General features: G+C 43.9%; 1 protein-coding gene across 1 annotated transcript; it reads right to left on the reverse strand.

Annotated features, from left to right (window-relative positions):
- Positions 1-4,336: 4,336 nt before the first annotated feature.
- ccm2l (CCM2 like scaffold protein) lies at positions 4,337-53,619 on the reverse strand. Its single transcript, XM_041204943.1, has 10 exons — positions 53,473-53,619; positions 41,862-42,035; positions 27,629-27,712; positions 25,909-26,092; positions 24,367-24,503; positions 24,135-24,270; positions 16,660-16,723; positions 16,401-16,548; positions 7,281-7,419; positions 4,337-5,167 (listed from the first exon to the last, which is right to left on the reverse strand). Exons 1-10 carry the CDS (start codon positions 53,500-53,502, stop codon positions 4,905-4,907), a joined length of 1,359 nt encoding a protein of 452 aa, XP_041060877.1. The 5' UTR covers positions 53,503-53,619; the 3' UTR covers positions 4,337-4,904.
- Positions 53,620-72,089: the final 18,470 nt, after the last annotated feature.

A 72,089-nucleotide genomic window follows, 5' to 3' on the forward strand; every position in this document is an offset into this window, starting at 1 on the left:
CCAGGTCACATCCCTCCTGTTCTTCCGACACATCAGCCTAGCTCACTCCTAGTGCCTACCTCAGTCCCAGCCCCCACACTTCTTTTGGCTTCACCTTTATCAAAGGTAAGAGATAGCAGCACATTAATGGAGGATAATATATCACTAATGGAACACATGTGCGAGGCACACCGAGACTTTGGGAAGCAAGCAGGAGAAGAGACAGACAAAAGGGTGAACTTCCAGAAATGTGAGCGAGGCAAAGAAGTCTGTCACCAACAAAGAGATAAAGATACCATGAAGAAAATGAACTATAAGAAAAGCACAGAAGAGAGATAGAGAGAGGTGGGGAGAAAAGTGAAATCCAAATACAAGGACAGAAAAGGAACAGAAAAAACTAGTGGAAATGCAGCAGACAACATTTACAGAAAATAAATAACTTATTTATGATTTTTGTTTTTCACCAGATATTTCACCTGTGTTCAGTGCCAAAGAATGCTCATGATTATATTGACAGCATTATTGCAAGATACCACAAAAAGAAATTCAAAACAATGGAAGACATATAATACATTCACCATTCATTTCATTAGATTAATTTTAACGCAAAAAGCGTAAAAATAACTTTAACCATATGGTGCACACAGTTTAAATAAGATATATTTATTATTCACATCTTGGATATTTTTCTCAACTTTTGAAGAAGATAAAAATCAAATTCCAACTTGTTTTACATAATGACATCTTATAATTTTGTGGACAATAGCAAAATACAAGTCTACCACTCTCTTCAGCTTGAAAATGATGGTGAACCAAGTTATTGTATGATTGCTTACCCAGTTGTGTGAAACTCTCCGCATTGGCCTAGATTTTTATCTTCGGAGGCTCGCAGCGGGAGTTGGGAAAATTCCCAGCTTGGCCTGCTCGTTGCGGGAGAAAGTGCCCGCAAAGGTGGGATATTCATTGCTGGGGTGGGGGGGTGGGGGGGCAGTGGGGGCACGGGTGCAGGCTGGAATCAGGCCAGCCGATTCGGGGAGAACTGTGGAAGCAGCCACAGGGGCTGCCAGGTGCTGAGGCCTGCCCCAGTGCTGTGGGACTACGTCCCAGTTAAAATAAAAACAACAAAGGCCCTTCATCCTTCACCCCACACACTCTCTTCACTATCCAAACACTCCCATGCCCCATCCATGCCACCCACCCATCCTATGACCCCTCATGCCCTCTATTCCAAGCTCTGTCCATTCACCCACCCCCCTACAGCCTCCATGTCCCCAATGCCAAACAATGGCACTTTTGTGTCCAATGACCCACTATAAACTTTCTAGAACAGATAAACCTAAAAGTCTATAGTGGTTGGTGTAAAAAAAATCTTTGAGAAAACGTAATTCATTAATAACTTTCTCCTATGTTGAAAAAAAGGGTTGGCACAACAAGCTATTAAAAGTCCCAATCATCCAGGCCCCATCGAAAACCACAAACCCTTGAAACCACAACTTGTGTTAAGATTGTTGTGACACTGACAGCAGCGACCAGAGAGCCTGAGCTGTCAATCAATGTTTTCTCTGAGGAGAAGCTGGGTTCTCAGTCAATCCTCATTTTTATTATTTTTAAAATTTATTTCCATTCATTGTTTTATCTCCATCTTTTAGCCCATTTCTATCCCCTCCTCCCACCCCACCCCCATGAGGGCCTTCTCTCATTTGCTCATCCTGCTTTCTGCTCTTAATGTCACCATTAACATGTCCTTTAGCCAGTATCGCCACCCTTTGACCTTTTGTTTATGACATCTTTAGCAATCTCTCCTTTGCCTCCACCTAACACTGGCCTTCTATTCAGCTTCACCTGTCCCACCTCCCTTAAACAGTATATATTTCACCACATTTCTCCTTCTTTTTAGTTAGGAAGAAGAGTCATATGAACTCAAAACGTTAACTCTGCCTTTCTCTCCACAGATGCTGTCAGACCTGTTGAGTTTTTCCAGCAATTTTTGTTTTTGTTTCAGATATCCAGCATCCGCAGTATTTTGCTTTTACCTCATTATCAATGCTTGGCTGAGAGCCCAGACATCTATTAGAATACTAGAGCTCCCCCTCATGCAGTTCATGACTCCTCTGATGGACCGTGAATCATGACTCTTTAAAAACCTGGCCTGACTCCATGAAAATTGTGGAGGAGCAGAACATGCCTATCTCTGCAATGGAACTGGCCAGGTTCAATATGCTGGATGCAGGCTTTTGACAGGAACCAGCCTGCATCTTTAAAGGCACTCCTGAGGTGGGATTGGGGTGGGTGCGGGGAAAGGGGTGGGGTTGGAAATGGGATTTGGTGTGGAAGTTGTGTGTAGGGTTGGGGTTGGAGGTGTGGTTGGGAGTGGGGTTGGGAGTGGGTGTGGGATTGGCGGGGTTTGGGGGTTGGTGTTTAGAGGTAGGATTGGTTTGGGATTTGAAGTGGGTTTGGGGGTCAGTTTAAAGATGGGTTTGGTGGTAGGGTTAGGGGTGGTGTTTTGAGGTGGGTTTGGGAGTGGGATTGGAGGTGGATTTGGGAGTGGGCTTGAAGTGGGATTTGGAGGTGGGGTTTAGAGGCAGGGTTGGGGATGGAATTGGAGAGGGGCTTGGGAGCAGACATTGGATTGGCTTCCCAGTGCTTTCCCACCTCTGGTGAGGCTAGATCAAAGCTGCAGTGGCAACATGCTTGACAGCAGTGGACAGAGAGCTGCAGAAATAATTGAAGTAATTAACGGTCATTTATTGAAGAGTCTGAAGTTTTACCAAGGGCACATATAGATTGGGATAGTGGTGGTGTAAAGGACAGTGAGGGGAAGAGTTCCTAGAGTGTGCTCAGGAAAATTTTCTGTAGCAGTAGATTTCCAGTCCAACAAGAAAGGAGGCACTGCCAGACCTGGTTCTTGGGAATGACTTGGGCCAAGCAGGTTGGGTGACAGTAGGAGAACATTTAGGACACAGTGATCACTGTATCATAAAGTTTAAGCTGGATATGAAAAAGGACAAAGAACAATCTAGAATAAGAATAATTAACTGGGGAAAGCCAACTTTCCCCAATGGGGTAAGAATTGATCTGAGCCAAATATATTGGAATCATAGGTTGTCTAAGAGAACAGTACCTGAACAATAGGCTACCTTCAAAGGAGAGATAGTTTAGGCACAATCAAGGTCTATTCCCACAAAGGGGAAAGGTAAGGCAAACAAATCCAGAGCACCCTGGATGACAAAAGGGATCGAGATTAAGATGAGGAAGAAAAAGAGTGCTTAAGGCTGATGTCAGGTGGATAATACAATGGAGAGCCAGGCTGAATATAGAAATTTCAGAGAGGAAGTGAAAGAGCAAATAAGAGAAGAAAGAGAGAGTATGAAGAGACTGGCAGCTAACATAAAACAGAACCCCAAAGTGTTCGATTGGCATATAAATATTAAAAAGGTGGTAAAAGGAGGAGTAGGTGATTAGGGACCTAAAAGGAACAAATCAAGCTTCCTTAGACAGCACCTTCCAAACCCACAGCCAGTACCATCTGGAAAGACAAGGGCAGCAGACACATGGGAACACCACCACCTGGAAGTTCCCCTCCAAGCCACTCACCATCCTGATTTGGAAATATATTGCTGTTCCTTCACTGTTGCTGGATCAAAATCCTGGAACTCCCTCCCTAACAGCGCTGTGGCTGTACCTACACCATGCTGACTGCAGCGGTTCAAGAAGGCAGCTGACCTCCACCTTCTCACAGGTAATTTGAGATGGGCAATAAATACTGGCCTAGCCAGCAACGCAAACATTCCATGAGTGAATAAATAATAAAAAAGGGGACTTTGAAGGCAGGCGGTCTAGCTGAGGTATTAAATGAATAGTTTGCATCTGTCTTTACCAAGGAACTTCCTATATTCAGCCTGGCTCTCCATTGTATTATCCAACTGACATCAGCCTTAAGCACTCTTTTTCTTCTTCATCTTAATCTCGATCCCTTTTGTCATCCAGGGTGCTCTGAATTTGTTTGCCTTACCTTTCCCCTTTGTGGGAATAGACCTTGATTGTGCCTAAACTATATCTCCTTTGAAGGTAGCCTATTGTTCAGGTAGGTCATGGTGAAAGAGGAGGTAATTCAGACACTTGTAGGATTTAAAATCAATAAGGAAGAAGTATTGGAATGGCTGCATGTACTTAAAGAGGCACCAGGAGCAGATAAGATGCATCCAAAAATACTGAGGGAAGTGAGACTGGAAATTCTGGAGGCACTGGCCATTATTTTACAGTCTGCTTTAGATTCAGGGGTGGTGCCAAAGGACTGGAGAATTACAAAGGTTACACCCTTGTTCAAAAAAATCAAGTAAAGATAAGCCCAGCAACGATAGGCCAGTGAGTTCAACTTCAGTGGTGGGAAATCTCTAGAAGCAATAACTTGAGACAAAATTAATAGTCACATGAACAAATTCAGCTTAATTAAGGAAAGTAAGCATGGATTTGTTAAAGGAAAATCATGTTTAACTAACTTGCTGGCGTTTTTTGAGGAGATAACAAAAAGGGTTGATATAGTGTAAAAGGACTTCCAAAAGCATTTGATACAGTGCCACACAATAGACTTGTGAACAAAGTTATAGCTCATGGAATAAGAGGGACAGTAGCAGCATAGATATAAAATTGGCTGAGTGACAGGAAACAGAAAGTAGAGGCTAATGTGTGTTTTTTGGACTAGAGGAATGTTTGTAGTGGAGTTCCGCAGGAATTGGTGTTGGGACCCTTCCTTTTCCTGATATATATATTAATGACCTAGACCTTGGTGTGCAGGGCACAATCTCAAAACTTGCAGATATGAAACTTGAAAACGTTGTGAACTGTGAGGAGGATGGCTTCGTTCTGCACTGTAGCAATTCTGTGATCAATTAGTTAAACAAAGTGATAGAACGTCATTACGTTGCTCACAGTAAATCATCTTCGGCATCACATCCTAAAGCTTCTATGTCATGTGTAATATTTGAAATCATTCTTTCAAAGGTATCTGATTCTGAAGGCACAGACCAGCTGTCATAACTTCTGACAGCAGATGCTGATGTATTACTCATGCTTCTCTTGATTCTTCCAAAACTGTCTGTCAATATCCCTCTTCCATCTTTAATTCCAATGGTTTCTAAGAAGCTCTCAAAATAGCTTGTGTCTTTATCAGGTATGAAGGCCCGCATTCCTAAGTTAAGAATGAGACATAAATTAATTAACTCAAAATTTTCCCTGAGGAAAGCTACAAATATTGAAACATTGGGCTGGATATAATGGAGGGAACAGGGATCTGGCCTGCTGGCTGGAGAGCTGGCAGGAGCCCCAAGTCCCCTCATTTAGAGAAGGCCTGCCACATTGAGTGCCGATGGGACATTTAACTGGATAGCAGTGGGCCTTCCCTGAAAACAAGGACCCAGGGGGTAGAAGCTCTGCCTGCCAAGTGCTGCCAGCCAATCAGAGGCTGGCAGCTGTATTGAACTGCAGAGCCACTGGAGAGGTGGTAGCCGATGCCGCTATGCCATCCATTCAAGGCCAAGGATTGTCGCTGGATCCCAGGCCATAGGTGAATGATGGTGGGAGGGGAGTCTCGGGGAGGAGGATACGCAGGCGGTGGCTTTCTGTGCACCCTCACCCTCTCCCTTCTCAAAGCTGGGTCCCTTGATCAGGCACTAAGTGCCTTTGAACAAGGGACAACCCCGCCCCCTCCCCCCAGCCCCTGGAAGTATGCAGACAACCCCGCACGGATTTGCTTGTTGTGCTCTCTGCATGGCAAGCCCCCTACAACTGCCACTGGTGGCAGAATAAGGCATTGGGCATTAATTCAGAAAGCAAACATTGGATTGGCCATCCATGGGCGTCATGCCATGGACCTAATTGACTCTAGTTCCAAAGGCCTGACTCTGTCCCATATGCTAATATAAAATACTTGTGCAAACTCCATTACCAATACAATAATCAATTTTGGTCAAATGTGAAGATCATAGACCACCAATAGCTTTTCAGGTTCAATTTAATGTAATAGATGCAGAAATCAAGAAGCTCATTACCTTCCTTCCCCCTCCAAACAGGGCCAGATTAAAAGCCAGAGTAAAGAGAAAATCTGAAGCAATATCATAATGATTTTTCTATCATGCTGGTTAGCCAATAGATTTTTGTGAAGTGATCACTGAGAAATTACTTCTTAAAATACATTAAACCAGTCAGAAGTGCATCATTTCAATTTAGAACACAGGAACAATCTTATAATCACAGCATGTATTCTATTCTCCTTTGTTCTTTATTATCACTAACAAAGTTACACAAATGCCTTAGCATAGAAACAAGAACTGGTATTTAGATCTGAAAGTTACTGAGGAGACGTTTTTCTAAGTGGATACTGGTAATGGTTGTCATTGGCAAGGTCAGCATTTGTTGCCCATCCCAATTTCCCTTGAACTGAATGGCTTGCTAGGCCATTTCAGAGGACAGTTAAGAGTCAACCACATTGGTGTGGGTTTGGAGTCACATGCAGGCCAGATCAGATAAGGATGGTAGCTTTCCTTCCCTACAGGACATCAGTGAACAAAATAGGTTTTTACAACAATCGGTGATAGCTTCATGGTCTGAGACTAGCTTTCAGTTCCAGATTTTATTAATTGAATAAAATTCCACCAGCTGCTGTGGTGGGATTTCAACCCATGGCCCAGAACATTAACCTGGGCCTCTGGATTACTAGTCCAGTGACATGACCACTATGCCACCATCTCCTTTAATGAGGAATTCCACCTACTGAGAATGCATATTTAAAAAGCATGAGCAATTAGTTACATGGTGCTAAATTGAACACAGTTAACGTTGTGCTATTCTAATTGCAAAACTGTGTTACTGTCCTGTTTGTGCTGATTAGTTCTTATCTTTGACTGTGTAGAAGTAATGCATTAAATTATTACATCAAAAGCGCTTTATCAAAAATGACATGGGTTTAACTGATGCTATGCTTTATTCCTACTGGAGACTGAAGTGTGGCTGGACTTTTTTAATTGAGTTGGTTTATGTAAGACGATGCAAGTGACAATTTTGATAACAGATACAAAATGCTAGATACAACCCCAAATTCTAATCACTTGTTCCTACGTGCCATTTTGCTAATTTATTCTGGCCAGAGCATCCTGTTTTACTGCTGAACCATCACCTTGTGTCCATCCTACATTTAAAATACATTTTAAAATGATTTATTCAGTCAGAAGAGGAATCTTTCACTAGTCTACTTCAGTCTAAGATTGAGTTCACCAGCTGTGACATCCACAAAGACAAGCTTTTACCTAAAAGAAGGAACTTCCGTTTTTCTCCATAAAGGTGAAGGAGTTCTGCACAGTAATCTTCAACTGAAGCGCCAGTTCGATACTCACGGAGCAGCAAAGCAAACTGCTGAATTTCTTGTGCTGACAACTTTGTTCTCAGCTATAAAAAGCCCAAAAGATAAGCACAATAATTTCAGTGAAAAGCTCTATGACTCATCACATGCGTTTTGATAGCTATATTTTACTGTTATCTGTGGCACATATGGCTGATATCATTTAAATTACCCTGAAAACATCATTAACAAGAAGTGAACATTTGACGGATGGAACCTAAAACCTTCCAACTTCTGCAGATGTTTGGGAAACTTTTAATAGGATAACATAGGTTTTACATAATAACATTCAGAAGGATTAATAAATCCCTACATCAATGATAATTCTGAAACAAGTGTGGGCCTTTTTAAAAAAAAATGATCCCCGGCATTTCAGATATACAACTCTTAACTTTGACTGCCTACATTCTTTGTTCAGGTCAGATATATCGACCAATAAGAAGAACATCCTGTACTGTGAAAGATACAGTCACAGATAGAAAAATTTCAACATGTTTATCTGCTCAAAGAAGAAAGGAAGCACAGAGAAGAGCAAATGAAAGACATTGAGTGTTCTTTTATATATAGGGAAAAGCTATTAATATTGCCTCCGTTGATGAACTAAACTCTGCCAAACTGTTGGGTGTGGAACAATTGTCCATGGCTGAACTCAACAAGGTTTATCCAAATGTTGATTGGGATCTCTGTCCATGTGCTGAAAACAAGACATTTTAAAAAATATTCCTATTCCCCTCTGCCCAGTTATAAGCTTTGTTGATCCTAAACATCCGCCCTCCACCTCCCACCCTCCCCCACCACCCATCCCCTGCTGAAGTTTGCTGTCTGGTACATATTATATATTTTTTTAATTGAAGTTCCCCATACATCAACATTGTAACCAAAAAGGAGTTTTCTTCACTTGTGGATTCTGTCGATTGTGTTTTTGGGGTCAATTATACTGAGAAGGCAGAGTTTCCAACTTCTCTACATGATGTAGGCATTCTCTTGCATTATAGATCCAGTGAAAACCAAAGAAATTTCACCTGGACCTAATCCAAAGCTCACTTAAGTGAAAGATATACCGCTGTCTTGTGCAATGTTATCCCTGTGAAATGTTGCCCTGTAATTCTGTACAGCATTTCATGGTCTCCAGACTGTATTGACATTCTTTTTGGCAGATAAAGTATTATTTTTATAAACCACTACATTAGAATGATTTTGTCATACTCTGCTGACAGTGGTATAAATTTACTTCATAGCTCGCTCAGGGTAAGTAGTACATCAGTTACAGAAGAGGCCTTTGAGGTTTCAAAAGCTCATCTGTGCAATAAAATGTCTGTTTAACAAATGGTATTACATTTGTGCTCTGTTTCATTTACAACACAAGAGCAATGGTGGTATATATCCCTGGTTATAAAGAACTGGCTTGCTTCACAATCCCTTCCTACCACAGGATCTTTATACAAGGGCAGATTTTAAATATAATACTCAGATCATGGATGTATGATTTAAACAAGAGGAGCAAACTCCAGTAGTGGGAAGGCAGAGCAGAGATTGGACTAAATTTTAGGTTTGAGAAGGTGGAGAATAAGGACAGCAAATCTCAATAATAGCAAGTAGTCTGTAGAGCAAATCAGAAGTGGACAAGGGACTGTAAGATAAGCATTTATTATAATATAAAGGTAATGAATTCTCTTCCCTCCTAAAGGTATTGACTCCTTCTGGACATACAGTTCCACAGGCACCAGACATCCTCCATTACCTCAATCACTGGCCATTATCAATATGTGACCCTAGATAATGAGTACTGACAGGCTATTCAAATGCATAAGGCATCAGAGCCATGACCAATTCTGTCCTTACCTTGTGTCATTTCTAACTGAGGTCAGAAATTGTCATGTTGTTATACTGATATAAACACCAATTGTTCGTAAGGGATTGTGTAAACAAGCTGTGGGTTCATTTAATAGAATAGGCCCACAAGAACATTTATACATAGGTAGAAAGCTTGAAGACACCAGCAGCAGAGCATGTGCACGTGTGTGTGTTCTGCTCTAAAGCAAAAGTGAAACTAAGACAGGACTGCACGATACACTTCCCTTCTCATATCATGCTGCTATCCCTTAAAGGTATATTACAACAGTTTTCCCCTCCTGACTCAGGGATGCCCAAGTCCCGTTGTAGGGCCCAACTGGTTCATATTGGTGTTTTCACTCCACATGAGTTGTAGCCCTAAATCCCATGTGCCACAGTGTTCCTATATCCTTTTACCTTCAATCAATTAATTATCTAAATTATTCTTGAAAGTTGACACTATTAATGCTTCAATCACTAACATTGGTAGTGGAATCCAGAGTCTCGCCTCCCTCTGTATAACATGGTTTCTCCTGCTCTCTGTATTAAATTTGTAATGGCCAATCTTATATCTATGTTCCCTCATAGGCCTTGTTTTCCCAAGTTGCTGGCTGCCTCAGAGCAAATTAATTTTGCAGTGGGTGCCTCAAATAAGCATTAGGTCCTTTATTAGTGCATGGGCACTTCACCTTAATATTTTGGCCTTTACCAATATGGCGGGCAACAATCTTTTGGCTTGTAATGAACATATGCTTCCTACCTACTGTACCCTAAGATTAGGAGGCCATTTAGTACTTGAAAAACAGATAATAGCCTGATTTCAGGGCCACAAGGTTAGTAATAATATATACAAGTCGGACAAAAATCTTTTGCTGTGCTGGAATACAAATATGTCACCACAATTAATTAGTTAAGTATATAACTGAATTTTGTATGGGCTAAATTTTTCGCTCTGGAGACTAAGTGCTGTGGTGTGCGGGATTAGTGGCAAGTTTCCCGCTGAATGGCAGGGTGGGTTCTCACGCTCAATCTTCTGCTTGAAACTTCATTAATTGTGCATAAGCAAGCTGCTTGCTGAATCACATGGCAGGCTAGGCACTGACTCATCCACCACTGTCACCTCATTGGGTCGAAGTCCCTGGCGCCATATTTAAACACCATCGGAACGCAAAATTTACTCTCTGTTGCCCAGCTGTGTGCCCAGCAATTGAAGTTCCTGAGATGGCTCCAAGGAACAATAAGAGTGCCACACTTCCCTGGAGGCTTGAATTAGAGGTGTTGGCCAGCACCTGGAGGTTCTTTTTCCCAGGCTTGGGAGGCAGTCGTGAAGGAGGTCAGCTCCGTGGGCAACAGCCAGAGAAATGCCATCCAGTACAGGAAGAGGATGAGTGATCTCATTTGCAACGCCAGGATAAGTCAATATTCAGCTCACCCCAAGCTCACACTCTCAAAACGGCATCATGGACTCAAAGCATCCCAGAGCTCGGGGATCTCACACAATATTAGTGGGGAAATATCAGCATTTAAAGCCTATTTAACATCATCTCATCTATCATCCTGCAAAAGCAACATCTTCAGCCCTTACTGGGGAGGGCTCAGCACATGCAGGAGGCATGCATGCTCCCCAACCTCTTCTCCAACCCTTCTTACGTCATCCCATCCATTTGTCTTCATGCAGGCCAAGCTTGCCCACAACAAGAGGGAGAGACCCCAGACTGGAGGAGGGACGGTCGACACACTGGAGTTCTCCAGATTAGCGGAGGATGCCATCGAGTTGGCAGGGGAGGATAGAGATTGCTCCTATGGTGATGATGAGATCGGCCTCTCCCAGCAAGCCAGTATGCATGAACCCTCCATGAGTTGTTCACATCCTGGCACTCTCAGTGAGTGACATGCAATGTTGTATTCAGCCTGTTAATGAACTAAATCTATCTTCTCTCCCTTACAGGCAGCAGCAAATCCAGACACACCAGCATGGGCAACATAAGCTCCAGCGCCCAGGCCACTTCAGAGGAGGACGCTGAGGAGCCATCTGAAGAAGATCTGTCACTGCATTCATCTGCACCCTCCAACAGCACAGAGACACACCCCCAGTGGGTCATAGTTCTAGATTAGGCTAGCAGCTAGTTTCTGGAGACCTCACTGATACGTCTCCACATCAGTTGGAGGCACTGACAGCCCAGGTCTCTTCTTGGAGGACTGCTGGGAGAACAGGCACCCACTGAGTAAGAGTCAGATGATGAGCCACTGGAAGCGGCCATTGCAGACATGCTGAAGATGCAAAGACAAGCGGTGGTACATCAGGCAGAGTTGTGACAGGCAGTGAACAGACTGGAACAAAAAATGGAGGAGTCCGTTTACGTTCTGTCTCATGTCATGGCTTTGACATATGAGCGCCTTGAGGCCTCCACGGGAAGGGAGGCGACCGCCTTAGAGACCTACGTCCAGCAGATTCTGCTGGATTTGCACTTGGGCCTTCACTTTATCGCTATAGGTATTGGTGGGGTACATCAGTGGCTAGGCGAGGGTTGGTGTGAGACACCTTGACCTCCCTCCAAAAGCCCTTTCTCCTCATGGAATCAGAGGCCCTCAGGCACTCACAGGGAGGAGGGCTAGCAGTTGGACAGCCATCCACTGAGGTGACTCTGTGAGTGTCCAGCCAATCCCAATCCCCTCTGCCTCTGACCCTATGACCTCCAGCTGCACAGGCTGAGGAGGGTGCACCTACCTCACAGCAGGAAACCCAAAGCAGGCTGGGCCCTGCAGGCCTCAGCCTCCAGAGGATGCCCGCCAAAGTCATCAAAGACAACAAGGTGTAGCAGTCAGCAGGCTGCCTCCACTCCACTGCAGATGTCAGGGATGCAATAAGACATAGCGGTAGTGTTAAAAACATTAAGAAACCTTGATATCAATTTTGAATCAAGGGTATTTACTCATGCACCTTTGTAAATACATTTGCTGTTCATGACAATGGTCTCGTCATTTGAATGCATTGTGTTCATTTGAATGCACCTATGTGGCTGCTTATAGCGAGGGTGACCCAAGCTTCCATCCATGATCACCCCGCTTTGTGAGGTGATTCCTGTGATGTCCAGCTGACTCATTTAAGTTACTCATAAGTTAATGACCCCTTGTGTAATGCCTGGGAGATGTGTCAACCTCTTTATTGAAAGTAACTGCAAATTGTGTTAGGAAGTGATATTCACTAAAAGACACCATGGAGTTATGTGTGCTCAGTTGTATTGGAGAGTTACTACTCATCATCAAATGGCTGCCTTCAATGTTTGTGCCAAAGCAGCCATGATGGTCTCTCCAGAAATGTGTGAATCTCTGCAGCCGCAAGAAGTGTCTCATTCTGGAGGCCTCAGCTGCATCAAGTCCATTTGACACAGACTTTGAGCTGGCATGCTGGCTTTCACTTCCCAGAGTGGCTACAAACAGCTTTGGCTGCTGACCTTTTTCAAAGATTAGAGCCTGGTGAAACATGAGGGTTGGATGTCCAAGGCCCAATGCTGATCTGGCTCTCGATGTTAGTGGTTGTAAAGGCCTTTCAGGTCACCGGCATGCCACTAAGGGGCAGGGGAAATCCACTAGGGTGCCCTTGCCTGCATTTTATCCCTCCTGGAACCTCGTGGCTATGAACGTGTCACAGGCACATCTTCCACTCTTGCAGCTTTGATTACAACGTCACGTGGAAGCTCTCCATCATCACCCTCTTCACGTTGCTGTCCTTCCAGGTCTTCAACGTTTGATGGGCTCTCCCTCCTCCATGTCTCTTTCTGGCAAGTGATCTCCCCTTTGAAGTGCCAGGTTGTGCAGGGCGCAACAGACCATGACTATGCGGGGCACCCTCTCTGGAGAGTTCTGCAGAGTCCTAGCTGAGCGGTCCAATCATCGGAAGCACATCCTCAGGATGCCAACAATCTGCTCTTTGATGGATCTTGTTGAGCTATGTACCATGTTGTATCTTTCCTCTGAGGCACTTTGAGGATGATGCCAGGCAGCCCTCATCACCAAGCAGCCAGCCCTGTAAGCACTGCAGCCCTTTGAAATCATGGGAGTGCTACAGGATGTCAGAGTCATGGGAATGCCCAGGCTATCTGGCACAAATGTTGCACGCCAGTTAAACGTTTTCTGTTGATGAACATCAGGGGCTGCTGCATGGAGCTCTCAAAGCCACATGTGTGTAATCGATCGCCACAGAGATTGCCACAAAATCCAGGAATCTAGCAGCCTGGCTAACTTCATCCAGTGTGAACTGTACATGATGATGAGCCTTACTGTAAAGGGCATCCGTCATCTCCCTGATACATTTATGTGTTAAGGACTGTGAGATGCCATATAGGTCCCCTATGGATCCTGGAACGACCCACTGGCAAAACAATTAAAAGTGGCGATGACCTTCAGGAGCCCTGGCAGAGAATGTTCTCCCAGCCCTTTGACCTGTTAGCCATGCCAAATAGGGGAAGCACCTTAGAGGCTTTCACTGATCATTTTGCAGATATCCAGCAGCTGTGCTCCCTTCATGGTTGGCTGAATCTTCCATTCTCACATTCCTCCCTGTTAATGCTCAAATTGATCAACTTCATTGTGAACCCAATGACTCCTGCAGTCTCACGTTAAAGTGCTCCAAATATCAATGGCTTCAATTGCACCTTCTCAATAAACTGTTCTTGAGTCCTATCAGCTCAGACCCCAGTTCCATGCTGTTACTCTAAGCAGTGTGAGAGTGACCCTGTTGGGGCTCCCGGGTCCAGCCATGAGCTCTTCCCTGCCTCAGCCAACTCCCTTGCAGATTCTTTTTCAGTTTTGACCTTAAACTGCATCATAACTTTGGGTTCACATGATGTGGTGCTGCATTTTTATTTTGAGGCCAGCTTCAACACTCCCCCTGTCACAGTTCAGGTCCCCCCGATCTTCCTGGAACCTCACGATGTGGGGGTCAAACTCCATCCGGTGATTCTCCAGCCTCCCCCAGTAACCCAGAATCCCATTGTTGTTGTGGTGGACATTCCAGCCCTCCTCCAGAACCCATCACTGTTGACGTCCCCATGCCCCATGTGGATCTCATCCCTCCCCATCTTGAGGCTGTGTACATGGTCACATACAGAGGTGATCCCCCCCCAACCTGCCCAAGAGAGTTTCGAGTACCTGTCCATTACATTCCCACCTTTTCCAGTCTGCAGATGCCTCTCTAGACCATGGCCATCCTATCTGTAGCCCAGGACCAAGCCAGGCACCCTCATCACCACTGGCTGTGAGACTATGAACACTCCTTGCACAGCAAGCTGTGCCTGATCCTCATTGAGCATGCACCTCCCTGGAGCAAGAACACAATGTGAGTGTGATGCTTAGCTCGGTAGAATGGCCCACAGAATCTCAGGACTGCCTTTAATTTCTCACCCTGACCTCTTGGAATCAGTCCGGGGTTATGACTGTATTTCACTCAGCTCTCTGGCTGCTCAGCGAATGACCACAAGACTATTCCTCTTCACCACCACCTCCACCCCCGCCAGCATCCCCCCACTCCATGAGTCTCTGTGCAACCCATCGTGCCACACTAGCCCAATATCCCCTCCACCCGCCAGACCCTAGAGTCTGTGTGCATCGCGTCACCTTCATGCAAATAAAATCCCATCAACCACCCCCCCTTCCCCCTCCTTGTCTGCATTCTACTGTTTCATGTCAGGCTTCAGCTTCCCCAGCCCCAATCTTCCCTCTGCCTGCCATTGCACCCTCCCCCTCCAACCCTCCCAAACTGCCTTCACCATTATGTCTCTGTCATCTCCACTGCCCCCCTGCTCCCCCGCTTCCCCCCACCCCGCTCGCCATGCTGGATTCTGTTTTAGAGTGCAGCCCTGCCTGAGGCTCACAGCACGCAATGCTTTCCTGCCAGAGTAAAGCAGCAACAACGGTGAGCAGCCCAGCTCAACAACCGAGGCAACCACGGTGAGTAGCCCCACCGTACTCAACCACCAGTGTGGGCTAACACTGCCATTGCTGTTGTACCTGGGCTTTGAATGTTGCACTCATCTGGAAGTCACAAGTGAAGTGAGGGTGGACAGTTGCACGTCATTTATATCTGGTCGTGATGTAGACTGGTCTAATTTCCTACTCGTGTGGCACATAATTGGGAGGCGGAGTGTGATTCTGGCAAGTTGCATTTTTAATGAGTATTCATGACATGCTAATGCATGCAAATGGCGTGCCTGACGTGGATCAGCAGGAAAGCAGACCCGCCATCATCCCACCATGAAAGTGGCGAGGGGATAACTCCAACTTGTCTTTCCGCCAGCGGGAATCCGACTTTTGGCCTCGCTCTGATTTTTCCTCTCCCGCTCGTCGTGAAACCCGCCACTGGTGAGACGGGAAAAGTCCACCCCGAGCACAGTTTGAGGCTTGTGTTTTGTGAAGCAAAATAATGAAGCTACCAAGTATAGAAGAAACCATTGTGAAGTCTCAGGCTGAAGGTTTGTTGGAGATCTGTGAATGGCACTCTTGTGACCAGTTACTAGGAGTGCTGTTCAAAGAGGGAAATGCAATAAGCTAGCTTATAGTTGTTTTGACGATATCATCAATCTCCTGGTTGGCTCAATGGATGGGCATGCAATGAGGTCTAACACTGGGCATAAATGCCAGGAAGATCCTGAATGAATGAATGATTTTTGCTCAGTTGGTTAACCTCAACCAAGGTGGGTGACGCAGATCATGACTTGGCCTCAGTAATGGGAAGGTGAAAAACAACCAAGATTCCTGATCATGCTCACATTCAACAATTCTTTACTACGTGTTGTAAGGGTGTAGAAGCTTTGGATGAAGACAGGGCTAGATTCAACCGTGATGACACCAGCCGTTGAATAAGCCTGCCAAAGCTCATTACCTAATGATAAGCAGGAAGACTGACATCTTAAGGATTATTGCACCAGGGATTTAATTCAAGACAGGAGGTGCAAGGGTAGAGTAGAATAAAAAAAAACTGCAATTCACCAATTCAAAAGCTTTGCTTTGGAAATGATGCTGCTATATTTGAGTAACCTCTGTGACAGGGACAGTAGACTAAATAAAGCAATTAGAATAAGGTGAGAAAGAAAGGCTGAAACATTTCTGCACTTCAATCAGTGTAAAATTGATACTGTCACTTTTGATGAATATACTTGGAAATTTCTCACTTGTGATGCACACAATATTTACTTACAGTTGTCATATAATCCTGCAGCAGATCAGCACCAGTGCTACTCTGGTCACTCTCACTACCAGCTGTGCCTTGGCTGAATTGTGATTCTCGGTATGAAGGGGAAGAGCTGCCACTGCAGTAAGGATCAAATATGTCCTGTGATCCATCGCTGTGCTCAGAAAAAAAAGGCACTTGAAACAAAGCAGATTAAAATAGGGAAGCTCTATGCCTATTATTCAAGTGTTGTTCAAAACACACTTCCAGAATCAAGATTACTTACAAAGAACTGCAGCAGCTAAAATCTGCTTCATAGCCATATGTCTGAGCAGTTTGTCTGCTGTCACCTGAAGAATCAGTGAAAAGGACACTGTTAGCAGAATGGAAAATTTGAAAGAGCTACAGTGCTTCACACGATTAGGAAAATTAGTTATAACTGAACTTTGTAACTAATCAAGTATATATTTCTGACATAGACATTTTACACAAAGGAAGTTTTCTGCACTTCGCTTGCACCTCCTTCAATTTGGTCTACTGCATTCGCTTCTCCCAATGCAGTCTCCTCTACATTGGGACGACTAAACGCAGACTGGGTGACTACTTTGCGGAACACCTTCGCTCAGTCCGCATGCATGACCCAGACTTTAGGGTCGCTTGCCATTTCAATGCACCATCCTGTTCTCATGCCCACATGTCCATCCTTGGCCTGCTGCAATGTTCCGGTGAAGCCCAACACAAACTGGAGGAACAGCACCTCATCTTCCGATTAGGCACCTTACAGCCTTCCAGCCTTAACATTGAGTCCAACAATTTCAGACCATGAACTCTCTCCTCCATCTTGACCCCTTTTTGAAATCCAATTTTTATTTATTTATTTTATATTTTAAAATTTCATTTATTCTTTTATTTATTTGTTCATTTTTAATCCTTTTTCCCCAAACTCCCAGCCCCACCCCCCACAGGGCCATCTGTCACTTGGTTTTATATTTTGCTGACCCTTGTTCTGCTATTAACACATTCTGCTGTCTTACCGTTATGCCACTATCAGCACTGGCTTTACTCTTTACCACTACCATTAACACTCCCTTTGTCTTGTGTCCATGACATCTTTGTCAATCTCTCCTTAGCTGTCACCTATTCCTGACCCTCTATCTTGTCCCACCTGCTCCACCCCCTCTTAAACAGTATAACAGCCATAACAAAAATAAAAATACCTGGAAAAAACTCAGCGGGTCTGACAGCATCTGTGGAGAGGAACACAGTTAACGTTTCGAGTCCATATGACTCTTCAACAGAACTAAGGAAAAATAGAAAAGAGGTGAAATATAAGCTGGTTTAAGGGGGGGTGGGACAAGTAGAGCTGGATAGAGGGCCAGTGATCGGTGAAGATAGCCAAAAGATGTCATAGACAAAAGGACAAAGAGGTGCTGAAGGTGGTGATATTATCTAAGGAATATGCTAATTAAGGGTAGAAAACAGGACAAACAAGGTACAGATAGCCCTAGTGGGGGTGGGGTGGGGGGAAAGAATCGAAATAGGCTAAAAGGTAGAGATAAAACAATGGATGGAAATACATTTAAAAATAATGGAAATAGGTGGGAAAAGAAAAATCTATATAAATTATTGGAAAAAAGGGGGATTGGAAAGGGGGTGGGGATGAAGGGGAGAGTTCATGATCTAAAATTGTTGAACTCAATATTCAGTCCAGAAGGTTGTAAAGTGCCTAGTCGGAAGATGAGGTGCTGTTCCTCCAGTTTGCGTTGAACTTCACTGGAACATTGCAGCAGGCCAAGGACAGACATGTGGGCATGAGAGCAGTGTGGAGTGTTGAAATGGCAAGCGACAGGGAGGTCTGGGTCATGCTTGCAGACAGACCGAAGGTGTTCTGCAAAGCAGTCACCCAGTCTGCGTTTGGTCTCTCCAATGTAGAGGAGACCGCATTGGGAGCAACGAATGCAGTAGACTAAATTGAGGGAAGTGCAAGTGAAATGCTACTTTACTTGTAAGGAGTGTTTGGGCCCTTGGACGGTGAGGAGAGGGGAAGGGGCAGGTGTTGCACCTTCTGCGGTTGCATGGGAAGGTGCCGTGGGAGGGGGTTGAGGTGTAGGGGGTGATGGAGGAGTGGACCAGAGTGTCCCAGAGGGAACGATCCCTGCGGAATGCCACCAGGGGGACAGAAGGGAAGATGTGTTTGGTGGTGGCATCGTGCTGGATTTGGCAGAAATGGCGGAGGATGATCCTTTGAATGCGGAGGCAAGTGGAGTGATAAGTGAGGACAAGGGGTCCCTATCATGGTTCTGGGAGGGAGAGGAAGGTATGAGGTCGGATGCGCGGGAGATGGGCCGGACACAGTTGAGGGCCCTGTCAACCACCATGGGTGGAAAACCTTGGTTAAGGAAGAAGGAGGACATGTCAGAGGAACCGTTTTTGAAAGTGGCATCATCAGAACAGATGCGACGAGTTCAACAATTTTAGATCATGAACTCTCTCCTCCATCCCCTTTCCGATCCCCCTTTTTCCAATAATTTATATAGATTTTTCTTTTCCCACCTATTTCCATTATTTTTAAATGTATTTCCATCCATTGTTTTATCGCTACCTTTTAGCCTATTTTGATCCTTTCCCCCCACCACACCCCCACTAGGGCTATCTGTACCTTGTTCGCCCTGCTTTCTACCCTTAATGTCACCTATTAGCACATTCCTTAGATAATATCACCAGCTTCAACACCTCTTTGTCCTTTTGTCTATGACACCTTTTGGTTATCTCCACCTATCACTGGCCCTCTATCCAGCTATACTTGTCCCACCCTCCCCTTAAACCAGCTTATATTTCACCTCTTTTCTATTTTTCCTTAGTTCTGTTGAAGAGTCATATGGACTTGAAACATTAACTGTGTTCCTCTTCACAGATGCTGTCAGACCTGCTGAGTTTTTCCAGGTATTTTTATTTTTGTTTTGGATTTCCAGCATTCGCAGTTTTTTGCTTTTATCTTAGCATAACAGCCATCACATTTCTACTTCCCTTTAGCTCTGAAGAAGAGTCATACAGACGCGAAATATTAATTCTGTTTCTCTCTCTGCAGGTGCTATCAGGTCTGCTCAGTTTTCCCAGCATTTTCTGTTTTTATTATTATTGAAGTTTATTGTCTGATGGATGATTTTAAAATTTTTAAAATTGAATTCCTTCTCTTTCATGGTTTCCCCTTTCATAGAGAAAGTAACAAATGCAGCTAAATATTTTTCTAAATGTAATTATTTTGAATCTAATTTTTTCATCTGATCCCTTATCCCTGTTCATAATTATTTGTTTCTTAACTGGCATAATTGTGTGGAAGAGGCAAGTTATTAGTTTATGATGTTTTCTAAGGCTTTGCATATCAATATATCACCAACAAAGGAACAGCCATTGTGAGAGGAACATCAATAATTCCCTGCAAGGAGCAGGTCATCCATTATGAAACTAAACATTCTACTCTGCAGCCCAGATACAGGACTGACAAATCACAACCCACACTGCAGACACAATATCAACCTGTGTCCCAAACTGTGATTGTTGTATACATACCTCTCCCTCCTCCCTTTGCACAGTCTAATACACAATGTTAAGACTATTTTTCCCTTATTCCACTATTTTAAGGTTATGCTAAACCAATAAAACTCCTGCACTCCTATTTGTAAAATATCAGTGAAATGACAGATCAATATCATAGTGCCTTTTTAACAGGAATGCACATTACTTGCTTGTTTCAGAACAATTTGTTGATATTTTACCAATACTTGCAGTAAAACTTGGATTCAGGAAGATTTACTAACATATTAGTTAATATCTACAGGAGTTGGGTATACCACAACATGGGAATATAATAAAATTTAAGCTGAAGATAAAATGCAATTTATGCTCTTTGCAGCTTATAACTTAATTTCTGTGCAACTGACTTGAATTGTGTGTGTTCTATATCACTCAGGGAGTCCAAAATGCCCTTTTACATGCACGTCATGTCAGGAGATATGGAGAGCGATGATAGAGCCCCCAACTCTCTTTCCATCACGTGGTTGACGAGAATTTCTCCTGTTCTTACCACCTGCCATTGGCGTGCATTGGAAGGGTTTTCAAGTTGATAATCAACTTGTCTGGCCAGGACATAAAAGTGCCTTCCTGGGGTGGGATTCAAACCCGGAGCTTCTGACTCAGAGGCAGGGACACTGCTCATTGCATCACAAGACTTCCTATAACTCACTTCTAATCACTCGGATAAAGAAATTCAATGGCCAGAATTTTCCCATCGGCGATTTGGGGCCGGGGCCCGCTCATTGACGGGAAAATGATGTGGTATGACATCGGGAGGAATCCCCGACGTCATCCCGGTCCCTTTAAGTTTTTAGGAAGGCGGGTGGACAGCGAAATCAGCTGTCCGCCCACCGATTAAGGCCATTGACAGGTTCATTAAGATCATGAAAGACCCGCCCGTCCAACCTTAAGGCTGGCGGGTAGGCCAGGAGCCCCAGCGGGCTCCTGATAATACATGAAACCTCATCCACTGGCGGGATGCGGTTTCATGTCCATTTTTAAAAAGTGTAATAAAGTTTATGTCCTTTTTATTAACATGTCCCATCTCGTGTGACATTGTCATATGAGGGGGACATGTTAATAATATTTTTATTTTTCTATTTTTTAAGTTTTGTGCACTGTCACTAAGCCCCCTGAGACAGCACTTAGTCTCAAGGAGCAGTGCGCATGGGCGAACGAGCGCACTTTGACAGCTGGGGATTCCCTCCCCCCCCACGCAGGAATTGCATAACACTTCCTGTCGGGCAGGCCGCTGGGCGGGCCTTAATTGGCCCATCCACTCAAAATGGCGGCGGGCTCCGTTTTGGCAGCGGGGGTCAGCTGTCCGCCCACCGTCAAGCCGGTGGGGCCCACACGCCCACCAAGGGCAAAATTCTGCTCAATGAGTTTTTAAATTTTAAACTTTGTTGTTTGTTAGTGAACCGATATGACAAAAATCTATTTTGTCCACAGTCTAAGTAAGAGATTGTCCATAAAACTTGTAGCTATACTAGAACACAAATACACGATGGTCCACTTCATTCATGCAAAATAAATAATAGCCAAATTTACAGTTAACATTTATAAAGGAAGCATGAATATTCAAATAGACTTGTGTCTGTTATTTTTTAATACATCTAAAATTTTGAATTGAATTAAATGCTTGCATCATTTTTTTTAAAGAGAACCAGCCCAATTGTAATGCAGTAAAACAAGCTTGAGACCAGGATTCAATTCCTGTCCTTGTATTCTGCCAGATTTGCAATTGTGGGTCATTTGTATTTTGAGGAAGGGGTCACAGGGAATTGTTTTTCATCCCCTGTATCTAAGGTGACCCTGAAATTGTCAATACGGTTATGTTATATTATTTTTATACTATTCTAGCAATGTGATAAATAGCAATGTGATAATGACCAGATAATCTGCTTTGTTGTCATGTTGATTGACAGATAAATCCTCTGGCGTTCTTCAAAGCGATGCCTTGGGATCTTTTGCATTCACCTGACATTTGTCCAAACTGCTTCTCACCTGATTTGTGGCAAGTAGGGATGCTTTTGGAAATGGCACAATTTTGAATGCCAGCTCAGAAACATCCGTGCACACAAAAACACGCACATGCAGAAACACACGAAACTGCAAAGTGATTTACAACATCATGGAGCGATATCAAACACAATTCCATGGGTCTCAAAGATGTTTCAAAATGCTTATCACTATCTGATGCCTTGAATCAAATGATTTAATACAGGGCGGGGAACCTATGGCTCGTGGGCTGGATCCAGCCCATTGCTCAATTTCATCCGGCCCGCAGCAACATTTCTAAAAATATGGACCTGTGTCAGTAGCTCCTTCAAAATAGCATTTATCATCGTCATTGTAAATTTGATTTGGATAACAGCGCCAGCTAAATTACTGTAATAATATTTAACAATATAACATTCAAATTCAGCCATTGCATTAAAACAGCGGGTGAGTTGAATATTTCTGTATTCTCTCTAAAATACTAAATTAGGTTGATTTTTATGTGTGTGGCCCGCAACTGATTTTGCCTATATGAGAATGGCCTGTAATAAGATAAAGGTTCCCCACCCCTGATTTAAAAGAAATAAAGGACTTTTATTTGGGTAGAAATGTGTGACTTCAATTGAAAAGATGATCAGGCATGACGTTTGCTATTGCACAATACCTATTTTACTCTCATCTAGCATTTTTCACAAACTTAGGATGTTGCAAAGTACTTTACAATCAATTGAGGACTTTTGAAATGTAGTCACTGTTATCTGCAATCCATGGTTCTCTGTGTTTCAAAATCACTGTTAACAAATAGAATTACTAGGCATTTGCAGTTGATCCTGTCACAAATTAACTTTGCCAAGCTGTAATCTTTACCGTGTGTATGCGTGTGTGCGGGAGAGAGTGTATGAGTAAGTGTGTGTGAATGCGTGTGGGAGAGAGAGTGTGTGTGTGGGGGTGAGGGTTGGTGCTGGGTGAGAGTGAGTGCGTGTTTGTTGGGGAGATTGTGTGTGTGTGTGTGTGTGTGTGTGTGCATGCGTGTGTGTGCGCACGTGTGTGTGTTTGGGGAAGAGTGAGTGAGTGTGTGTTTTTGTGTTTGGATGGAAGTAAGTGTGTGCGTGTCTTGGGGAGAGAGTGAGTGAGTGTGGGAAGTGTGTGTGGGGGGGTTGTGGGGGCTGGCGCTGCGAGAGGGTGAGAATGTGTGTGTTGAGGAGATTGAGTGTATGTGTGTGTGTGTATGCAGATCTGTGCATTCCAGCAGTGTTACACTACAGGACTGTACAGGTAGGCTGAGAATTTGAGAGGTACTGCTATTATTAAAATGGAGTTCATTAGAAAATAAGTGGTTTGAGATTTATAGACTCATAGACGTTTACAGCACAGAAGGAGGCCATTTGGCCCATCGTGTCTGCACCGGTCAGCAAAGATCTGACTACACTAATCCCATTTTCCAGAGCTTAGCCCAGAGCCCTGGAGGCTATGGCAAAGCAAGCGAATATCTAAATTCTTCTTAAATGTTACGAGAGTTTCTGACTCAACCACACTTTCAGGCAGAGGGTTCCAGACTCCCACCACCCTCTGGGTGAAAAAAATTCTCCTCAACTCCCCTCTTAGCCTTCTAGCTCTTACCTTAAATCTATGCCTCCTGGTTATTGACCCCTCTACTAATGGAAAAAGTGCCTTCCTATCCACCCTATCTATGCCCCTCATAATCTTATACACCTCTATCAGGTCTCTTCTCAAACTTCACTGCTCCAAGGAAAACAACCCTAGCCTAGCCAATCTTTCCTCATAGCTCAGACCCTCCAGCCCAGGCAGCGTCCTGTAAATCTCCTCTGCACCCTCTCCATTGCAATCACATCCTTCCTATAATGTGGTGTCCAGAACTGCACGCAATACTCCAGTTGTGGCCTAATCAGCGTTTTATACAGTTCCAGCATAACTTCCTTGCGCTTGTATTCTATGCCTTGGCTAATAAAGGCATGTATCCCTTATGTCTTTAGAAGTGACAAATTATTTTAATAGTCATGCATATATCTCTGCAAACACTATAGAAATTGTCATTAATGTTTTTTACTTGATGGCAACGCTGTTAATGTTAGGATTGTTACCAGATTCTACTGTCAACAGCACTGAACAAATATATTTGATACAAGCCTTTGATGGTTATATGACTGTTTTCATCTTGAAACATACTTCTCTCCATTAACCACCGTCTGTCTGGTGTGGATGTATAATGGAGTCCTGCTCGATCCACACAGTCTATTGTCTGATCTCCATAAATGATTCGAAATACCTGACAGATGAGGGCACAATATTCTTCGGCTGAATCCTAGTTCCAAAACAAATTAAGATTATTAATTTTGCCATGCGTCTGTGAAAATTGATCTCAAACCTTTTCATTCTTAGTACAACAAGAACAGCTCACTCTACTGTCCACTGCAAGTATCACTAGGTTGCAGTCCGTTTCTGAATTGGGCACAGCTTCCTGTGGATCAGACAAAGTTCCTGTTGTTTGTCTACGTTCCAAACTGCCACCAGCAGCTACAGCAGCCACTCCAAGACCTAATGTGAGATAAATAGTTGTAATATTCATGCAACCAGATAGAAATTACAGACAATCCTATAATATTAAAATAGTTAAAGGGACTGCAAAGATAAAGTGTGAACAGGAAAGAAAATCTGGTGAATGAAATGAAGGGTGCATGAAAAGCAATTTGTTTTCTTTAATATTCATTGGGTAAGATAAAAGCATTGTGTGTGCTGCTAAGCAGTGCACGCCAAGGGATTGAGATAATGTTATCAACCATTGGAGGAAAACTCAAGCAATTTATTAATGTCATTTTAACCTTGAGATGTGTTATGTCCATGAAACATATGCAGTCTGTGTTTTTCTATATCACACATCTGCAGGGGAAATTTAAAGATAGTTCCAGCAAGTTTTATTTTGCTATGACATCAAGTGCAATAGTGTGGAGTGAAGGAAACATGATTGTATAATGTAACTTGAATTGCAAAGATGGTACAGTGTGTGATTTGCACTGAAATGTTGTTGAGTTGTATAAAAATCTATGTTACGTGGGGAACAGCATACTTTATACACATACTAATATAAAAGTTTATTGAATTACATTCTGAATGAAGCACCTAAATTAAGTGCAGACATGGCTTAATTGTCTGGACCATATTAATTAACATCACAATTACATAATAGAATTTAGCTTCCATGAATTGGATTGGCGGCATTGATTTGGATATTTGGTTACTTAACAAGTGTGTGTTTTTAAAACCAATTTTTTTATCCAATGAGCAAGTTTCAAAGACATGACAGCTTTTAAAGTTTCGTGTTATGAACATTTGTTAGAAGCAAGATTTTTAAAAAAGTAATAATAATCAAAGTGATCAGTGCTGGGGAATGGAACAATTTGCATTTCAGCTATCCAAAGTAGCTGGAGGTCAGGTATAGCCCACCTAGAAATAGGATAAATTCTGCTCCAATACTGCCTCAACTACAACTTCAGAAGAAAATATGCCTATATGGTGTATGTTTTTCCCAGACCAAACATCTTGAGGTCTCTCTGAATGTTATTGCCAATTAGTGCGAAATAATGGGCAGTTTTTGTATTGTGAAATCACCAAAATTTATTTTCACATAGGATTTTTATAGCCCAAAAATGGAAGAGGCTCTTATCCCATGAGTCTAGGCCACCCAAGTCCTTCAGACCAGTGTCCAACCCACTACACCACCCAATGTTTGAGAGGAAAACATATTCTGGCCAGGGCAATGCCACTTCACTCGCAAAAATTTTTTTTTTAGACACACATAATTCTGAAATTTTATTAACATCTTTAAGACATAAATAGTTGGAGTCTTACAGGGCTCCTTCTGAACTGATAGTGGTAATTCTGATCAAGATCTTGGAAAACTGTTGCCGACTTGCACTGAATGTCTTGATGTAAATGAATATACCTGTCTTCAGAATGAGTAGATGCAGTGCATCATCCCTGACATAAGATACAGCAGCAATCTCGTGGGTTGGAATTCTCAGAATCAGCTCTTCATTGTCCCTCCAGGTCAAGAGGAGGCAGCGTGCAGACAAACTCAGAATGGTATCCTGCTCTGCAGTTGTTTGCAAAGGCAGCTGCTTCTGTTGCTGTCAAAGGTAGGATTCTGTATATTTCAATTATTCTTAATTACTTTCTATCTTCTTTTGTTTAAACCTATTATTTTACATAAAATCTACTTAACAACCAAATTCTTTGAGTTTATAAAAGAAACAAATGATCTCAATCAAATTCTATTCAAGCGGAGATAACAATTTCTGTAAATTATACAATATTAACATTCTGAAATATGAACTGACTTTTGAACTGATGGAATAAACCACTTTACTTTGGTAAATTATTCATCAAAAGATCTATGACCTGGAATCTCTTCTTCAAATCAAAATGTATATAAAAAAATTGGTTAACATTAATAATTCTAACCATATAGTTTTATTTAAATCAATTTGATTCAAACAGGGACTGGTAGGGTCTGGCATTCCTTAAGCGACAATATTATCTCAATGATGTCATAAATTTTTCACGTAGCCTCAATTTAAAATTTAAGTCATATTGAAATGCAAAAGTGAATATAAAATAATGTGCTATATTCAAATATTTAATCAATTTTACCTGCCCAGCTTCAGGACTTGAGCTCTCAAGGATTTGAGAACCTGCCTTATCTAGGCTGACACTTCACTGCAGTACTGAGAGAGTGCTGCTTTGTCTGAACCCATGGGCGGAATTTAATTATCTCCATTCGAGGAGTGGACTTGGGGGTAGCAGCCATAGAATCAAGAGGGAAGGCAGGTAGTGGAGTGCCTTTTACCTTCTCAACTTCTCCTTGATTATGCTAGAGGGGGAGGAGGATAAGGAGGGCATTCCCACCCGGAGACCAATTGCCCTTAAGTGACAAATTAATGGCTATTAATTGTCTCTCCTGTCATGGGGTGGGGCCATACTCCAACTGGGGAGACCACCCAGTAAAAGCTGTTGGCCTCCCTGAAGGCTCGGGGGGCTCCTCCAGGGTGGCTTATGGAGGGCCCCCTCACCTGGTGGAAAGGAGCTGCCCCTGCTGAAAAAGTCCCCCTTTGCTCCACAAACACCCCCCACTCCACCTCACCATAGCCTGTTTGAATGTCCCCAGTGAGCGCGACCGACTTGCCTGCACACTGGGAGCCACTTCCATGTTGCTACTCTGAGGCCTGCTGCAGTACTAGCAGTGACCACCGTTCTTGGTGGCACTACAGGGACCGAAGAGCTGCCAGCCCTCTGATTGACTGGGGCTTCCGGAAATTGCCCCCAATTTTCCAGCTGGTGGACTGGGCCCTTGCACAGCCATTAAATTCAGCCCCAGGTCTTTTGGATGAAATGTAAAAGCAAGGCTCCATCTGCTCTCTTGGGTGAACATTAAAACTCCATGGTGCTCTATAAAGAAGAGGATGGGAGTTCTCCCAGTATACTAGTCAACATTTTACCTTCAACCAACATCACTAGACCAGATTGTTTGGTCATGTCATTTGTGGGGCCCTCTTGCTGCATCCAACAATCAACTTGTTCTGAAGCAGATTTGAGTGAACTATCTATATTTGTTAGCCCTTTATGATATAAACTGCTCAGAATATTCTCTAGTATTTGTCCCTTACCCTTGCTGTATCCAAAAGCTGCAGCACTTCAGCTCTGCTTGCTGGATTTAAAGAGCAAGAAACCCATGTCAAGTGACCTAAAAACTGGAGAAAAAGAAAGACAACTTAAAGGAGGGAGCTGGTAAAACTTGGCCCCCGGTTTTATAAAATTACTGGATTCTTTAAAAAGCCTATCGGAATATCCATATGGGGAACTGACTCACACAATGTTTGGCTAAAGTTCTTTTACTGTTGCATCTTCAGTTCAAGTCCAGATTAGATTAATGGAATTAAATCAAACCCTGTCTGTCTCAGTGAAATTAGTCTTAAACCAAGTTGCTCCTTAATCACTGAGAGGTGAGAATACAGATCAATCCATTATTTACACAAATATAGTTTAATTCAGAGGTGGGGGCAGGGGGCAGATAAGATGGAAATTTTTCTAAGGAACAAATAGGCTAGAGATTATTGTTGGCAACAATACTGGATGTTTAAAATAAATACTAGTTCAGACAATTCTAATGCAATAATACATTTTAATTTAATCAAATGCAGATGGAAATCTACATGCCTATAGGAAAAGGAGAATAATATGGGTAAATTTAGACTGCAGAAGTTTACAGAAACCACTACACATCAATGCTAAAGTTGAATTGTAAATTAGCTGCTAAAGCCTGAAAAGACTCTGAAACCTTGTAGCTGTGTCAGATTGGGCCTTGATTGTAGATTCAGGCCGTATTTACATTGTAACAGCAACACTGGTGCAAAACCAGATTATTTCACACTACTATTGGAAGTGCAATAGACTAAAGGACACGTGCAGATCACAACTGGAGTTATTCTCTGTGTGATGTTAAACTAATCTTGAACCAAGACTATTCTCACAGAACAGATAATCAGCACCAATATGTCGGCATACGCCAAAGGACTATGCATTCTTTTCCGTGGGGTGGGATTTTCTGGCTCTGCCCACTGCCGGGATTGTCTGGTCCCATCGAATGTCAGTGGGCTTTTGGCTGGCTCGCCGCATCCACCATGGCAAGGCTGGAAAATACTGGCTGTAGAGCTAATAAAACTGTTAATTTTTGGGTACTGCGCTCTGATTTGTGTTGCATGAAAGCCCACGCATAAGTCAAAATTTTAATTCGTTCTGAAAGAAAATCTTGGAAAGTTATACCTCACCTTATTCAAAGATGATTATTTATACCAAAGTAATCAGACCCGATTTTAATCCATTCAAAAACCATCCCACCCACTGGCATTATGTTAAAATCTGATCCATCATGCCTACAACTGAGACATGCTCCTTCTTTCACCCCTTGACTCCAACCTGTGTCACCATCTTTCTACTATCTCCCTATTTTATCAATATCTTTGGTCAATGCTCTGCTGAACTTTTCTTCTTGTTCCTCCTGGGCTCCAAATGTGCTGTCCTGCATGTTCATCCTTCCTGCATCCTACCTTAATTTGTTCTTTCTCAGGGGTCCCAAGCTGAAAATCTTTACCTCCATCAGATTTACCTTGGCTTTGGTATTTCACTTTGGTTTCTCAATAACAAAACAAAAGATCAAGTTTCCAATATATCATCAGCCAAGATGACAGGTTGCAATTGCTGGAATGGTCCAAGATATACTGTAAAATATTGAATTATGTTATCCACATGTCAATCTGATTATTTTTCCCCTTAGTCTAATTTGGTGAAATTATAGCTGATGTGACAAGTATCCACAGAATGCTACACAGATAAGAAACATCATTGATCACATGTAAAGGAAAATGGCCATGAATAAAGATTTAGATTTTATCATAACTTTAAAGATTTATATGACAGAGTCATTAAACGCAGAAAATGATAAACCTGGGAGTGATCATAGCAATGCAGTTAGAGGCCCAGGAAATGATGTATATTCTGAGACTGAAATGGTTCATGACCGTCAACTAAATTTGAAAATGAGTGTGTCAGTTCAGTGGTGGTGCCCATTCTAGAGCGGAATTTTCTGTGAGGGTGTTTTCTGAGGGGGTTGCAAAATTACACCCATTTGTGTGTCCATTCTGCCCACGGGCAACAATTTTCCCCCGTCGGGGGAGATGTGCGGGATCGGGCGAGGGCAGGCGGGTTCCCGATCGGCGCCCTGGTCAGGGGCACGCTGCCATTTTACGTGGGCGGGCTAATTAAAGCCCGCCCAACATGATGTCCGCTCGGAAGCGCTGTGCGCTCCCTGTCCGGGTGGTGGGGTGGGGGGGGGCGGGGGGCGGGGTGGTGGTTTTCCCTGAACCGGGATTGCGCTCTTTTGCGCACATGCAAAGTGCCGCCTTAGGGAGATCGCTGGAAGTTTTAAAAATTTGTGGAAGTGTGGAAAAAGATTCCTGACATGTCCCCCCATGTGACAATGTCACATGAGCTGGGACATGTCAATTTCTTTTATTTCAACTTTTCACAAACATTTTAAAGCCCTCGTGAAACCTCGTCCCACCCGTGGATGAGGTTTCATGTTTTCTCTAAAGGCTGCCTGGCCTCCTGACCTGCCCGCCAACCTTAAGGTTGGACGGGCAGGTCCTTTAATTGGCTAAATTGCTTTTTTAAAGGCCTTAAGTGTCAGTTGACAGTTCGGCAGGCACGCAGCCGACTCAGCTGTGTGCCCGCCAAACTGAAAGTCTAAATCATCCGGGGTGACATCAGGACACACGCCCGATATCACCCCACGTAATTTTACACGTCAGCGAGTGGGCCTCGCCCCCCATTCGCCAACTGGAAGGTGTAGCCCATGTCTATTTACATCCATATTTCCTGCCAATCTCATTAACATGCATTGGAACAAGTGGAAATCAGTGTTCACAACCAGTGCCCGAGATATTGCTTTTTACAAGGATAAAAATTAATGCTTCAAGTCACCGAACAACCATTCATGCATATTAAGTACAGCATGTTTAAGAATATGCAATTATGGAAGGTTTCCAAATTTTCATATGACTTGTATCCATGTCATAAAAATTCATTCAGACAAACAGAAAATACACTGCAGGTCTCAGTGAGGATATTTACTTTAAAAACTAGTGAAAATACCACACCAAAGCTGCGCCTGTTATTCTGGGATTTTACACCTGCTTTGAACCAATGTGATTGTAAGAAATTCATGTGTAGCTAGGGGTTTGGACATTACAATGAGCAAAAATGCATTTGAGCACAAGGATTGATAGATGGGCATAAAAAAGTATGGAATCAAGGACATAGCATAATTACGTGGCGTAGTTATGGTGGATAGTTCCTTAATTCACTTGTTCTTGGTGCAAAAATATACTGGAAATTCCAACCCACTGTGCAAAGTCTCACTTGATGAGAGTGCATGTAATCCTGGGAAATGGCACTGGAGACCATGAGAGCAGCATCATTAAACATACCCATAGATTGGTACCTTGTAATCACTTCTGTTGTATGTAACATTTTAATATGGTGGGATTTGGTCAAGTTTACAGTTAACAGTTGTTCTCAGTGCAGTTGTTACTTGTGTTCTAATCCATAAAGAGAATTAACAGTTTTCTATTTTTACTGCCACAGATCTAACCATAAAATTTATTTAAAAAAATAAGAAAATTAATTTTCCAATAATAATTTAAAACTATGTGGATTCCATTTCGATCATCAGAAGGCTATGTGAATAAAAAAATATTTGTATAGATGTTTTAATTATCATATCAAAAACGTAGGTGAGGTTTTAGATAGTTTTCATGCATGTAAACTTTTATGGTGGGTGTGGGCAAGGCTTATGGACTGAGGTGCAGCAAAAAAAATAAAATGCGATCTCCCCTTTTTATCCTGTTATGTTTGGCAATTTGTGTAAAAAAACACTTTGGCCAGAATTTCCGTCCCCGTCGGGCATCATGGTGGGCGTGAACAGACAATATGGCAGGAAGGCCAAAAATCAGTTTCACAACATCGTGAAACCAGTTTGTGATCGTCTCCTCCACCCATCAATGATGGGCCGTGTTTTTCACCGCCAGATGTCGGGAACCTTATTTTACTACATCTGCTTATCATTATTAGCCCTGCTCGCTGGAATCATCCCCCACCGCGCTGGATCATCCGAGCATGTTGGAGTAATTGTACACCGACGCGTTTCACCACAGCATTTAAATCATGTGCACCTGGCAAGCTGAACCTTGAGAGGAACTCAGAGGTGCGTGCACACAAATGGTTTGCAGCGCTCACAGGGGCAGCCCATTGGACCTCAAGGTTGAGGCGCTACGCATTCAGGTGAGGGCACAGGCAAGTCGCTTTTTTCTGGCTGGCTGACAGTGCAGTGCCAGGGCAAGGGCTGCACTGCAGTTGGAGCAAGTTGTGGGAGGCAAGGCAGCCCGGCTTGACGGTAGTGTACAAGCACACTTAGGGTTGTGGTGGGTGGAGCAGGGGCAAGTGGTGGCCACTTGCGTGGCGCATTAGGGAAACCTTGTATTAAGTGACCAGTCCTTCACAGCTGAGATAATTCAGGCACAGCCACATTGATATGATTGGAGCCGGGCCTCTAACTTATCTGCCCACTCAAGCAACGCAGAGGCATCAAAATACCATTAAATGATCCAGAACTTTTGACCCCTCGGGCACAAACTGCAAACTAATGAGTGTTTTAGTGCACTGCAGAACAATTGGACGACTGAGGAAGCTGTACATTCTCCTTGTGGAAGCTGGCCATGGTGGAGGTGCTTACAGCCCCAGGCGATGTCATCATCCCAGTTTGGACCAGTCTCCTCCATGGTTCAAGGTAACAGTGCAGCTTTGCAGCGCGGGTTAGGAGAATGCCTGCATCTGAGCTGAGAGCACAGCATGCAGCCCAATGGGAGAAGCTGCTACATATCGGTCAGGTGGAGTGGGGTAGAGTTTCGGGCAGCCAAGCAGCACACTAAACTCTGGCCATCCAAGTGGTGGACTGCGCTCTCTGGGGTGTGTTAAGGGGCCTTCAAACTTAACCAAACTTAACTACACCCATGTGTCTCTCTTTCATCCTGCAGGAGGAGTACATTAGGAGCATGGAGCCTAATGAACTAGCTGTATGCCTCATGGCATACAGAGAGCAGAGATGAAGGAGAAGAGAGTGACGGAAGGGCTTGGCTGGACAGAGGGAGGAGCAGCACCCTCAAGAAGAAGGGGCAGCTGGGGCTCCTGCGCACGACACTGAAGAGCCACAGTGAGCCATCGCTGGTTGGAGCCTAGCTAGACACGGTCAAGAGGCAACACTTATCACTCCTGCAGATGACCGAGAACCAGCGTTGCTGAAGACTGCATATGGTTAAGGAACTGGTCGGTCACATCTGCCATTTGCTGCAGGATTTGGCTACCCGTGGGCATGGAGGGCATCCACTGCCAGTGCGAAAGAGTGCACTCTCGGCTCAGGGACCCCCCCCACCCGGGACCCCACCACCCCCCTGTCACCTGCACAAGGAGCGTATAGCGGACATCATGCCAATTAAGGCCTGCCTACATAAAATGGTGACGCGCCCCCGATTGGCATTGCCGATTGGAGGTGCGCCCGCACATGTCCGCTCCTGAACTTCCCCCCCAACGGATGCCATGTGGCACTCAGATCTCTGTGGCAACAAGCGCTCAAAGGGCTTCCCTTCGCTGAATGCTCAGCTGGGGTGTGACCACCACAAACGCATCCTGTAGGTCTGCACATTAGTAGTATTAGTGTGGAACAAAGAAATGGTGGAGGAACTGAATAGGTACTTTGTGTCAGTCTTCACAGTGGGAGACACGAGTAACATCACCAAAGTTCAAGAGAATCGGGGGCGGGGGGGGGTGGGGGGGTGGGGGGGGGGCGGTGGTGGAACGCAGATGTGAGTATGGTGGCCATTACCAAGGAGAAGGTGCTAGAAGAACTGAAAGGCCTAAAGGTGGATAAATCACCTGGACCAGATGGATTACACCCCAGAGTTCTGAAGGAGATAGCTGAAGAGATAGTGGAGGCGTTAGTGGTGACCTTTCAGGAATCACTGGAGTCAGGGAGGGTCCCAGAGGACTGGAAAATCACTAATGTAACTCTCCTGTTTAAGCAGGGAGTGAGGCAAAAGACGGGAAATTATAGGCCGATTAGCTTGACCTCGGTCGTTGGTAAGATTTTAGAGTCCATTATTAAGGATGAGATTTCAGAATACTTGGAAGTGCATGGTAAAATCGGGCAAAGTCAGCATGGTTTCATCAAGGGGAGGTCATGCCTGACAAATCTGTTAGAATTCTTTGAGGAGGTAACGAGTAGGTTAGACAAAGGAGACCCAATGGATGTTATCTACTTGGACTTCCAGAAGACCTTTGACAAGGTGCCGCACAGGAGGCTGCTCAGTAAGATAAGAGCCCATGGTGTTAGAGGCAAGGTACTAGCATGGATAGAAGATTGGCTGTCTGGCAGGAGGCAGAGAGTGGGGATAAGGGTGAATTCTCAGGATGGTGGCCGGTGACTAGTGGAGTTCCGCAGGGGTCAGTGTTGGGACCACAACTTTTCACTTTATACATTAATAATCTAGATGAAGGAACTGAGGGCATTCTGGCTAAGTTTGCAGATGATACAAAGATAGGTGGAGGGACAAGTAGGATTGAGGATCAGGGAGGCTGCAGAAGGATTTGGACAGGTTGGGAGAATGGGCAAAGAAGTGGCAGATGGAATACAACATGGGCAAGTGTGAGGTCATGCACTTTGGTAGGAAGAATAGAGGCATAGACTATTTTCTAAATGGGGAGAGAATTCAGAAGTGCAAAGGGACTTGGGAGTCCTAGTCCAGGATTCTCTTAAGGTTAACTTGCAGGTTGAGTTGGTAGTTAGGAAGGCAAATGCAATGTTGGCATTTATTTCGAGACTAGAATATAAAAGCAGGGATGTGCTGCTGAGGCTTTATAAGGCTCTGGTCAGACCACATTTAGAATATTGTGAGCAATTTTGGGCCCCGTATCTCAGGAAAGATGTTTTGGCCCTGGAGAGGGTCCAGAGGAGGTTCATGAGAACGATCCCAGGAATGAAAGGCTTAACATATGAGGAACATTTGAGGACTCTGGGTCTATACTCGATGGAGTTTAGAAGGATGAGGGGGGATCTGATTGAAACTTACAGAATACTGAAAGGCCTGGATAGAGTGGACGTGGGCCAGATGTTAGTAGGAGAGTCTAGGACCCGAGGGCACAGCCTCAGAGTAAAGGGAAGACCTTTTAGAACAGAAATGAGGAGAAACTTCTTTAGCCAGAGAGTGGTGAATCTATGGAATTCATTGCCACAGGAGGCTGTGGAGGCCAGGTCATTGAGTGTATTTAAGACCGAGATAGATAGGTTCTTGATTGGTAAGGGGATCAAAGCTTATGGGGAGAAGACAGGAGAATGGGGTTGAGAAACTTATCAGCCATGATTGAATGGCGGAGCAGACTTGATGGGCTGAATGGCCTAATTTCTGCTCCTATGTCTTATGGTCTTATTGAGTTGCACTCCATCATGTAGGCATAGATGACATCCATCAATGGCTAAGCGAGAGGGTGACAGGGCACCTTAACGTCATTCCAGGTATCCCTTCTCCTCAAGGAGTCAGCCAGGGACCCTTGGACATCCAGAGGGATGAGGAACAGCAGTTGGACACCCTGGGGACATCCACCCAATTGACTCCAAGAGTGTCCAGCCCATCCCAATCCCCTCTAACTGTGCTCCCATCAGCTGCACATCCACAGGCCAGGGGGGGGGGGGGGGCACCTGCCCCACAGAAAGAGGTCCAAAGCCCTCCAGGTCTTAGCTCTCCAGAGGACACCCACAAGGCCATCTCAAACAACAGGGCATTGCAGTAAGCAGGCTGCCTCCTGCTCAGCTGTGGATGTCAGGGATGCACCAGGATGTAGCAGTTGGGTTAGGAAGATTAAGAAATACTAGGAGCGCAAGGATTGCACAGATGTTCACAATCTGTATATCATGTCCACAAGTGTAAATAGATTTGCACCCATTCCACTTCTCCTGGTCTGTATCCCTTTGATGAAATGTTTTGTGATCAATGAATTTTCACACATTTCTGTCCCCCCTGCCCCTCCACCATCTTTTTGCAAATGTCCCATCATGTGCTTCAGCTTGATGTTGTCACCTCATGACGGTGTCTGTCTGTTCTCTGCTCAGTGTCAACATCAGTGAATTGTAAGCCTCAAAAAACTATGTGCTTGCCCAAGGCATCTCTGGGACCTGCTTTAGAGGTTAACATAACCTTCAGTCATGACGATGTAAGATGAAGGCTCATGTAGTCATCCAATGCAGTGACATTGTAGAATGATCAGTGTGTTTGGTAGATGATAAAATGTAGAGGTGCATGAAGACAGGGCATCTTTCATTGACCTCCATATACTGTCCGTCAGCCTTGCTTATGGTCTATAAGCCCAAGCTCTGCACTCGTATGCGCTCATGTCTGCCTGCAGATTCTCTAATGTCTGTCTGAAAATGTTAAAAGGACCCCAATATTAGTGCCCATCTTCCCACTTCCATGTTTCTGAGATGAAAACATCGCCGACATATTTTTATCGGCCATTTCCAGTTACATGTTTAAAGGTTAGTGACCTAGCTGTTATGTGCATTTTCCTATGTGGCTACCATGGTCATGGGAGGATGCAGTGCAGGGCCATAAATTCTGGCTGGTGTCTCCTGACATAATCCCTCTGTGAGTTCCCAGATGCTCAATCCTAACGATTATGTGGAACCAACAATGGCATCATTGTGGCTGGTTTCTGTGTGCATATGTCAGGCTGCAGTTGTGAAATGGGCTAAGAGTGAGGACAGATAGTAGCTGATGTGTATTCCTTATCATGTACCACTTGGGACCTTGAAGGCTACATGGTGTGTCTGCCTTTTCGGTAGCGCAAAGGCCAGGGCTGAGCAAGAGGGCAAAATTGGAGTCAAGATGGCAGCATGTTCCAGTGTGGCACGCGGGTATCATCAGAACATGGTGTTCATGAAGTGTCTGAGGTCAATTGAAAGGTGAAATGAACTGCAGCCCTGCACCCTTCGCTGAGAGCGATGGATGACTGTATCCTGAGGATGTATGTGATGATGAGGACTGAGTACGATGAGTAGGCATCCACACTTATCTTGCCTAGTCGGCTGGCAGAGACCAAAAACTGCATTATGGTATCACAATCAAACTCACATATGAAGGCGATGTGCACTAAGTGGAGATGGACCTCCTTGAGGCGCCTTGTCATAATGCTGGCATACTGCCACAAGCGCACTGAGGATTGCAGTGCTGCTCCTGACCATCTGTGCACACAAAAAGTCCTGTTGTAGATATGATCACATTACAGAAAGGCTACGTGCTCCGAGCTTCCTAGGATGAGGAGGTAGTGATGCAAGAGCGTAAATACTCATTCAGTGGCTGAAGTAGATTGTTGAGATGAGGAGGAGAGCAACTAAGATGGTAAAATGGACTCAGCATGGAGGACATTGGTAAAAGTGGATCATCATAGCTAATCATCATCATCCTCCGGGAACTCGGTGGCTATTAGAATTGCACGTGCACACCTGCCTCATCTGGCCAGTAAAAAGGCCTCTTCCCCTGCTCCCTCATCTTCCTCGCCCTTATTGTTCTCAGCCATCTCAACGTCCTCATCATTGGAGGGCATGTGCAGCTCCTTCATCTCAGCATCTGGCAAGTCATCCCCCCTGTGTAGGGTGTAGCAAGGCACAAAGATGTGTGAGAGCCTCTGGGGAGTGAACTGGAGAGCGCAACTTGACCTGTCCAGGCATCAGAATCACATCTTCAGGATGCCAATAGTTTGTTCTATCAATGAGCATGCAGAGGCATGAGCAGCGTTATACCCTTCCTCAGAGGCACTTTCAGGCTGCCGGTTGGAAACATAAGCCCCAGCTTTAGTGGGTAGCATTTGTCCCTGAGGAGCAACCCTGGATGCGCTGAAGTCCCTTAAAGATCTGCGGAACCTGCGATTGACTCAAGATGTAGGAGCCATGGCAACTTCCCGGGTATCTGGCACATAGCTGCGTAATGTGTTCCTGGTGGTTGCAAACCAGCTGCATATTGAGAGAGTTTCTTTGATGAATTGAAGTGGCTGCTGCCAGGGAGCTTTTATAGCCACATGTGTGCGGCCTGCACCTGTGGGAATCCGGAAATACCAACAAAGCCCAGAGCTCTCGCAGCCTGGCCGGCTTCACCTTGAGAGAACTTTAAGTAATTGTGTGCCTTGCTAAATACGGCATCCATCACCTCCTGTATGCACTTGTGTGTAGAAGCTTGAGAGGTCCCAGGGAGGTACCAGTGGACCCCTGGAAGGAGGCACATACAAAGAAGTTCAGAGCAGCAGTGACTTTGAGAGCCACAGGCAATGGATGTCCTCCTAGTCTCTGCGCCTTCAAATCCACTTGGAAAATGTGGCCGATGTGAGTCACCAGGCTCCTAGACAACCGGAGGCACTGACTCTCACTCCTCTTGAGGTATGAGAAACGTCTTCTGTCCACTCATGATCTGGCTCAATGGCTCTGTGAGCCTCAGCTTCTGGGATCTGAAGGGGTCCCACTGCCCCTTGCTCATCAGGGTGACCCTCTTCCCTTTGCTATAGCCTGTGTGCCAGGAAGAACGCCACATTAGCTGGTCCATCCATCTTTCCCTTGTAACCATCTTTGCAGGAACACTGAACAGAGGCATGAGTGAGCATTAGCCTTCAAAGGACATCTTCCTCTCGCTGACTAGAGAGTGACTGTGGTGCCAATGGGTTACTTCAATTCCAGCCAGTCCCTTGGCAGCACTATTACAGCCTTCAATATTACCTGAAATGCTCTCATCTCAGCACACACCCCGACCCCCCAACAGACGTTACTGCAATGACAGTGCTTAGGACGGGCGCTTGAATCTGCAAGAGTTCTGCCAGACAATGGAAGCCTCAGACAGGGCACTCTGAGACTGCATCATTGGTTTACACAGCAGCCCAAACGACCAGTGAGGGAATGAAAGTATTTTAAGTGGGGTGGGAGAGGTTCCCATCTCTAAACCTGCCAGCTGGCAAGATTTAGAGGTGTTATGGCCAATAGGCATCTGCATTTTGTCCCCTTGTCTATTGGTGCCTTCTTAAAATGGGGATTTGCCAAGAATGGGACGAAGGGTTTTGGCAAGGGAATCGTTTAATGGCCCAATTATAAATTACTCTCGCATGAAAGCATCACAACAGTTAAGGCTCCAGATTTCCTCAATTAGGTTTGGAATGCTCCTAACATGTCTCAGCTGTGCCTTCCTTTTCATTTGAAAATTTGGAACTTAGGAGGGTACCCCTTCAACTGGCCAACATGCGCAGTGGTTGACTCCTCCCACAAGCCCTGAGAGCCTCTCCTGCAGATGTTTTTCAGACTCTCTTTTTCAACTGTGCCATAGATTCGGGTTGGAAAATGGTGGTGCTGAGGTTCTATTTCGAGACCAGCTTCGACCCTCCCCATGTGACTGTGGAATCCCTCCTGTCGTCCTGGAGGAGCTTAATTCTCAGGTTTCCCTCCCTCCACTCTCCTTCTTTTCCCTCTAATCCTTGATCCCCTAGTCATAGTTGTGGATATCCCTGTCCTACCTCCTGAACTCTTTGTTGTTGATGTCCCCATGCCCCATGTAGACCATGCACTGTCACATACAGAGACTGTCTCCAAGAGACCATCGAGTGCCCCCACCCTACATTAATTGTTTCCCATTTACAGGATGCAGATGCCTCACCTGACTGTGGCAGTGCCATTTGCATGCCAGTATGAAGCCTGAAACCTCCAGGACTGATGTGTGTGTGCGTGTGTGCATGTGTGCGTGTGTGGCGGGTGGTGGTGGTGAGGGATGGGTGGGTGGACACAATGCCCTGCGCGCACCATGCTGGACACGAATGACCCAGGACTGAAAGGCCAGCCCCTTTCCTTGATAGGGACAAGGACATTCTTTCTAACCTCAGCCGTCTAAATTGTGGACTTCTGCACAGGACTGTGTTTCTATTCTGGCCCCAAGTACATTTCTCCCCACAACCCTCACCTCCCACCCCCTCCCACACTAAGTCATCTGTTTGTGGGCACTCTTCCCCAGTCAAACCTTTGCCCTGCAGCTCCTTCCCTTGCCTCTGTATTCTACGACACCACGCTGTCCTCAGTCAAGCCTTTGTCCTCCAGCTCTTTTCACCATCACCCAACCCATTTCCCTTACCCTCAGCCTTACTGCTGCCCTGGAATGGTGAACCATGCCTCTGAACCGACCTTGACTTCCTGCTGGTCTTGCGTGCGCAGCCCAGCACGGAGTCAGAGCAGCCACGAGTGCAACACGTTAGTTGAACGTGTCTCGAAGATACGAGTGAAGTGCAGGTTGACAGGTGCTTACATCTGATTGTGAATCATGCCGGTCTAATGAGAGGCCGAATTGGGCTTCTGATCAGGAGTGGGGCCATGATTCTAGCGAGCTAACTTCATAAAGAGTATTCATGAAATTTAAATCCATGCAAATATCATTCCCAACATGGCGTGACGGGAGACAGCCATTAAAGTCGGGAGTGGACAATTGCATCCTGTTCTTACGTTGACAGGAAACTGACTTTTTGCCTTCCTCCACATTTTCCAGACCTGCCCACCATTATGCCCACTGCTAGTGGGACTGGAAAACTCGGCTCATAGATCCCCAAAGACACCACATGTGGCTCATTGAAAATGTGTTCTAAAAGTTAAATGTAAAGAATCAGGTTGACTGTGGCACAGAAGGAGTGATTTTATTCTATGCTGTTGCCTCCTGGTTTATTCACCTTTATATTTTTTCTAACTCAAAGCCTGTTGCTCACACACTGCAGCTACATTTTGTAACCAGTTTTTTGTTTTATATTAAAACCAGTTCATAACCAGCAATTACGTCTAAACCATCCTAGCATGATTAAAATCCTGCACATGTATTCAAATGTACGGTTATAATACTTCCGTGGGGACAAACAAGATGTTGTATGTTTGTCAGAGGTTTCATTGTGCCAAACAATTGTCTGAATGTGAGGTAAGATTAAGAAGTAAACATTTTCATACTCCACACCTTTCAGCAGGAACACCACCATATGTTAATTGTTTGTCAATTACATGTTAAGGTTTGTAAATGACATATCAATTACATTGTTCAAGTTAAAAGAAACAGGTGATGGGCATTAATTGTCTTTGAGCATATGTAAATAGAGGACACACCCGCCTCATTTATTGATTTTAGTTTAATTTATTGATTTTTGTTTTACTTAAGATAGTATAAATAGGGGATAGCTGGGACACTGGGTTGAGTGGGAGAAGAGCTGTGAGCCTAAACAACTCAATAAACTATCTTGAAAAAGGAGAGCTCTGTACTTAGTTTTGGCTTCACCGGTCAGCTTGGATCCTATTAACACCATATACCACATCTTTCAATAGAAAATTCCAGTACATACCAACCTTCTAATTAAAAAAAAACTCACCATATACCCCACCTTTCAATAGCAAATTCCACCATATACAACACCTTTCAATAGTAAACCCTACCAGGTACCACATCTTACTATAGAAAACCTCAGCTTTCAATGGTAAATTTCACCACAAAACCACAGGTTTCAATAACAAATCACACCATATACTACATAATTCAGCACAAAACAGTACTATGTGCCATATCTTTCAATAGGAAATTCCATTGCATAGTATACCTTTTAATAGCAAATCCACCAAATATATCACGTCTTTCAGCTTATTATTAACTAATGATTAACTGTATCTTTTCAAAAGAAAATATAGAATCACAGAATTTTATAGTATGGAAGGAGGCCATTTGCTCTTGATGCTTTACCCAAATCCCTGAAAGAGCTTCCTGCTAATCCACTTCCCCTCATATATGTTTAGAGATTTTAAATATAAATTTATCCATTTATCTATTGTATTATGGATTCTGCTCGCACCACTATATCTTGTATAGCATTCCATGTCGTCACAACCAGAAACAGAGCCAATAGTTACAATGGTTACACTAGGGATCATTTATAGCCATTTAGCCATTTATAACATTAACTCTGCAGGTTTAATTTTGTACTTCGAATCATAGAGATTACAACACAGAAAGAGGCAATTCAGTTCATCAGGTAGACAGTTCTTTAACTGGAGCTGTTTGTTCTAATCCCAATTTTTGTCCTTTTCTCATAACCTTTTACAATTATTTTCAATCTAAGTAGACAGTTTATTAGTCAATAGCTTATTCAGTACCCAAAACACCTAGAGACATGAGGTTATGAAACCAAACCTACTTTAACCTCTTTCTCAAGATAATCGTGCAGCAGGATCTCAGGATCTATCAGGTAATCTGGAGGGAAGAGAGGGATAGAATGGAGAGGTCTCCTGTATACATTGCTTCTGTCCTGCTGTCTCCGGTTCTTGTCGGCTTTGGGAAATACCAGCCTCTTGATAGGAGATACAAATCCCTGAAAATGATGAGAAACCTAATTATCATAACTTTAAAACAATTGTTTTAAATATCTCTCCAAACACACTCTGAAAAGGTGATGATTAAGATTTTAGAAATAAAGGCAACACAAGTTATAAGCAAGGTACCCTAAATTGTTGAAGTCGCAACCAGGAAATTTGGAAGGGTTTTTCACTACAAGAGCCATTGCTCTATTCTCACTTGCCTGTTTCCTCCACATACATTAATATTCCTCTTTTTCAGGCAATTATCTAATTATTTATTTAAATAATTTAAAGGCTCTGTTTCAACAAGTTTATGACAAAACAATTTCACATTCCAACCACCCTCTTTCTGATATTTATTCATGTAAAGATGTCCGTATTTCATAATTACATTGTATACATTTTGATAATACATAAGCAATGGAACAAATCCATCTGAATAAATCTACAACATGTACAGCAGAAAATGTCTGACCATTTATATCGACAATATAAAGTATAAGATTCATTGTTTGCCACTTGAAAACTGGCACAACTATAATAACAGTCACACATTGTGACACAATTTCTGATTATTCATTGCTACCTCCTATTATTTATCTATGTCAAACTGCATTCAAAATGTAGTTTTTATAACAATCACTAAAGGGCTTTGTAAGTTTTAAAACCTACGTGTGGAAAGAACAATAAATATGCATTGGTTTAAGGTACGTAATCAGCCTAAGGATATAAAAAGGGAAATAACATTTTGACAGCAGCTTATTAATTTATCAGAACATTCAAAAATATTTCACATATAATGAACTACACTTAAAGTTTTATTTGAAATGTTGTTTTGCACTCAGGAATATCCAATGAGACACATGAGCATCATTAAACTGATTGGGAAGAATATTGGATAGAGAAGCAAAAGGACAATACTGTAAGACCATAAGACATAGGAGCAGAAGTAGGCCAGTCGGCCCATCGAGTCTGCTCCGCCATTCAATGAGATCATGGCTGATCCGATAATCCTCCATTCCACTTTCCTGCCTTTTACCCATAACCCTTGCTTCCCTTTCCTGATTAAAAATCCGTCTATCTCAGCCTTGAATATACTTAACGACCCAGCCTCTACAACCTTCTGTGGTAAAGAATTCCATAGATTCACTACCCTCTGAGAGAAGAAATTCCTCCTCATCTCTGTCTTAAATTGGTGACCCCTTACTCTGAGATTATGCCCTCTGGTCCTTGACTCTCCCACAAGGGGAAACAACCTCTCAGCATCTACCCTGTCAAGCCCCCTAAGAATATTACATGTTTCAATGAGGTTGCCTCTCATTCTTCTAAACTCCAATGAGTACAGGCCCAACCCACTCAACCTCTCCCCATAAGAAAATCCCTCCATACCCAGGATCGACCTAGTGAACCTTCTGTGGACTGCCTCCAATGTCAGTATATCTTTCCTTAGATAAGGGTGCCAAAACTGTTCACTATGTGTGGTCTAACTAGTGCCTTGTTTAAGTACTATATTATGCTCCTTCCCCTTCTTTCAATACTGCCAGAAAATTGTGCACATCCTCCTGAATTGTTGGCTGGTAGGGGTGGGTGGTAGTGGGGTGCTGGATTTCACACTTTCTCAGTACTGCTCTGAAATGTCAGCTTAGGTTATGTGCTCAAGTGCTGGAGCAGACTTAAGTCCACATCCTTCTGACTCAAAGGCAAGATGCTATTAAGTGAAGCAAGCTGGAAATGATATTCAGAAACCATTCAAGTTTTGACTTATGGGCTATTTTATGAATTACTGCTTTGTAACTCACTGCCTGGCATCTACCCTTGTATATAAAATGTATTTTGACACACTAAATGGCCCTGATCTTCTGGTCCAATTGGTGGTGAACACAGACATTCACTGCTATTGAGGGTTGCAATGGGAGTTGTTCCTGGGAGTTGATTTATGTCCAAACCCGCATTTTCTGGTTTGTCAGGTATGGTTCCATCAGAGCCCACCCTGATGGTTCCCCGTGCAAGATCTTTCAGTATGTAAACTTGGATTTTTGCCATGATACTTACACTGTTTTAACCCTAATTTAATAAGGTGTAAAGCCTGCTAGGAGTACATGTCTTTAGATTCAGAGGATTGTCCAGCACCCTGTACATCCAGCACTGCTGAACCCCCTCCTGGCAAAGCTCACCCCCACCTCTCCTCTTCTCACCCACTCCCATGTCCCTGACACTGGTCAGCTTTACCTGCACACTTGACACTGCTCAACCCCCTCCTGGGACTGCTCACCCCCACACGCCCTCATTTATCACCAACTCCCACACCCCCGACACTGCTCAACCCCCTCCTGGCACTGCTCACCCCCATCCTCCTCACCGCTCACACGGTTCCACACTCCTGACACTGCTCAACCCCTTTCCACACCCCCGATACTGCTCAACCCACTACCGACACCTCTCACTCTCACCCCCCTCACTGCTCACACAGTCCCACACTGCTGATACTGCTCAACACCCTCCCGACACTTCTCACCCCCACACTTCCTCACTGCTCACCCACTCCCACACCCCAATACTGCTCAACCCCCTACTGACACTGCTCACCCCAACCTCCTCACTGCTTTTACAGTCCCACACTCCTGACACTGCTCAACCCCCTCCTTACACTGCTCACCCACTCCCAAACATCCGATACTGCTCAGCCCCACCTGCATCCCTGACACCATTCAATGTCTTTCTGACACTGCTCAACCCCCACTCGCCAAAATTACTCCAGCATCCCGAACACTGCTGACCACCCACTCCCCAACACTGCTGACCCAACTCCCGACATTGCTCACCTGCTCCTGCATCCCCGACACTGCCCAAACATCCCTGCACCCCTGACTCCCGCCTTGGCTCCATAACACGGGGCTGGTGGAATCCAAGAGTTTCAAATCATATGTGCTGTAAATCTCAAAGTGTAAGAATTGAATATCTTTTCATCATTGTAACACAAAAACAAACCAACAGTAAAGATTGCACAGGGAAAATAGTTCAGAAAACAACTTTGCTTTTACAGTTGCAAAATGGGAACATGAAAGTAAATGTTTGCAAACAGAGGATTATTCAAGCATGAAATGTTTTATCATAATGGTTATTGAGACAGAGACTGTAACATTATTTAAAAGTATAAATGTTTGAAAAGGATGTGGGGATTAAGTAAGCAGGTAGAGATTTACAGCACATTGATTTGCAAGCACCAGCACATGCACAACGGGTGAAATTATCATCTGTTATGTTGTAAATACTATGATTATAAAAGAAATTCAATAACAGAAATCAGATTAAGGAGATGAATGCGTGGCTCAAAGACTGGTGTGGGAGAAGTGGGTTATGGTTCATAGGGCACTGGGATCAGCATTGGGGAAAGTGGGATTTCTACCTTTGGGATGGTCGACGCCTGAACCGTGCTGGGACCGGTGTTCTTGTGGGCCGCATAACTAGGGAAGTAGAGAGGATTTTATACTAAGTAGTAGGGGCAGGGGATCAAATTCGGGAAGATGTGGTAAATCAAAGAGTAGAGGCAAGACAAAAGAGAAAGGTATTATGGGAAATGAAAAACAGACCGTAACAGGAAGAGATAGAGAGTACAAATCTAACTGTAAATCAACAGATGAGACTGGAGGTTATAAGAATAATAAACGGATAAAACTAAAGGCTCTGTACCTGAATGCACAAAGCATTCGAAACAAAACAGATGAACCGAGAGCACTCATAGAAATAAATAAGTATGATTTGATAGCCATTACAGAGACATGGCTGCCGGAGGACATGGATTGGGATCTGAATATATGAAGGGTACAGGATATTTATAAAGGACAGGAAGCAAGGAAAATGTGGAGGGGTGGCTCTGTAAGTTAATGATGGTATTAGCACAATAGACAGGGATCACCAAAGTTCAGAAAATCAAGATGTGGAAACGGTTTGGTTAGAGATGAGAAATGGTAAAGGCAAGAAGTCACTTTTGGGAGTCGTACATAGACTCCCTAACAGTAACCATATGGTAAGGTGGAGCATAAAGGTAGAAATAATTGGAGCTTGTCAGAAAGTCACAGCGATAATCATGGGAGATTTTAATCTATGTATAGACTGGAAAAGTCAGATAGGCAAAGGTACCCTCGATGAGGCGATCATAGAATGTTTTCGGGATAGTTTCTTAGAACAGCATGTCCTGGAGTCAACCACAGGGGAGGCTATGCTATACCTGGTATTGTGCAATGAGATAGGATTAATTAATGACCTCAGTGAAGGCACTCCTAGATAGCAGTGACCATAATATGTTTGAATTTTACATTAATTTTAAGGGAGAGAGGAGTGGGTCTGAGACCATGTTTTTAAACTTAAATAAGGGCAATTGTGAGGGCATGAAAGTAGAGTTGGCTAAAGTGAATTATCAAATTACGTTAAGGGATAGGTCAATACAGAAGCAGTGGTAAACATTTAACGGGATATTTCAGAATGCACAGAATAGATGCATCCCAACGAGTAAGAAAAAAGTCCAAGGGACGGACACACCATGGTTAACCAGAAAGGTCAAAAATAATATCAAACTTAAAAAAAAAGCATACCATTGTGTAAAGGCAGGTGGAAGGTCAGAAGATTGGACAGAATATAAGGAATGGCAAAGGATGACTAAAAGATTAATAGGGAGGGAATAATTAGAGTATGAGAGAAAGCTAGTCAGAAATATAAAACCAGATAGTAAGAGTTTCTATAAATATTTTAAAAATAAATGAGTTAACAGAGCGAGTGTTGGTCCTATAGGGTCTTAAAGGAGCGGCTAGTGAGATAGTTGATGCATTGGTTTAAATTCTAAAACTCCCTAGATCAAAGGAAGGTCCCATTAGATTGGAAGCTAGCAAATGTAACTCGACTGTTCAAAAAGGGAGACAGAAAATGGGAAACCACACCAGTTAGCTTAACATCTGCTGTAGGGAAAATAAGACCATAAGACATAGGAGCAGAAATTAGGCCATTCAGCCCATCGATTCTGCTCCACCGTTCAATCATGGCTGATAAGTTTCTCAACCCCATTCTCCCACCTTCTCCCCGTAACCTTTGATCCCCTTACCAATCAAGTACCTATCTATCTCGGTCTTAAATACACTCAATGACCTGGCCTCCACAGCCTTCTGTGGCAATGAATTCCATAGATTCACCACTCTCTGGCTATTATATTAGAAGCTACTATTAAAGAAGTTATAGCCGGGCACTTGGATAAGTTCAAGGTAGAGTCAACATGGTTTTGTGAAAAGGAAATCATGTTTAACCAACTTATTAGAGTTCTTTGAGGGAGTGCTGTGGATAAAGGGGAACTGGTTGATGTACTGTTCTTAGATTTCCAGAAGGCATTTGATAAAGTGCCACATCAAAGGTTATTGCATAAAATAAAAGCTCATGGTATAGGGGGTAACAAATTGGTGTGGATAGAAGATAGACTGGCTAACATGAAGCAGAGAGTAGGATAAATGGGTCTTTTTAGTGGCAAGATGTGATGAGTGGTGTGCCACAGGGATCAGTGCAAGGACCTCAACTGTTTACAATTTATATAAATGACTTGGATGAAGGGATGGATGGGATGGGTGCCAAATTTTCTGATGACACAAAGATAGTTACGACAGTAAGTTGTGAAGAGGACATAAGGAGGCTACAAAAAGATATAGATAGGTTAAGTGAGTGGGCAAAGACCTGGCAAATGGATTATAACGTGGGAAAATGTGAAATTGTCCATTTTGACAGGAAGAATAAAAGAGAAGCATATTATCTAAATGGTGAGAGATTTCAGAGCTCTGAGATGCAGAAGGATCTAGATGTCTTAGTGCATGAATTGCAAAAGGCTAATATGCAGTACAGCAAGTAATTAGGAAAGGTAATAGAATGCTATCATTTATTGCGAGAAGGATTGAATACAAAAGTAGGGAAGCTATGCTTCAGTTACACCACACACTAGTGAAATCACATCTGAAGTACTGTGTACAGTATTGGTCACCTTATTTAAGGAAAGATGTAAATGCATTGGAAGCAGTTCAGAGAAGGTTTACCAGACTAATACCTGGAATTGGGCAATTCCATTGGGTTGTTTTATGAGGAAAGGTTGGACAGGAGTTAAGAATAATAAGAGGTGATTTGATTGGAACACATCGGGCAGAATTTTATGAGTCGGCAAGTGGGGGCGAGGCCCGCTCGCTGATGCATAAAATGACATGCGGTGACATCAGGGGGAACTCCCGATGTCACCGCACCTGATTTAAATTTTCAGGAAGGCAGGAGCGCAGCCAAATCAGCTATGCGCCCGCCGATCTGTCAGTGGCCAATTGAGGCCATTGACAGGGTCAATTAAGTAATTAAAGGACCAGCCCATTCAACCTTAACTTTGACAGGCAGGCCGGGAGTCCCGGCAGGAACTAGAAAAAACATGAAACATCATGCAAGGGCGGGATTACCTTTCCTAATTACTTGCTGTACCTGCATATTAGCCTTTTCATGTAGGCTTTTAAAAATTTAAATAAAGGTTTTGTAAAAATTATGGACATGTCCCAACTCATGTGACATTGTCACAAGAGGGGACATGTAAGGGAAATTTTATTTTTCTATTTTTGTCTTTTTTACATGTACAGCTGATCTCCCTGAGGCTGAACTTAGCCTCAGGGAGATGAGTGCGCTCTTCACATGCACTAAAGAGCGCACTCTCGATTTTGGCATTCCCCCCCCTCCCCCACCACCCACACAGGGAGTGTATAGCGCTTCTGTGCAGACGTCACGCTTAATTGGCCCCCCCCATGTAAAATGGCAGCGCGCCTCCAATCGGGGCACTGATCAGAAGCGCGCCCGTACACGCCCGCCCATCAAAATTCAGCCCATAAGATCTTGAGGGGTCTTGATAGGGTGGATGTGGAGAGGATGTTCCGTCTTGTGGGAGAATCTAGAATTAAGGGTCACTGTTTAAGAATAACAGGTCGCCCATTTAAAATGGAGATGAGGCGAATTTTTTTCTCTTGGGGGTTGTGAGTCTTTGGAACTCTCTTTCTGAAAAGATGGTGGAAGCAGAGTCTTTGAATATTTTTAAGGCAGAGCTGGGTAGTTTCTTGGTAAGAAAGGGGCTGATAGATTATTGGGGGTTGATGGGATGCAGATCTGGGGTTACTATCAGATCAGCCATGATTTTATTGAATGGCGGAGCAGGCTCGAAGGCTGAGTGGCCTATTCCTACTCCTGATTTGTACGTTCATATGTTTGTAACAGCCAAAACCCACTTTACAGCACCAAAAAGTAATTAAATCAACAAATTGGCCAGTGACTGTTTAAGGCACATTAGTAATAAGATCTGCACTGATTTAAAGTGAAATTTAAAAATTCAAATTTCACCTTTCCTTAAAAGTTCCACGAATAAAATGTTTACCTGACTGGAACAAGTCACCTCTGTAACTACTATAGGAAAACGATACAATGTGTGGTCAACACACGTACATTTGTTTCTTCCTGCAAAACTGTAATGTTCTAATCAAATTCATGCAAAGGATTTGAAAACATTTAACATCCTCTACACTTGATGAATGTTCCCTTATCAAAACTGCAATCACATTTAAGTCTGACTTGTGCTTATAAATCCTATAAACTACTTCACATTATAACTAGCTGCTTTTGCTATTTTATGAAAAATTATCAAATTATTAAAACTTTTACCTTCTTTCCTTTCTTGATATTTTCATCCATTGTGTTTTCACATCTATTCTGACCTCCTAAGCTTTCTCATTTCCTTAAGATTTGTGCTGTTACATGCAGGAAACACTTAGCCAACTCCACCAAATGAGTTCTGACATGAAAATTAATATTTCTTCCTCTCCTGGAACTTACAACAACATACATCAAACTTTTAAAGACTTGTGCACTTACCCCCTGTGTTTGGTTTGCTATTTTGTTTATAGAAAATAGAGCTAGCCTAATTGCTTTTCCGTCATCAAAGTGAAGAGTATCAGTACTGGGGAAATACATCACCTTCCACTTTCAATGCCCACTCTGAGTACCCTGAGATGCAGAGCAAAATTCCCTCTATTCTGCCCCAGCAATATGCTTTAGTGTCCATTCCCAACAGGGTGCTTTTTTCCTCATCAACCATGTTCAGGGAGATATTGTCATTTAAGTGCTGAATTAAGGACTGTGCTGTAGATCAAACACCACTTGGAAGTAGACAGAAATGATCCAGAAGAAAAGTGCTGGAAATGCTCAGCAGATGAGACAGAACTACAGAGAGAGTAGAAGATTTAGACTGCAATATTGGGCTCTGTGGTACACATAGTTTCCATTTCAAATGCCGCCTTTGGTAAGAGAGTTAGCTGGGCATCAGAACCATGTGCCAGAAGTATGCAGAGTAGGCAGATTGTGATGTCAGTCGTCAGTCAGTGTGTAATGCTGAACAAAAACAAAAACACCTGGAAAAACTCAACAGGTCTGGCAGCATCTGCGGAGAGGAATACAGTTAACGTTTCGAGTCCATGTGACCCTTCATCAAAACTAAAACATATAGAAATGAGATGAAATATAAGCTGGTAAAGGTGGGTGGGTGAGACAGATAGAGCTCAATAGGGGGCCAGTGATAGGTGGAGGCCCCCTATCGAACTCTACCTGTCCCACCCAACCCCCTCTACCATATTTCATCTCATTTCTATATGTCTTAATTCTGATGAATGGTCATACAGACTCGAAACGTCAACTGTATCCCTCTCCACAGATGCTGTCAGACCTGCTGAGATTTTCCAGGTATTTTTGTTTTTGTTCTAGATTTCCAGCATCTGCAGCATTTTGCTTTTATCTTAGTGTATAATGCTGATTTGACTCCTGCTCACTGCTCCAGCTGTTGCTCTCTTCTAAACACTACTTATGTTCAGTAACAGGAAAAGCCCTCCTTTAAAGGTTTGAGTATGTCTAAATGCTTGGCAGTTTTAAGAGTTTATTAAAGTTGGTGAAGTCAACAGGGAATGGTGCTGTACACATGGAGCAAACCTGGGCTGTAACTGCAAGGATTCTGGTCAAACCACTTGCTGCCAGCCATGGGGTGCTATAGTTGCCATTCCCCTTGGACAGCAGTATGAGAGAGAGATGGAACACAGACAGCAAAAAAAAAGACATTCTGCACATAGAGGATAGAGAAGGCAGGGGAGAAAAGCAACCATCAGGAAGTCTTTTCCATCTAGGGACCTCTGGAACCATATCTCTTATATCCATTTTAACCAAGAGCAGTGTGTTTGTCATCATCGTCTTTCAAAGCAGGTCCTTACAGATCTCTGCCACATCTTGCAACCAGACTGGGCAAAAACCTATATCAAGTTGGAGTCAGATTCCTCCATCCTCTTTGTCAATGACAGCAGGCTTTCTGGCAGGCCAGGCAATGCAACAAGCATTTGTGTGTTCATGTCCATTGGCCTTTTCCTGTACATTGCCCCATTGAAGTCCCCATCGGAGCCTTCTGAAGCAAAACTTGTGTGCGACCACAGCCTCTGAGGAGCTGGCACCTGATCTAATCAGGGAGCTTGGAAAGCCTATCATTTTCCATTGATTACTCCATGGCAATAACTTGGCCAATCAGCACCCTTTTCTCCTGTGGTATCAATTGTTGTGATCATTGGAAATTTGGCATTCTTGCGCTTGTCCTGATGACTGTGAAATGAAAAGCTTCAGCAACATGTTTCTCTTTTCAACAATATTCAAGTTCTGCACCACCAAGTGACTGTTAGTATGAATGTTGCTTAGACATGGTTCCTGGATCCTCATCAATATTTTTACTGAAAAAGTTACTGCCTATTTTTGGACAAGTTTTAAAATGTTTTCTGTATACTATCAAAAATTTAAAAATCCAACCATAAACTGTAGAAACATTCCTAAACCTTTTGCTATGCCTTTAGATTTCCCAACAATCAATTCACAATATTGTAAAATGTAATGAATGCTGTAATCCCTAAATATTTTTGTAGCTGATTACTAAAATCAGCTGAGCATCCCTACCACTCTTCCACACTGTTTGTCAAACTTTGTTCCCAACTGGGAATAAAAATTAAGTCCAATATCATATTTGCAGGCCCTCATTCGAAATTTTTTAATTCTGTTTCCTGCACAACAGCAAACAGATTTAGGGGTTGGATGGCCGCTGGGTGTGAAAGCATGTGGCACAAGGCAGTAGCTGGATACCTCTTAGGATGGCCCCTGTCAATAAAGAAGATCAGGGTGTCACAGAGGGGAGAGAGGGTCTAGGAGTGCATTAGTGAGGAAGGAGGATAGGAGAGATAGCAGAGGGGGGGAGAGATCATGGGGAAGAGATCATAGGACGGGATGGGTGCTGGCCAATCTCCGATTAATTGACTTCCTGAATGTTAAATTCCAACATGCCCTTTGGTTGCCATAGTAGCTCAAATGTGGCTGGCACTGTGGGCTGCCGCAGAATGGAGGCATCAACACTGCTGGTGGGACGTGTGATGGACATCATGATCTGCCTGCTCTTTATACTTCTGACAGACATTCATTGTGCGCACATGCTAATGCCCTCACCAATATGGCATCCAGTACAACTTGGCACACAAGCATGCAGGTGCATGTGACTTCGCTTATCCTATTTTGGTATGCTAAGAGCTCTTAAAGTGCCCAAAAAATGAGTGCCCACAAACCCAATTTCTCTCACACAGTCTTCTGGGATGCTAGAGGGTTAGATTTGTACAGAAGCCTGGGTTTACAGAACTGTTGAGAAGTCTTATTTACTTCAAGCACACCAGTCCAGTCAGAATCTTTTAATTAGGCGAGAAAGTAATGTTGTAAATCTTAAGCAGTGGAAAACTTTCTTCTAACCTTTACAAAATGGCATAGGCTGAACAAATACAAAGCAGTGTGGGCTGAATAAATACTAACATCCATTTCTACAAAGAAACTTCATCAGACAACTGAACCACATCACTCCTATCGTAATTGCCATTGTGTCCTGAGAAAACATTTCAGTGACATACAAAAGGAACTGTTACTGCACAGAGCAGATTCTTAAACCAATAACGTAGGCTGTTTACACCAAATAACTGCGTGCAAACCTGACTTCCAGAAACTGAAATCTCTAAACAATTGCCTGTTTGGAAGAAAGCCACACACATGTATGCTGCAGTTATGTCAAAACTTTAGCCTTGTATGGCAAAAATTATAACATTGGGTTAAAATAACACATAATTGTTAGGCATCCTCAGCAAAGTAATATTTTTCATTTACAGTTCTGAAAGTGGTTTGAAAAGCTTGTACTCTTTGATGGATGTGAGTTTCCCTAAAGGAAACTGTGGGTGTGTATACCTTCAAATTCTGTATTATATCTAGCACACAACAGATTTAAAATTTTGAAGTCATAACTAGTTTGGGTATGAATCTATGAAAGATTGATGCCAAATTATAAAAAAAAATTACCTTTTTTCCTTTCTTGATCTCTACATCCATTGTGTTTTCACATCTGTTCTGAACTCCTGAGTTTTCTTGTTTTGTTCTCGTGCTGTTACATGCAGGAAACTCTTGGTTGACTCCACCAAATAAGTTCTGATGTAAACTTTTAACAGTTCTTCCTCTCCTGGGACTGATACAATATATATCAGCCTATTAAAATCCAGCAAATAATAGACTGTATCCATGTCTGCATTGTTAGATACATCTAAAAATATATTTTGATTTTAATATGAGCACTGACTTCTTGTAAGATTACAAAATAATTCAAAGGCTTTCCATAAAATAGCGATACGTTGATTTAAGCCCATGATTTCCTTTTGTCACCATAAAGTTTAGCAGTCACTTCCTGTGGATGTGTCCTTTCAGTACCTCCTGTTGGCTAACTGGCATTGTAATGAAACAAAGTAGAGCAGGAAATGACTCCAATATCAGTCGTTTTCAGAGCAAAGTCATTGTGTTAACTTAACTGATACAAATAGAGCCTTTGTGATCCTTTTCATTTCACAAATTGCAGTTTATACTTTGATTTTGAGACTTTAGGTAAGCTGAATGTTTATTCCGTCTTCAATGACTTATGTTCATCAAAATCCTTTCCTCCTGCCCAATTTACAATGACACATTTGTGCAAAAATAATCACCAATATTTGGTGTCAAGCTGTTAAACCATTATTTAAAATTATAGTTTTAAATATCTGCCATTTCATGAACCATTGCCAAGGTTGAATGGGCCCTGTGGTCAGGAAAGTTCACCGTAAAGGAAATTGTTCCTTTACTTCTGAAAAAAAAAGTTTGACATTTGCATTCTCCTACATTCTCATAGCTGTTTCCAGAAACATGCCATTAGACTTTTTAAATCGTTATTCTTCTGACAAAAATTGGTCTAAATATATTTTGAAAGCTATGGATACACAGTTTCAAAATGCATTGTACAAAAAAGGGATGGAATTAACTAAATCAAAGATGATTTGGAGGGTATATGCAAATATTGGACACTTGGACTTTCAAAAGGAAATAGATAAAATGCCATATAGGTTTTTTGTCTAAATTATGGTACTTGTTATTAAAGGAAATATGGCAGAATAGGCAGGAAATCGGGTAAAGAGCAGAAGAACTTTCTGACACAGAAAGTATGTACAGTGCTGTCTCCAGGTGTCTGTTTTTTTTTGCAACATATACAAGTTATCTGCTATTGGGTCAGGGACACAATATCAAACATTGCCAATACATGAAAATAGGGAGAATAGTTAAATGAAGAAGATGTAAGGAACTTCAGGGAAACATAGGCAAATTAATTGATAGATAGCAGAAGAAATTTAATGTAAAGCAATTTGAAGTGATGCATTTTGAGAAGAAGAATAAGGAGAAGAGATATACACTAAATGGTAAAACTTTAGACAGAATAGAGGAGCAGTGAGACCCAAGAATTCAGATATAGAAATCCTTAGAAGTGGTAGGACAAGTTGGTAAAGTGGTTTAAAAAAAGCGACTGTGGGGTCCTAGCTTCTACCAATAGAAACAGTTAAGTATGAAGTCAAAGGGGGAATACTAAACCTATAAAAACCATTAGTTAGAATATGATATTAGTGCCTTACTGTACGTAGGATATCAAGGCCATATAGAGGCTGTGATCAATAGATATTTATTAAGCAAAGGTATCAAGGGATACGGGACAAAGACAGATAAATAAAATTGCGTACTTGATCAGCTTGTCTTTTTAAATGGCAGAACAGGCTGAGGAGCTGAAAGGCTTATTCCTATTGTTATGTTATAGGAGAAAATAAGTTTTAGTCATATGGAAGGACTAGAGAAATAGGGCCTCTTTTCATTACAATAAACAAGGTGAAGAGGAGATCTAATAAAGGAAATGATGTGCAGCTTCCATAAGATAAATTGGACTAAACTATTTTAACTGATTAGAGATTCTGTACCTGGGAGGCATAAACTTAAGGTCATCACCAAAAGAATGAAAGGATGGGATAGGAACCTTTGCTTTTTTATCACAAAGAGTTGTTCAGACATGGAATTCCCACTAAAAGCACTGGTGGAAAGAGAGCCAGCAGTTCTTTTTAAAAAAATGCATTTATATAGTGTTTTTCATGATCATTGGATGTCTCAAAGTGCTTTATAGCCAATGAAGTACTCTAGAAATGTAACCACTACAGTAGCATAAGAAATGCAGCAGCCAATTTGCACATAGCAAACTCCTGCAAAAAGTAATGTGATACAGGCCACATATTTGCTCTTTTTTGTGATGTTGATTGAAGGATAAATATTGGCCAGGACATTGAGTATAACTTCCCTGTTCTTCTCCAAAATAGTGCCATGGGATCTTTTCCATCCACCTGAGAGGGCAGCCTAAATTTCTTCACAGGATCTCAAAGATAACAACTGTCTAAATGTGCCCTCAGTGGTGCGGAAACCTGCCACTTCCAAACAAAACATGGGATTGTCTCTTTCGCTGGAATGCCTGATAGGTTCCACAGTGGATCCGAACCCAGCATAATGGTATAATTGCTGGCGGTGCTTCCACCCACACCCCCACCCCATGAGCATCAGTGGATTTTCAGACCTTGTATGCTAAGATTCTTATTCGTATTCCATGGAGTCAACGATAGTCCATTGTGATCATGACTGACAGCATTGTCAAAAGGTAAAAGACATGAGAAATGTTCAATGATTGGCAATTCTGTCAAGGGTACCAGGGTCTACAGTTGTATAAGTTTCATTTATTCTACAAGTAATACCTCATTCCACAAACTACATTTCAAGAGTGCATACTGTTCACCAGGGACAAGACTAGGAACATTTGAAGGAATTATTTAATTCAACTTTCTTTACTGATTCTTTGAACTGTACAGATGCTCCACTAGCTCCGATTACATCACAGAATGTGCTAGCAGACCTCAATTATTCTATTGGCTTTAGATTAGTGTCTAAGTGTTACTCACCGATAATAATAGATATCAGCTTAATTGGGGCTACGTAGAAGGTCCGATGTAATGATTGGAATACTTATTCCTCCAAGGAACAAGATTGCTAGTTTAAAAGTAGTATTGGGTGACACTTAATTCTCCTGGCATCAAGCTTATTTAAAAACAATATAACTGATAATCCTGGTAATAAATCACGTGATCATTTATAACCTATATTTATAGCCTTACTGTTTTCAATTATGATTTTATCTACATGTCTTTCTTCTCTAGGTTCTTTTTTAAAATGGCAGTTTTTTTTCCCAGTATTGTATAAAACTTACAAAGCTTTCACTGATATCAAAAACAATGATAAAAGGAAAAGTCAATGCTACTTTGACCAATGATGTACCAATGCATCTTCAATGCTGGTGAACTTGGCCCTTGAGAGTTCCGGAGTTTATATCTGGGATTTTATCTGGCGGTGGTGTGTCTGCCCACTGGCTGTAAAATTGGGGGCAGCTCATCTTCTGTCAGCGCTGGAAACCACAAAAGGATTTTATGGTCCTCAGGCAATTAATTGCCTGCAGTCGTGGCTTTTACCCCTTTGAGGGGCCCCTTTGTCCCACCTCCAATAGATGCTGGTGAATCAGAGAGCTGGCAGCTCTAAAGTTCCAGCAGCGCACCAGGAGCAATGGTCACTGCTGGGACTGCAGCAGTCCCCAAACCAACCATGATGGAGGAGGTCCAGAGTGCAGTTAAGTCAGGTCGGAACTCGCTGCAGCCAATTAGGCAGGCCCCAGTGAGGGGATGGTGGGATAGTCGATTGTGATGGCAGGGGGGGGTTGGGTCGTTGGCATCTTCTAGCAGGTGTGGTCCTTGCTACTGGGGAGGCACACCCTAGGCCACAAGATGCCTGATCAGTACCAAACCCCTGTACTCCCAGCTCACAGCAAAGCTGCAAATTTTACCAACACCCTCCCCAGTTGGCAAAGCCATTAATTAGCCACTTAATGGCCTCCATTGGCCGAAGGGTGGAAGGCCACCTACCACCTACCATGTTGCGGGTAAAAGGAAAGGTGATGGGCATGGCTGGGGGTGGGGGGGGCTTAAAATTCTGGCTTTTGTGTGCACTGTATAAACAATAACCTATTAGACAATGTACTGGAATTTAACAACTAAGGAGCAATCACCAACAACTGAAGCAGAAAGGAATAGTGACCAAAAGTCAGCAAGTTAACTAAAGTAGCTGATTATCTTTTATATTTTTTACAATTGATCTTGGGATGTGCAAGATGTTGTTAAAGCCCCATTTGCCCTCAGGTGATGATTATGGGCTTTCTCCTTGAACTGTTGTAATGCTTGTTTTGATAGTGCTCTTGAAATGGTATTATGGAGAAATGTGTGTGATGAACTGTAAATCTAGGTATTTGTACACATTTAAATCACTAACTTAATATTAATCACTTGCTAGCTGGGCGGTACCACTCATGTCTCTTGTTCAGAAGACTGCCGACTTGCAGCACACAATGTAGGCTGAGACTTCAGTGCAGTGCTCAGGGAATGCTGCTTCTCCAGTGGTGCTGTCTAAACTGAAGCACCATTTTGCCTTCTTAGGTGGATGTTCAACATCCCTCTCTCAACCATCACCAATAGAGTATAGAATAACAGGTTATTGATGGCACTTGCTGTTTGGAAGACTGTGCTGCCTGGAACTTGGCTGCCACATTTGCCTGCACAACAACAATGACAGTGCTTCAAAATTCATGAGTTGGCTGAAATACATTAAAGATTGAATAGAAGGATGAAGAGATATGGAAACAGATGTTTGTTACATTATTATTTGCTCAGGTGGAGGGTAAACTCCCATACAGATTGGTTAGGCCAAATGGCTCTTTCTCTGTTGTAGCTTTTATGTTGATAATGTTTGGGTGTTTACATCTCTAAAATCATTTTATATCTAATTATATATTTCCTGGCTTTCCTTCCTTTTCTTGCTCTGCGAATGTTGACAAGCTATTTGGCTGTGAATTCTGATCTTGCTCATACATGCACACTTAAGTACAGGTTGCAATATAGTTACCAGGAGCAGGAATACTGGATACTTTTCCGTAACTCAGAGATGCTGAGACCATTTTATGGGGGAGATGGGTAGCGTAGAGGCAATGTCACCGGACTAGGAATCCAGAGGCCCAGGCTAGTGCTCTGGGGAGCACAGGTTCATTTCCCACCATGGCAGCTGGTGAAATTTAAATTCAACTAATAAATCTGGAATATAAAGGTAGGCTCAGTAATGATAACCATGAAACTATCATTGATTGTCATAAAGACCCATCTGGTTCATCATGTCTATTTTTACCTGGTCTAACCTATATTTGACTGTGGACCCAAACAGCTCTTAACTGCCCTCTGAAATAGCCTCGCAGACCACTCAGCTTCAGGGACAATTAGGGATAGGCAACAAATGTTGACCTTGCCAGCGATGCCCACATCCAATGAAATAATGAAAAAATAGTTGTAAGACCTGTAAAGGCACCCAAACTAATTCAGTAAAGACTGAGCATCCAACGTGGAACTTTCATGGTTTATATGGCTCAGTAATTCATTCCCTTAGTCAGCTGAGCCATCAAAACTATTTTAAGGACTAGATTTTAGTATTTTGTTTTCAAGAATAACCATGTTTTACTTTCATGCGTAAATAAATGACTTGAATCTTTTGTTCCTTTTATCTATGCAATAAAATAGACTTCTTGTACCAATGTGAGCATTGTACCCTGTAGGTATCCTTTAAATTAAAGAAACATGACTGTTCTAATGAAAGGTTTATTGAATGTCCACAGAACCATGGGAGTTTACAGCATAGAAAGAGGCCTTTTGGCCCCGTGAAGCTCCATGCTGGAGCAATCCAAAAACTTATCCCACGTGGCCCAGTCTCTTTCCATAGCCTGATTGCTTCCTCTACTTCAATATTTATTCCTAAAATGCAAAGGTCTTTGCCTCAGCCACTCCCTGACACAAGGTATTTCACGTTCCAACAATCCTTGATGTAAATAAGTACCTCTTAGGCTTTTTTCCATTACAGTATGGGCTACCAATAAAAATAAATCATTAGTGATTAATGAATATAGCCACTTACTTGTATTTCACTAGCAATTTGAGTGTGGATGTAATGAAGGATTGCATGAAGATGAAACATGGTACCATCGAGCACTTGTCAAAGTTGAAATGATCTTGAAATTTGACACAGGAAATTAAAATCCCTTGGGACACTGCAAGATATTGACAGGTTTCAGGCCAATTTCCAATGAGAGAGCATTTCCAGTCAATTGAATTATTCCTATATTGTTATATATAGTTTGGTGTAGCAAACGGAAGGATGTTTAATTCATCTGGAGCTCTCCCGGAAGCAATTAGTGTGACATTTTGTGATGTTTATTGCCTTTGTATTCCCTGTACACAATTTATAGGCATTCATTGTCTAAAGATAATGTTATTACCCAAAACGTGAGCGATCATTTTCTCCCTACTTTCTGTGACCAAGTATAAGTGTGATTTGACATACAACCATGTACATTTATATGCTGCATCATTAAAGAATGAGGGATCATTAAAGATTGGTATTGATATTTTTTATCATTTTAACATCTTGGTGCTGGTAATTGATGAGAAATTCAAAGAACGCACAATTACGGCCATGGAGAATGACTGCCAAGGTTTATTTAAAAAAAACTCAATCTTAATAATATGCCCCCAGTGATAGTTTCTATATGATCTATTAATACTCCTAAAACTAAAGTTAGTTATTATGAGATTCACACGTAGCTTCATATCTTTCCTTTCATATCTTAAACTTTGAGTCTTATTTTCAAATTATTTACAGTTACCAACTTTTCACTGGTGAATAAGTTGTACTGTTGCTAGGTAGAGCTATAGCTGGAGTCTCCTACCACTTCCCAATCCTTTGTGAAAAATGAATGTGATCCACGCTTGGGGGGGGCTTTGGAATTTGCTGGAAGCCACTTTAGGAAAGGAAAGTTAAAAAAAGAACTGGAATTTATCAAGAACTGCAGCAAAATATTCCTCAAATTTCAAATAAAATTCATGGAACCCAACACAACTGAGGAGCAAGAGACCTCTCACGAAATCACCCAAGTTGCAAAGGGGTTAGAAAATTGATGAAGCATTTAAACTGCAGCTGTCAGTTCCAGCCAGGTTGGAGCTCATTTATATGACCTGGCTGAAACTGCAATTCTCTTGCCTAGGGGAGAACTTTGCACCCATGTGTGCTCATATCCATGTTGAGTTTCCTTGCCAGTGGTTATAATTTCACAGTGCAGGCAGGATTAACTGCATTCCCTAAATACTTAAAATCTACATAAATGTAAAAAGTATTCGTGTGGTCCAAGGTAAGGGCTATACTTTGTGCTGTGTCTAACCCAAGACGCACGGGCCTGCATCCTCCAGAGGTTTTACGCCACTGAGCTCCAATGTCTGATCAGACTCAATGACAAGAGTTGTAAGCCATCATTGGCATTGCTTTGAAGTAAATTTCGAAGTAGCAGTCGGTTAAGTGCAGCCTTAGAGGCACTAGGTAGCAGGAAGCTTCACTGATTTGTAGGCATGATTAGCCAGAGCTCCTAGGCATTAAGTATTTTGAGCATGTACAATCAAATTGATTTTCAGAAAAAGACATTTATTTTCTCTGCTTACTTTTGATCATTTTTCTTGCTCTGTAATTGAAGAGACATTCCTAACATCATGTAATAGTCTGAAATTTTTTACCTATTTGGCCTGGAAGGGATTTTATGTTTTTATGAAGTTAGAATTGTTTGTACCTTTAATCCTGAATGATTGTCATATCATATCTCCTGATAGCTTAGCTAAACAGCCATAGCTGCCTTATTTCCCACACAAATGAGAAAGCTTCTTTTTCATGTTGGTACTGTAGCTTTTACTAGCAGCTCAGAGAGCCAATCATTGGCATACAGAGCTGAGGGAGGAGTTAGACATTAGCCTTTGCCTGGCTCACTCAGGGCAGAATTATCCCAGATTTGCAGGAAAAAGGACGTTTTACCCACTGGCCGCAATGGCGGGTTTTCACACCGTATCATCCCAATTCCACCTTATTAATCATGCATTCCTGGGAAACATGCCGAGTCGCTGGCAGGCGTCCTCTGATTCGCCCACCCCACTATCACCTCAATCCTTCAGTAAACCAGGTGCCATATTTAAAGGCTGCCCCTGCAAAGATCTAACACTCTTCAAGGGATAGGAAGCTGCTTCAAACTGATGGCTGCCAAAAGGAGGAAACATGCTGCCTCCAGATCTAGGGACGCCTCCCTTGAGTGTCTACTGGACGCAGTGGAGGCCAGCTCTGAAGTCCTCTCCCAGCTCTGGGCAAAGGTTAGCAAACAAGTTCACCAATCCAGCATAGGAGGTGGTGGCATTCGTGATCAACGCCAATACCCTGCAAAAGAGGACAGCCACCCAGTACAGAAAGAGGATGAACGGTCTCATCCGTTCCACCAGGGTAACTCACTCTTCTCATCACTCTCAACTCGCACTCACAAACCCATCGTGTATCCACAGGGATCTCACACCTCAAGGGACAATACCACTAACTCAAACCCACACCCTACATCTCCATCAGGCTAATATCTTCTGGAGCTTGCAGCCTCATACTGTCCATGGCTCTGCTCACCAGACATTCCATACCGTGTCCTGCTCACACTCTCTCCATCTGCTTTCATGCAGGAGAAGCTGGCTTATAGCAGCAGGGAGAGGTCCCAGACTGGGGTGAAATGGCCCACATTAGGCCCCTTGCTGACCTTGAGGAGCATGCCTTCGTGCTGTCTGGTGAAGACGTGGACCATGCCTGCTGCAACGGTGAGGTCAGTGGTGAACACCCATGTGAGGATCCTGCACCACGTCATCCCTCTTTCAACGCAAATGTGAGTGCTCTCTCTCCTGCTTTTGTCTCTGTTGCCATGCACTAATCATCATTACTTTGGTTCATAGGGAGATCTGCCAAACGACTGACACCCGCAGCCAGGCAGTCCCTCAGCTCCATCCACGTCCTCAATTCCAGCCAAGGGGACACCTCCTCCATGAAGAGCTGAAAATAAGCAGCCTGGAAGAAACGTCACCGCGTTTCCCCACACCCTCCACTAGCACAGAGACACACACCTCAGTGGGCCCTAGATATAGAGCAGGCTCAGGTTCACAACCTGGTGGTCACTGCACAGAAACGTGACTGCAGGAGGAAGGTTCACTCAGAGGACTGCTGGGGAAGAGACGTCTGTGAGGTCCTAGTCAGATGATGAGCCTCTGGATTTGGCCTTCCAACTCATCCTGGAGAGTCAGTGAAAGGTGGGGGAACATCATGCGGAACTGTTGGAAGCCCTCAACAGAGTGGCATGCAAGACGAAGAGTGCATCTGCCTGCTCTCTGCTGAACTGGTGCCCACATGTGCACGTATGCAGCTCTGCATGGGAAGGGTGGCAGACGCCATAGAGACCCTGGTCCAGCAGAACATGGAGACGTGTGCAGACCAGCACTCCATCATGGTAGCCATGGGTGAGTTCCTGCAGTGACAATGCGAGAGGGAAACGGGGCACCTCGACATCTTCCAGGTGCTCCTTCCCTTCAAGGAGTCAGGACGGGGTCCTCTGTGGAGGAGCGGCAGCTGGACACCCCTGGGTCATCCACTCAGTAATCTCAGTCACTGTCCTTTCCCTTTGAGTCATCTTTGCCTATGACCCCCTCAAACTCGTCCTCTATCACTACAGAGAGAGCAGCTGGCCCACAGGAGGACAGCCAAAGCAAGCCGGGGTTGGCTCTTCAGAGGACCCACACCAAAGTCATCAGAGGCAACAGGATCAACCATTGCACAGGCTGTCTCCACCCCTGCTGCGGGTGTCAGGGCAGCACCTAGCAGTGGTAGGCCTAGAAAAGTTAAGAATTTCTGATCACAAGTGACTGCACAGGTGAATAAATTTTGTCACATTATAATCTGAAACCATATTTGCTTTCACTGAATAATGTGTAATGGTGTGTTTCAGCTTCATTGAAAGGCTTCGCAAGCCCTCTCCTTGCATCCCCTCCCAACTAGCAGTATAGCTGCATGCAGCCGGCCCATGAGTGATTCTGGAAGGAGAAGTGTATGTGTGGAAGGGCCTTTCAGAGCCTCGTGCAATCACTCACAAAAGCGGATCCTTCCCACATAACACTCATCTCAGTGTCCTGAGCATTTTCAATGCTACCTGCTGGGATTCTCTTTCAGTTGTCCACCTGAGCTGATCTGCGTCTCCGCCCACCCAATGATCGCACTCCCATGCAGCACCTGTTCCCGCCCAACACGAGGCTCCGCTCACTTTCAAGTTTGCAAGATGGCTGTAATGAAGTATGTCTTCAGACCCCCTGTCCTTTCCTCTCCCCCAGTTGCCCATACCCTTTTCCCCATCACTGTTGACCCCCAGAATCACCTTCCACCTCCCCACCATCACCTACCAGCCAGAAACGTTTTCTTTCCAGGAAGTCCAAGTGCACGTGCACATTCCCTATCTTCCCAAAAATCCCACCCCATTCACACTGACCTCCCCACCTCTCCTTCCCAATCCCAGGGATCGTGTCCGCCTCAGACTGCCCACTAACCACCCTCACCATCCCATCTACTGCCAGTGTTGCCCCCTCACCTCTTGGCTCTCTCTGTCCTCTCTCATTCTCACCGGTCTCTCCTACCATGCCCACCCTCATTTTTCTCCCCAGGAGGCAGTCACCAACTGCAGACTCCTCCCTTGTACTTTTACCTGGACATCCCCCCCTTACTCCTCCCTCTCCACTTTCTCCCCCCTTTACTTCTTCCTTGCCCTGTGCTCCTCACTCCCTGCAAACTCCTTCCTACCCCCCGAACTCCTTCCCCTCTTCTCTGAACTCTTTCCCTTCTCCAAACTCCTTCCCTTACACATACCTGCTCCGTTGCTGCATTCTCCCCCTCCTCCCACCTGTACTCCCTCCCCCAACTCCCAACCTCACCCCACCCCCGACACCATTGTTCTGCCCCTCCCAACCTCACACACACCTCCCCCCTACCCCCACCCCCCCCACCAACCCCACACCCCAGTACACCAGCCCCTCTCAGTCAAACCTTCCTCTCCCACAACACCCCCACCCCCCCCCCACCCCCCCACCCCAGTACACCTGCCTCTCCCACTCACAGCTGAACTTTCCTCTCCACCCCCTCGATGATCATCCGCAGCAGACCATGGCCAAGACACTGATGTCCCGAAGAAGTCCCAACATCAACAGTGACCTTCCACCTTCCGTGAGTTGCTTTGCGGCGGAGCCATGTCCAATAGAATCCACCCAGAATGCAATGCATGATATCCTTCTGGGTTCGGATGCTGTAGGGCTCCAGCATCTTCTGCTGCTCAGATGTCCGTGATGTGAGCAAGGCCCTAACGGTAAGTCCCGACTTCTGGACATTACACTGCACCAGCGTCTTTTCCCACCAATGTGGGCGATAAATTTAATGTTAGGGCATGATTCTCGTGAGTAGGGCTTATAATAAGATGCAGATGTATTAAAATGACATTCCTGACATGTGGTGGCAGGAAAGGCGGCCCACCATCAACAGGCAGAGCAGACGATCACAAACTGGTTTAATGATGACATGAAACTGATTTTTGGCCTTCCCGCCATATTGTCCGCTCACACCCGCCATAACGCCTGACACCAATGGGGACAGAAAGTTCTGCTCAGTCTGAGTAAACCAGCTTTGGGCAATTTTAGTTGGGAACACAGAGGCACAGGGGATTTACTTTCTAATGTTAGTGCCAGGAAGTTCAGGAACTGTTGAATTGTGAAGTGATTTTAGCATATAAGAAAGAGCAAGGTCACATATTATTGTTATTTTGATGGTACAAAGGTTGATAAGAAATGGGTAAAACTCACTATGATAACCATATATTCTGTTCATTCATAAACTTTATCTAAAATAGACCAGCCTGATTGTTGACAATTGACTTCATCTCACTAGAATGCTATCAGACAGCTTTTTGAAGAATAGAAGAATGCACATGGTGATTTGTTTGATATAGTCCATATAATGAGGGGCCTTTTGTTAAGATCTCCATGCTGTCATTTAACTTGATATTGGCAGTAAAGATACACATCAGTTTGTAGGGTATATAATGTTCACCTACATGAATAACCTTGCAACACCATTAGAAGGTTAGAACTGGGTTAGATGTGAGAAGGGATTTCTTTTCCCAGAGCATCATTGACCTTTTAAATAAGTTGCCAGCTTGTGCAGTGGATGCAGAAGGTGTTTCTTGGGAAGCAGTGATCACTGCACTCAAAAGATGGTGGGATGTTGGATTATGTAACTTGTGATCATGCTGTGTTGTGAAAATTGCTTTTACTTGCCTTTGGGAGTCAGAGAGCAATTTCAAGACTTTTTCCCCCTGAATTGGCAAAGGTTTCTTCTCTTATTAATCTTTCTTTTTGCCTTTGCCATGAGTTTACATGACTGGCAGTGTGTGGGGAGTGTTGTGGTTATGTTGCCCTATTATAACGCAGCTGATTGGGTCAGACTAACCAGATGAGCTGTTTATCTTTATCATATGCTCGTATGTACATTCATAACCAAAGGTAACATCTAGTGCACATCTAAAAATTGTAATACACCTTAATGCCAGTTGGTTGTATTGGTTTAACTTGTCTCAGTCAAACCCTGGAGGCAAATGATGTGAGCCATCACGGAGGAGGTATTCTTGCACTGCGTGGAATAGTAAATGGGATATAACTCCAGTAAAGTGTCAAATCTAATTTGAACAGCGCGGACCTTGGGAGCGATATAAATCCAAACTGTCTGGTGAGAATGATGTGACTATGCAGTTAACTCATGTCCAAAAACTTACTGTTCCATTCCCACTCACCCCTGCTTTAACCACAGTTTCCTTAGGCTACCTACAAATAAAATTGGATCCTGTGATGTTACTAGAACCACAATGACTTTCAATAAATCAGTGTTTCATATACTGCCCAACCCAGTGAGCAAAATTACACAAGATTAGTGTTAGAGGTTGACTGGGAGTACTATTTCAAGGGGCTATCCACAGATGCTGCCTGGCATTTTCTGTTTTTATTTCAGATTTCCAGCATTTGCAGTATTTTGTTTTTACATCAGCAGTTATTCCAGTGACCTGCTCAAATCCCCTCCCAAGAAAAGCCACACAGATCTTCAGCATCTGTAGTCCTTGTTACTTCCTTGAATTCCTTTAATTTAAAAACCAAGGGGTACTGATGACTCTATATAAAAACCTAAATGAGATTCAAGATATGACACCTCCTTAATTCTGTACTGAAGAATAGTGAAGCCATTCATCCACATTGCATATCAATGACATAGATTAAGTCCTCACTTTTCGCTGTCCTGCTTAACATGGTTACGCTTTAATGTCATTTCAGTTTTACAACACCTGCATTCTGGCCCCACCACCCTCCATGCGCTGAACCCTGGACCAGCTGCCACCACATTCTGATTCCAGACCTGCCACCACCATCGTCACCAGAGGCCAAGGGTGTGGGGAGAGAGTGAGGGCAGAGATCCAGGAGCAGGAGCGCAGGGCAGGGATGGGAAGCTGCTGGACGCTGATCGGGTGGCGAAATGTGAGTAACATGGGGCTGGAGAGGGCGCTGGTGTGAGGGGGGAGGTGTTGTGAAGTGGGCAGGAGCAGTGTGGTGGGGGAGAGTGTTGCGAAGGGGGAGTGTTACGCAGGGGAGTGGTGGGGGGGGATTGGTATGAGGCGGGTGTGGTATGGTGGGGAGAGGTATGGGGGGAGTGGTGTGAGGGGGGAGCGTTGTGAGGGGGGAGTGGAGTGGGGTGGGGAGTGGAGGGGGGAGTGGTGTGAGACGAGTATTGTGAGGGTGGAATGGTGTGAGGAGGGACTGGTATAAGAAGGGAGTTGTGTGAGGTAGAGTGGTGTGAGGGGGCAGTGGTGTGAGGGGGGAGTGGTGTAAAGGGTAGTGGTGTGAGGGGGCAGTGGTGTGAGGGGGGAGTGGTGTAAAGGGGTAATGGTGTGAGGATGGGGTGTGGTGTGCGGAGGTGGATTGGTCTGAGGAGGGAGTGGTGTGAGGAGGGGGGAGTGGTGTGAGGAGGGAGCAGTGTGAGGGGCAGAGTGGTGTGAGGAGGGGAAGGAAGTAGGGCCCCCAGTTCTATCCGCACCCTGCCCCCAAGCTCCATTCGCAGCTCCCCACCCCCGAATATATGTGGCCCCCTATATCCGGCTCATCTGCAGCTCAGGACAGGGGCTCAGCATCTGCAGATTGTGGGGAAGAGGTTCATGCTCTTGGCCCAGTTGCAGCCTTGGACTGGGAGTTGGCCAGAGTCTCGGGTTGTTGAGTCACTGCCCTGGGCTGGTGTGGTGCATGAGGATGAGAAGGATGGGGTGAGACAGAGTGGGTAAGTAGACAGAGAGAAGAGAGAGAGGCAGACAGAGTGGGAAAAGAAGAGAGAGAGATGAATGGAAAAGGAGAGAGAAAGAGAGAGACAGAGAAGGAAAGGATAGCAAGCAAAAGGTTGAGTTCAGTTTCAGGAGTGATGTGTGTGAGACACAGAATCTGTGCCACTCATGGCTTGTTTGGGTGATTTAATGTTATTTAATTTGAATTTATCTAGTATTTCTGTTACATTTATTTCATCTCAGGTTCAGGGTCTTGATGGGGTTTCTTTAGGGTTTGCCTGTTACCCTAAGAATGCTGCCATAGGCTGTTGTTCAGAAAAAAAAAACATTCTTGTTTATTTACAGACTGATGTACATCTCAGTATTCTACAAGAAGTACTTCTGCACCCTACCAGATCTCAGTCTCTTAGTCATGTGACATTGCATCATCGTTACATCAGTATCAGGTGCTCCACTTGTTAATCCTTTACTCTACATCTTCCCCCACCCCAAGTCTTTATCACAACCAAAAACACACTCCTACAATGTTCTGTGATTTATTTTATTTTGCAAGTTATTCCAGCTAGGAATGCACAGTGCTGAATACGTATTATACAATATTACAACTTGTACATTGGTTTTTCCAGGCAATGAATATCCATAGGAACCTAACTCCAGCTTCAACATTGATTCCTAGGGGAAACACAATGCACTTAAAGTTGTTTCACTTAAAGTTATGGTTGCGTTCCAGAAAGTCAGAACTTCAAGTGAGGACTTACTGTGCTAATACTGCAGACTCAGAAATGCCACAATCTTCCAATAGTATGGATTTCAGTTCTGCACATGTTACACTAACTGAGGTCTTATTTAGGTTTATATAGGGTCATTAATACCTCTTGGGCTTTTAAATTTAATATCTCTCAAGATAAAATTCTAGGTTTTATTAGTTTTTCTTACAGCCTCAACAACCTGAGGTGCTGTCCTTAATATTCTATGAACACATGCTCACAAATACCTCTACTCTTCTACATCACTGAGCCAATAGCCATTCAGAGTATAATTACCACGGGTTTTTGTTCAGCTAAACACATCACCTCATATTGATATTGAATTTCATCTTTCTCTTTTTGGTCCATTTCCCCTTTTTATCAACACCCTTTGCATTTTCCTTGGGTCTTCTAATGAATTAATTGTACCTCGTATTTTTGTATTATCCACAAATTTCAACATCATTCTTTTCAGACCTGTATCCAAACTATTGATGTGTGTGGTGAACAGAAATGTCCCCAGAACTAAGCCGCGAGGAATAGGAGGTATAGTTAATTCTTAAGAAGACCAATGGAAAGTGCAGAGGGTAGTTGATGAGATGGTGAAATGGACTAAATAATAAAAGGCTGAATTCAATGCCAGTGTGAGGTGAGGAACATCATTACACACTTTCATTACACACCTAAAAAACTGCCTCTTCACAGAATTGTAGGGCAGAATTTTACGTTGCAGGATTGGGCACACGGCCGGCCTGACCTCGCATGAAATCGTACGAGTAAACATCGGGAACGCATCCTGATGTCATCGCACTGTCGCACCATATTACGGCAGGCGGGCATGCGTGGGAGTTGGAAGCGCACCCGCCCACAATTAACTGGGCAATTAAGCTCATTAAAAAGGCAATTGATTGAAATTTTATGTGGCCCGTGCAATTTTGCGGTCGATGCGTGGGCCACAAGGCCTGGTGGCCATCTCGTTTCTAATCGAAACTCAGTCCAGGGTGGGGTAAAAGTCAACCAGAGCCGTGGCTCTGTGAGTAGATAGGAGTTTAGGTGAGAATTGTTTGTAGGTGACTTTCTGATGGTTATTTGCATTTTCTGTATTTTCTGGAGGACTCTTTGGCTTACAAGCTTTCTTAGAGGCTTTTTGCTGAATGTCCCCCTCAGGGCACTATCCTGTGCCATTTGTATTCCAGCAGATGGGGATTGTCTACTCCACTGGAGGACCTTCTCCCCTGAAGAGGAGAAAGCCAGAAGGGAGAGCAGGGCTGGTGTCTGCAGGCAGCATCCCAGACAGCGACCTGTGGAAAGGGAGGGCAGCCATATGGGCCAGCAGGAAGTGAAAGGTGGGAGGGTCCGCAGTCGACATCATTATCCTGCAGCAAGAGTCTACAGACAGCGCTCCAGCTACCTGGACATGTCGGAGGTCCAGTGCCAAAGGAGACTCCGCCTCTCTAGGGAGACTGTGACCCCCATTTGCCACATGATTGTCAGTGGCCACCTGATGACAGTGGCTCTTAAGGTGACTGTGGTCCTGAACTTTTTTCCCTACAACTCCTTCTAAGGGTCAGCGGGAGATCTGTGTGGTGTCTCCCAATCTGCTGCCCCCAGCTGCATCAGCTGGTCACTGCACTCTGTTCAGACGGGTGATGAGCTTCATTCATTCCTGGACCAACAAAGCCAACCAGGCTGAGCGAGCCAGAGGCTTCGCTGCAATTGCTAGGTTCCCCCGTATCCATAGACTGCATTCATGTGGCCATAAAGGTCCCAGTGGGTGAGCCAGGTGCCTTCATCAACAGAAAGAGCTTCCACCCCATCAACATCCAGATTGCTTACGACCACAGCATACAGATTTTTCAGGTCTGTGCCAGGTATCCCATGATGCTTACATCCTATGGCACTCCCAGGTGCCAAGGCTCTTTGTTGCTCCAGCTCGGTTGGATGATTGGCTCCTGGGTGACAAAGACTATCCCCTGAAAATGTGGCTCGTGACAGCACTCTGACACCCAAGGACAGAAGTGGAGGAGAGGTACAATCAAAGTCATGCCTCTACAAGGGCAATAATTGAGAGGATTATTGACCTGCTCAAGATAAGACTCCACTGCCTGAATCAATCAGGGAAGGCACTGCAATGTCCTCCAGAGCACGTCTTGCTTATTGTCATTGTGTGCTGCACTCTGCACAATTTGGATCTGTCAAGGGGGGACATTTTGGAGGGTGAAGACAGGGAGGCAGCTCCCCAGGCCACAGAGGACAACACAAGTGGTGGCTCAGAGCAACAGGAAAAAGTGCATTCTGTGCTCTCTACCTGCCTTACCATCTTAACCTCACATCGCCTCCACTCCCGAAGGAGACACAGGTTGAGGTGCCCATTAGATTAGCACGTCTCACCCTTCTAAACACACAAGGTAAGCAGGCAAATTTCCCAGCCTTGGCTTGCACAAGGATATGTGCCAATTGGCACTCTAAATCTCACGCCCCTGAGCGCCACCCTCTAAGACACCTATACACAGTTCCATGCCAAGTTGGTACTCACCCTTGCGGAGCGCAGATCATTCCCGGCACTGGATCCATATGTGGCGCACAACCTCATGCCCACTCACCTTGGCAGTCACCTCCATCCAGGCCTTCTTTGTCTGGTGGGGTGGCCTCCTCTTGCCATCTCACGGCATGAGTACATCATGCCAGGCATTCACTGGCTCCACTAGTGTGCGCAGGCACTCATCAGAGAGCTGGGTTTTAGAGGGCCCACATTGAGCATTGCTCTCCCGCCTGGCATGCCCAGTGGGTGCTGAGGCCATCACTCCTGCCAGACATACAGGACTGAATCTTCGGGTTGGCGTGCATGGGCGGGCCCCACTCGCCAACATGTAAAATGACGCGCGGTGACATTGGGCATGTATCCTGACGTCACTGCGCGTCATTCAGATCTTCAGTTTGGCAGGTGCGCCCTGGAGTTGGCTGCATGCCTGCCGAACTGTCAAAGGCCTATTAAGGCCACTTAGGTAACAATTAAAAGGATTAACTGAGCTGCCCGTCCAGCCTTAAGGTTGGTGGGCAGGCAAAGAGCCCAGGCGGACATTGCATTTATCATGAAACCTCATCCACGGGCAGGATGATGTTTCATGACGGGTTTATAAATCAAATACATTTTTAAATTAAATTTCATTGACATGTCCCAGCTCATGTGACACTGTCACGTGAAGGGACAGGTCTGAAATTTTTTTTTTCTTTATTTAAATTTTTCATAATGAAATTAAACTCCAAGGCAGCTCCATGCCTCAGAGAGATTTCTGTGCTCTCTCAGGCCCCGATTCAGCCGCTTCCCCCTGCCCGCACGGGGAGCACTCAGCGCTTCCGGGTGTGCGTTATGCTGGGCGGGCCTTAATTGGCCCGCCCACGTAAAATGGCGGCGTGCAGCCACTCGCACCTGCTCAGCTCCCAACGGGAGAAAATTCTCCCCA

This window comes from Carcharodon carcharias, chromosome 14, assembly GCF_017639515.1.
Source record: "Carcharodon carcharias isolate sCarCar2 chromosome 14, sCarCar2.pri, whole genome shotgun sequence".
Taxonomy (NCBI): Eukaryota; Metazoa; Chordata; class Chondrichthyes; order Lamniformes; family Lamnidae; genus Carcharodon; species Carcharodon carcharias.

Coding starts and splice junctions, on each gene's coding strand:
- ccm2l (XM_041204943.1), bottom strand. CDS start 53,502: ATGGATGTAGAGATCAAGAAAGGAAAAAAG. Junction 26,093..27,628: donor AGCTTTTGGATACAGCAAGG/GTAAGGGACAAA, acceptor TACCTTTGACAG/CAACAGAAGCAGCTGCCTTT. Junction 24,504..25,908: donor TCTACTCATTCTGAAGACAG/GTATATTCATTT, acceptor ATCTCACATTAG/GTCTTGGAGTGGCTGCTGTA.